This window comes from Mytilus edulis, chromosome 12, assembly GCF_963676685.1.
Source record: "Mytilus edulis chromosome 12, xbMytEdul2.2, whole genome shotgun sequence".
NCBI classification, from domain to species: Eukaryota; Metazoa; Mollusca; class Bivalvia; order Mytilida; family Mytilidae; genus Mytilus; species Mytilus edulis.
The window spans coordinates 33,083,378-33,155,466 of record NC_092355.1 but is presented as its reverse complement, the minus strand read 5'-3'; the positions used below and the strand labels follow the sequence as shown (position 1 = coordinate 33,155,466).

Below are 72,089 nucleotides of genomic sequence, written 5' to 3'. Positions count from 1 at the left end.
TAGGTCTTGTAGAAGAGAAACAGGCGCTTCTTTTGCACTAGGTATCGAAGGGCGCTATGTTCAAAAATCTGAAACTAGAGCTCAAAATTCGAAATAAATGTCCAAAAAATGGAATAGGGTCGGCCTATTCAAGGAGTTCTAGAGAAAAATAATGAGGGGTGTCACGGGGTATGACTATATAGGTCTTGTAGAGGAGAAACAGGCGCTTCTTTTGCGCTAGGTATCGAAGGGCGCTATGTTCAAAAATCTGAAACTAGAGCTCAAAATTTGAAAAAAATGTCAAAAATTAGGGGGGTCGGCCTATTCTAGGACTTCTAGAGAAAAATAATGAGGGGTGTCACGGGGTATGACTATATAGGTCTTGTAGAAGAGAAACAGGCGCTTCTTTTGCGCTAGGTATCGAAGGGCGCTATGTTCAAAATACGGAAACTAGAGCTCAAAATTCGAAAAAAATGTCACAAAATGGGGGTAGGGTCGGCCTATTCCAGGAGTTCTAGGGAAAAATAATGAGGGGTGTCACGGAGAATGACTATATAGGTCTTGTAGAAGAGAAACAGGCGCTTCTTTTGCGCTAGGTATCGAAGGGCGCCATGTTCAAAAATCTGAAACTAGAGCTCAAAATTTGAAAAAAATGTCAAAAAATTAGGGGGGTCGGCCTATTCTAGGACTTCTAGAGAAAAATAATGAGGGGTGTCACGGGGTATGACTATATAGGTCTAGTAGAAGAGAAACAGGCGCTTCTTTTGCACTAGGTATCGAAGGGCGCTATGTTCAAAAATCTGAAACTAGAGCTCAAAATTCGAAATAAATGTCCAAAAAATGGAATAGGGTCGGCCTATTCAAGGAGTTCTAGAGAAAAATAATGAGGGGTGTCACGGGGTATGACTATATAGGTCTTGTAGAGGAGAAACAGGCGCTTCTTTTGCGCTAGGTATCGAAGGGCGCTATGTTCAAAAATCTGAAACTAGAGCTCAAAATTTGAAAAAAATGTCAAAAAATTAGGGGGGTCGGCCTATTCTAGGACTTCTAGAGAAAAATAATGAGGGGTGTCACGGGGAATGACTATATAGGTCTTGTAGAAGAGAAACAGGCGCTTCTTTTGCACTAGGTATCGAAGGGCGCTATGTTCAAAAATCTGAAACTAGAGCTCAAAATTTGAAAAAAATGTCAAAAAAATAGGGGGGTCGGCCTATTCTAGGACTTCTAGAGAAAAATAATGAGGGGTGTCACGGGGAATGACTATATAGGTCTTGTAGAAGAGAAACAGGCGCTTCTTTTGCGCTAGGTATCGAAGGGCGCTATGTTCAAAAATCTAAAACTAGAGCTCAAAATTCGAAAAAAATGTCCAAAAAATGGGGGTAGGGTCGACCGATTCCAGGGCTTCTAGAGAGAAATAATGAGGGATGTCACGGGGTATGACTATATAGGTCTTGTAGAGGAGAAACAGGCGCTACCTTTGCGCTAGGTATCGAAGGGCGCTATGTTCAAAAATCTGAAACTAGAGCTCAAAATTTGAAAAAAATGTCAAAAATTAGGGGGGTCGGCCTATTCTAGGACTTCTAGAGAAAAATAATGAGGGGTGTCACGGGGTATGACTATATAGGTCTTGTAGAAGAGAAACAGGCGCTTCTTTTGCACTAGGTATCGAAGGGCGCTATGTTCAAAAATCTGAAACTAGAGCTCAAAATTCGAAATAAATGTCCAAAAAATGGAATAGGGTCGGCCTATTCAAGGAGTTCTAGAGAAAAATAATGAGGGGTGTCACGGGGTATGACTATATAGGTCTTGTAGAGGAGAAACAGGCGCTTCTTTTGCGCTAGGTATCGAAGGGCGCTATGTTCAAAAATCTGAAACTAGAGCTCAAAATTTGAAAAAAATGTCAAAAAATTAGGGGGGTCGGCCTATTCTAGGACTTCTAGAGAAAAATAATGAGGGGTGTCACGGGGAATGACTATATAGGTCTTGTAGAAGAGAAACAGGCGCTTCTTTTGCACTAGGTATCGAAGGGCGCTATGTTCAAAAATCTGAAACTAGAGCTCAAAATTTGAAAAAAATGTCAAAAAAATAGGGGGGTCGGCCTATTCTAGGACTTCTAGAGAAAAATAATGAGGGGTGTCACGGGGAATGACTATATAGGTCTTGTAGAAGAGAAACAGGCGCTTCTTTTGCGCTAGGTATCGAAGGGCGCTATGTTCAAAAATCTAAAACTAGAGCTCAAAATTCGAAAAAAATGTCCAAAAAATGGGGGTAGGGTCGACCGATTCCAGGGCTTCTAGAGAGAAATAATGAGGGATGTCACGGGGTATGACTATATAGGTCTTGTAGAGGAGAAACAGGCGCTACCTTTGCGCTAGGTATCGAAGGGCGCTATGTTCAAAAATCTGAAACTAGAGCTCAAAATTTGAAAAAAATGTCAAAAATTAGGGGGGTCGGCCTATTCTAGGACTTCTAGAGAAAAATAATGAGGGGTGTCACGGGAAATGACTATATAGGTCTTGTAGAGGAGAAACAGGCGCTTCTTTTGCGCTAGGTATCGAAGGGCGCTATGTTCAAAAATCTGAAACTAGAGCTCAAAATTTGAAAAAAATGTCAAAAAATTAGGGGGGTCGGCCTATTCTAGGACTTCTAGAGAAAAATAATGAGGGGTGTCACGGGGTATGACTATATAGGTCTTGTAGAAGAGAAACAGGCGCTTCTTTTGCACTAGGTATCGAAGGGCGCTATGTTCAAAAATCTGAAACTAGAGCTCAAAATTCGAAATAAATGTCAAAAAATTAGGGGGGTCGGCCTATTCTAGGACTTCTAGAGAAAAATAATGAGGGGTGTCACGGGGTATGACTATATAGGTCTTGTAGAAGAGAAACAGGCGCTTCTTTTGCACTAGGTATCGAAGGGCGCTATGTTCAAAAATCTGAAACTAGAGCTCAAAATTCGAAATAAATGTCCAAAAAATGGAATAGGGTCGGCCTATTCAAGGAGTTCTAGAGAAAAATAATGAGGGGTGTCACGGGGTATGACTATATAGGTCTTGTAGAAGAGAAACAGGCGCTTCTTTTGCGCTAGGTATCGAAGGGTGCTATGTTCAAAAATCTGAAACTAGAGCTTAAAATTTGAAAAAAATGTCAAAAAATTAGGAGGGTCGGCCTATTCCAGAGCTTCTAGAGAAAAAAAATGAGGGGTGTCACGGGGTATGACTATATAGGTCTTGTAGAAGAGAAACAGGCGCTTCTTTTGCACTAGGTATCGAAGGGCGCTATGTTCAAAAATCTGAAACTAGAGCTTAAAATTTGAAAAAAATGTCAAAAAATTAGGAGGGTCGGCCTATTCCAGGGCTTCTAGAGAAAAATAATGAGGAGTGCCACGGGGTATGACTATAAAGGTCTTGTAGAGGAGAAACATGCGCTTCTTTTCCGCTAGGTATCGAAGGGCACTATGTTCATAAATCTGAAACTAGACCTCAAAATTTGAACAAAATGTCAAAAAATTAGGGGTGTCACCCAGCAGCGGCATAACAAAAAAAAACTCATCATCAATACCAGACGCGCGTTTCGTCTACAAAAGACTCATTAGTGACGCTCGAATCAAAATAATGGTTGAAAGGCCAAAATAAAGGACGAAGTTGAAGATCATTGAGAACCAAACATTCCTAGCAGTTTTGCCAAATACAGGTAAGACAGTTTATTCCTGGTGTAGAAAAACCTTAGTTTTTTTCAAAAATTCAAAGCGGTGTTAATTTATAAGATTATATTAATGATAAGCCAAGTCAACACACAAGTGCCAACTACTGGGATGGTGATACCCTCGGGGAAATAAATCTTTACCAGCAGTGGCATCGACTCAGAGGTTGCATTTTAAGTTTTAACTCATCAAAGATACCAGTATTTTAATTTTATATTTACGCCAGACGCGCGTTTCGTCTACAATACATCAATGAATGTCCTGTGAAGGGAAAACAGGCGTATCGTTTGCGTAAGACTTCAAAAGGTGCTATGTTCAATTTTGTCGAAAGGAACTAAAAAAAAATAAAAACTCAACTGTCAGACAAGAACGCGAAAACCAAAAAAAAACAAAAAAAACCAACATATCAGAGTCAGTAAAAACTAATTTTCAAAATCTTGTTATATAAAGTCATAATTTCCCCATCCGAATAACATGATAAAAGAGTTTGTAAAATGTGTTATGTAAATACTGATAAAAAGAATGCTGATTACTGGCTGATTTTCTTTTTCAAGGGTATTTCGAAAAGAAAACGACGAAGATGAAAGAACTTTAGTGCGAATACCAGCTGGTATATAACCTAAAGTTCTATATACACTTTTATACTTAATAGACAGTCTACTTTTTATTCTTTCAAAAGTTTTTTTCATATCGGAGGTTTTGTACCAGATAACCAAAATCAGCAAAGAATACTGCATTGTTAAAAAAGTATGATAGTAAAACTACATACAGACCAGTTAACTTTATCAATGACAATACAAGCGCCACAACCTTAAAGACGGTATAAGTACCCTCGTCCACGTGCGGGTGTTGTCTGATAAAAATAGATGTACATGTATACACATGGAAAAAAGTATTTTGTAAAATGTGTTATGTAAATACTGATAAAAAAATGCTGATTACTGGCTGATTTTCTTTTTCAAGGGTATGTCGAAAAGAAAACGACGAAGATAAAAAAAACTTTAGTGCGATTGCCAACTGGTATATAACCAAATTGGAATTGAAATTAAAAAAACACTCTTTATTTTTTTATGATATAATTTGTTAAAATAGAACTAGTTAAACACTATTTAAATATCACCTGAGTTTGATCAATAATTATCGACTCGATAAGTTCTTATCTGCACATGCAGCTACTGTACCCGTACACAGCAAAACATGTGTTTCATCCTCATTGTTTTCAACACTTTAAATAACCAAGTTTATAAAGTTATGTGATTGACACCTTGAAATAGGTCCTCCACAACTCTTAACCGCAGCAAGATGGTAGATTATCAGCATGAGAGAGGCAGGAATGTCGCTGTGACAACTGTACGTATTGTCGGTCATCACTTTTCCACTATTAGTCGTTTAGAGAATAAAAATCAGGCAATACACGATATAAAAGACTATCCGAGACCAAAAAGACCCACTATGCCACCTGCTAGGGAAAATCAAGCATGATGAAGCTTAGTCAGAAAGAAACCCATTGCATACAATACAATCCTGAAACGAGAGGGGTGGGCATACAGGAGCCTTTTAACAATAATTGTTCGAGATTGAATCATTCCTTCTGGTTATTGTGCGATAAGACCATTTCAGGGACGTTTGCTTACGAACAGACACACAGTTATCCGTATCCAATGTAGTGCAGAGCTCGCCAAAATTGGAAATAAGCATCGTGGAGGAAGATCCATTGTTCAAATGGAATTCTGTTTATTTTCCTTGGTCCAATCATAGCCCGGATTTGAACCATATCAAGGATTATGGGACACTATTGGGCGTAATTTGCACAAAAGGACACCCCAGTCCAAACACGTGATGAAATAAACAATGCCCTTCATCAGAAATGGTTGCTGCTACCTAAGCAACAAATTAGTCGATTTATGGCAGAAATCATAAGACGTTAAGTGGCGGTTGACCGTTTAAATGGAGACTGCGCACAAAGTGCTATTTCTTTGGCGTATAACGATTAACCATGATGTGAACAATCATCTTAAGATTAATTTTGAAATGTCTGACATTGTAAAGTTCGACTACAGTAAAAGTTGTAAAATGCAGTTTTTTGTACAAAAAACACCTCATTTTGTTTTTAGAATTGTGGTTAGATAAATATTTTTTTTTTCAAACATTTTTTGTTCGTTAAAATGCCAATGTTTTCATAAACTATGTTTCAATATTATTTTACAAATATTTTATCATATTCCATCCAAAATAAAGGCTGATTATTCAAGTTTTAAAAAATCAATATTTTGCAATACTTTTTTCCATGTGTATATATAAAAAAAGAAACATTACTTTGCTTTTTAAGTAAAATATATTTAATATATTAGTTTGTAATATTTTCACGATTAAAACTAATGACCTGAATAATCTATTCATGATCATTTAGTATTTTCTTTTAAATTCGAAGATAACTTTACGTAATTTTCCGATTTCAAACAAATACGCATTTTTTCAACCATTTACCTTTATAGAGATGGAACTGAGTTGTCCTTTTGATCATTAAATGTATCGAGCACTATTTAATGTCTCTAGAATGACTTTGAAAGGTGCTAAAGACTCGTCTTAGAGATACTGGTGCAACATTTTAACGTCCCCGAGGTTTCAACTCACATGAAACGAAGTTATGTGAAGATTGGCAAATCCGCATTATTTATCTCCGTAATCGATTTGGAGAAACTCATGGAAGAAACAAAAATAGGCTATATGCGCAAACAGTTTGTAACCGACTTCATCTGGGCAGCCTAAGAGCTCGTCGTTCGTTGAAGTGATCTATCCTTACGCAGAATCGAAGGATGTCGCGAGTTGAATGGAGAGGGTACGGATTCGATGACATAGACTAACATGGAGACTAATCCTTTTTACCGCTGAATCGGAATTCAACTTGACATTTATCGATGGCAGAGACATGGTCTGCCGCCGGTACAAGGCATGCTTTTTGATGCGTGCGTACAGGAAACAAATTGGCTTTAGGGTGGCGAATTAATGGTATGGAATGGATAACCTACCAGGAACGCCCCGATCTGACAATTAGTGAAGGAAACCTAAATGCAAAAGGGTATATGAACGAAATTCTGGCTCCAGTAGTTCTCCCGTTTCTCCGAAGGCATCGTTAAACTACATTTTAAACAGAAAACGCCCGTTGTAAACACATTTTAATGAATTTTGGAGAATAATCGCATTCGAGTGTTGCCGTGGCCAGTATTGTCTTCAGATTATCGCCAATGGGACATCTTTGGGACGAACTTGGACGACTCACCAAAAAGAGCCCAAATCCATCGGAAACGGTCATCCAACTTGAATAATACTTTTCAGGGAAAGTAACAACAGAAAGGGTCATTGATAAAAAGGACGATCAAGAATAGTTTCTTCAGATACTGGAACATGAATTATCACAATATCACCATCCTGAAACCTCTGAGGGCCATTTCGGATTCTGTAATGAAATGTTGGTTCATTCAAAAGCACGTATGAAACGGATATAAAATGGATGCAAACAAAATATGATGCAGCAATAAAAGAACGTGAAAATAAAATAATGAACAAGCTGGACAAGTATGACCACAAATTCAAACATGCAGAACCATTGATTTGTTAACTTCACGAAAATAAAACGGCAGCTGAGATCCAGGTGATGAATGTTTGGTAAGCAAAACAAGAAGAACAAGAAAGAGAAATTGAATAGATTCACGGAGTGAGATGTGTTGAGACAAACTAGAGTAGATATTGAAACCTTAAAAATTGAGGGTAATACGTTGCATCATACTCATACCTCTCGTAAATACCACACACATGGCGTTTACTATGTGCCACACTCAATGTAATGTCACGTCACTTTGACATCTTTCTATGATTAATACATCTCTCACATAGTTAAGAAGTCCTTTATTTCTATTTTAAGAAAGGAAAAGTAATACAAAGCTAAAAGCCATTTGTTCCGGAAATGAACGAGCACTTACAAGACTTTAGAAGAATTTTGGATACATAACTGGATAGTTTCGATATAAAAATTGAGAAATTTTAGATTCATACTCACAAAAAATGACATTTATATAGGTCATCATGATAAAATTGCAGAAGATTCCTCTTATAAAAAGGTGGTGGAAGAGATTTAGCAAACAAATCCGTAAATGTTCGTTAAGATTAAGAAATCCGTCAAATTATATTTTTTTTATTCAATCCTCACAATCATCTAGTTATAACTTACCCGTCAATACTATCGTTTTTTTAAGAATACATATCATAATTTCACCTACAGACAATGTGTACCCGCAAGTCACTCCTCTCAATAGCACCGGCATGCACGCAAATTAAATTGATGCACGTCGACATCTCTTGTTTAATAGAATGCAGCATATATTCATAGTAGTAACTCTGATTTATCAGAGAAAACCGCTGAATCATTGGTTACAAGTAGTAACCTTTACATTCTCATAACCTTTACAGTCTTGGAGAATCATCAAGAATATAGACCTTCTAGAGATGTTAGTTTAATCATAGTTATTTCGGAAACAAGTTATTATGAGTTAAATTACTAGTAATCATACCCCTTTCTACTTTTATTGTGCGAGTGCTGCCTTGTAGCGCCATTAGCCTGCTCTTTTTTTGAAGCTAACAAGTTGTCTTTTACGTGCAAGTGGTATGGCTCTCTTTTAACACGATATCAGTCGCGTATCCTTCCGACAGACTATCGTTGTTCCAGAAGATAATACTCGCAAATGGTGTGAATGAAGAGCCGAAAATTTGGTCCCTGAAATTGTCTCCCAGAAACGGAGATGGAACCACGAACCTTTGTGTTTGAAAATAGAGGTTGTGACTCCATGTCTTATTGTTTGAACCAAGAAATAAATGACTGCGAATACCTTTCCATTCCTCCAAGAGATCATTTACATCACCCCAATTATACGATTATAGATGCGATACGCGGTATTCAGAAGTTCGGGAACCCTGTTTTTCCTCATTGTTAAAATTCTGGAATTGGTAATCACGCGGAACTGACCCTGCTGTATAATTAGTATGTCTGCATACAAGTTACACTTCACCTTATTATCTTTCATATTTCTTATAAGTTGCGGCCACATGTCCTAAGTCGGTCTCTGTTTGGTGGTGTTTTTGTTGGTTAAGAGATCATCTAAAGTACCAATCACGCAAGTGCGAATATATTTGGCTTTAAAGTATTAGTTCATCTTCCCCATCATGGTATGATCTCAGTGATCGAGAAAAACTCGAGTTTCCTCAAATCTTACGGGATCGATACAGTAGACATTAACGCAGTGTATTATACATAGTACTTTGATCTCTTTGTTGTTGAATTCGGTAATCTTTTCCGTTCATAGTTTTATGAAAATGCTTGACTTGAATATGGAATGAAAAACAACCTGGATCATCACAACTTCTTGGTCTTGGGCGGCGCTTAGTCATATTGGCAAGTAAAACATAAATGATGCGAAGAATAAACGTGAATTCTTTATTTTGTTGAAACAGAACTGTAATCCAAGTTTCACTCAAACGAACAACGATCAAGCATCGTTTCTCGAATTTACGTCGAAATATTTTATCCGTTTAACAAACTTTTCTATAGAGACACCTAGACCGATTTGTACTTTTGTGAAGATGAGGTTTGTTAAACGGCTGACTAGATGAAGTCGGTTATATAGTGCATAGTTAACAACCTATGTTCTTTAACTCACATAGTTGCGAGTCGTTGTATTCTTATGTTGAGCATCGACTGCTTATTTGCAATAGGCGAGTTACTTATTTCAAAAAGACGCTTAGTTAACAACCCTAATGGACCCATCTTACGCACGGCTGTATTATATATACACATGGAAAAAAGTATTGCAGCACCTTGATTTTTTAAAACTTGAAAAATCAGCCTCTTTTTTTGGATGAAATAGAATAAAATATGTGTAGGATATTATTGAAACATAGTTTATGATAACATTGGCAACAACAATTTTAATAACAAAATGTAGTGTTTTTTGTACAAAAAATGCATTTTTCAACTTTTACTGTAGTCGAACTTTACAATGTCAGGTATTTCAAAATTAATCTTCAGATGACTGTTCGCATCATGGTTGGTCGTTATACGCCAAAGAATTAGTACTTTGTGCGCAGCCTCCAATCAAACGAATTACCGCATCTCAACGTCTTTTGATTCCTGCCATGAATCGGCTAATAAAGTAATGTAAAGGTAGCAGCAACCATTTCTGATGAAGGGCATTGTTTATTTCATGATGTGTTTGAACTGGTGTGTCCTTTTGTGCACTTTCCGCCCAATAGTGTCCCAAATATGCTCGATATGGTTCAAATCCGGGCTACGATCTGGCCAAGGAAGATGAACCGAATTCCATTTGAACATTGGATCTTCCTCCAAGATGCTAATTTCCAATTTTGGCGAGCTCTGCACTACATTTGATACGGATAACTGTGTGTCTGTTCGTAAGCAAACGTCCCTGAAATGGTCTTATCGCACAATAACCAGTAGAGATGATTCAATCTCGAACAATTATTGTTAAAAGGCTCCTGTATGCCCACCTGTCTCTTTTCAGGATTGTATTGTATGCAATGGGTTTCTTTCTGACTAAGCTTCATCATGCTTGATTTTCCCTAGCAGGTGGCATAGGGGGTCTTTTTGGTCTCGGATAGTCTTTTATATCGTGTATTGCCTAATTTTTATTCTCTAAACGACTTATAGTGGAAAAGTGATGAACGACAATACGTGCAATTGTCACAGCGACATTCCTGCCTCTCTCATGCTGATAATCTGCCATTTTGCTGCTGTTATGAGTTGTGGAGGACCTATTTCAAGGTGTCAATCACATAACTTTATAAACTTGGTTATTTAAAGTGTTGAAAACAATGAGGATGAAACACATGTTTTGCTGTGTACGGGTACAGTAGCTGCATGTGCAGATAAGAACTTATCGAGTCGATAATTATTGATCAAACTCAGGTGATATTTAAATAGTGTTTAACTAGTTCTATTTTAACAAATTATATCATAAAAAAATAAAGAGTGTTTTTTAATTTCAATTCCAATTTGGTTATATACCAGCTGCCATTCGCACTAAAGTTCTTTTTATCTTCGTCGTTTTCTTTTCGACATACCCTTGAAAAAGAAAATCAGCCAGTAATCAGTATTTTTTTATCAGTATTTACATAACACATTTTACAAACTCTTTTATCATGTTATTCGGATGGGGAAATTATGACTTTATATGACAAGAAATTGCAAATTAGTCTTTGCTGACTATGATATGTTTTTTTTTGGTTTTCGCGTTCTTGTCTGACAGTTGAGTTTTTCATTAAAAGTTTTTAGTTCCTTTCGACAAAATTGAACATAGCATTATTCTTACTACATTTGTATAAACTTCAAGATTATAATTATTTTTTTTAAAACCGGTTTTTTTCTAAAGTGAATATTGATCAATATTTTCGAAGGGTTAAATATTTCTCAGTGATGTCCTGCCATGGCTTTGTTTAAATTTGTTTGTTAGCTCTTTGTTCATGAATTTTTGTCTCTAATATTTAATTAACTATGCATTTGTATTCAGATGTTGCAGATCAAATATATTCGTTCATTGTGTAATCATACGTTTTTTGATTGAGTTAAGTCTACCAATTGATATTTTATCGTGTGTTTTTCTATGTTGTGATGTTATGCTATTGTTTCAGAAAAAGGGAGAAGGTTTGGATCCATTAAAACGTTTAATCCCGCTGCAAATGTTTGCACCTGTCCTAAGTCAGGAATCTGATGTACAGTAGTTGTCGTTTGTTTATGTAATATATACGTGTTTCTCGTTTCTCGTTTTGCTTATATAGATTAGACCGTTGGTTTTCCCGTTTAAATGGTTTTACACTAGTAATGTTGGGGCTCTTTGCAGCTTGTTGTTCGGTGTGAGCCAAGGCTCCGTGTTGAAGGCCGTATACTTTAACCTATAATGGTTTACTTTTTAAATTGTTATTTGGATGGAGAGTTGTCTCATTGGCACTCACACCACATCTTCCTTTTTCTATAGCACCTTTTGAAGTCTTACGCAAACGATGCGCCTGTTTTCCCTTCACATGACATTCACTGATATATTGTAGACGAAATGCGCGTCTGGCGTATATATAAAATTTAAATACTGGTATCTATGATGAGTTAAAACTTAAAATGCAACCACTGAGTCGACGCCATTGCTGGTAGAGATTTATTTCCCCGAGGGTATCACCAGCCCAGTAGTCAGCACTTGTGTTGGCTTGGCTTATCATTGATATAATCTTATAAATTAACACCGTTTTGAATTTTTGAAAAAACTAAGGTTTTTCTACACCAGGAATAGACTGCCTTACCTGTATTTTACAAAACTACTAGGAATGTTATGTTCTCAATGTTCTTCAACTTCGTCCTTTATTTTGGCCTTTCAATCATTATTTTGATTCGAGCGTCACTAATGAGTCTTTGTAGATGAAACGCGCGTCTGGTATTTATGATGAGTTTTTTTGTGTTATGCCGCTACTGGATGACCCCCCTAATTGTTTGCCTTTTTTTTTAATTTTGAGCTCTAGTTTCAGATTTTTGAACAAAGTGCCCTTCGATACCTAGCGCAAAAGAAGAGCCTGTTTCTCTTCTACAAGACCTATATAGTCATACCCCGTGACACCCCTCATTATCTTTCTCTAGAACTCCTGGAAAAGGCCGACCTTACCCCCATTTTTTGGACATTTTTTTCGAATTTTGAGCTCTAGTTTCAGATTTTTGAACATAGCGCCCTTCGATACTTAGTGCAAAAGAAGCGCCTGTTTCTCCTCTACAAGACCTATATAGTCATACCCCGTGACACCCCTCATTATTTTACTCTAGAAGTCCTAGAATAGGCCGACCCCCCTATTTTTTTGACATTTTCTTCAAATTTTGAGCTCTAGTTTCAGATTTTTGAACATAGCGCCCTTCGATACCTAGTGCAAAAGAAGCGCCTGTTTCTCCTCTACAAGACCTATATAGTCATACCCCGTGACACCCCTCATTATTTTTCTCTAGAAATCCTGGAATAGGCCGACCCCCCTAATTTTTTGACCTTTTTTTCAAATTTTGAGCTCTAGTTTCAGATTTTTGAACATAGCGCCCTTCGATACCTAGCGCAAAAGAAGCGCCTGTTTCTCCTCTACAAGACCTATATAGTCATACCCCGTGACACTCCTCATTATTTTTCTCTAGAAGTCCTAGAATAGGCCGACCCCCCTAATTTTTTGACATTTTTTTTCAAATTTTGAGCTCTAGTTTCAGATTTTAAACATAGCGCCCTTCGATACTTAGTGCAAAAGAAGCGCCTGTCTTTCCTCTACAAGACCTATATAGTCAAACCCCGTGACACCCCTCATTATTTTTCTCTAGAAGTCCTAGAATAGGCCGACCCCCCTAATTTTTTGACATTTTTTCCAAATTTTGAGCTCTAGTTTCAGATTTTTGAAAATAGCGCCCGTCGATACCTAGCGCAAAAGAAGGGCCTGTTTATCCTCTACAAGACCTATATAGTCGTTCCCCGTGACACCCCTCATTACTTTTCTCTAGAAGTCCTAGAATAGGCCGACCCCCTTAATTTTTTGACATTTTTTTCAAATTTTGAGCTCTAGTTTCAGATTTTTGAACATAGCGCCTTTCGATACCTATCGCAAATGAAGCGCCTGTTTCTCTTCTACAAGACCTATATAGTCATACCCCGTGACACCCCTCATTATTTTTCTCTAGAACTCCTGGAATAGGCCGACCCTACCCCCATTTTTTGGACATTTTTTTCGAATTTTGAGCTCTAGTTTCAGATTTTTGAACATAGCGCCCTTCGATACCTAGTGCAAAAGAAACGCCTGTTTCTCCTCTACAAGACCTATATAGTCATACCCCGTGACACCCCTCATTATTTTTCTCTAGAAGTCCTAGAATAGGCCGACCCCCCTAATTTTTTGACATTTTTTTCAAATTTTGAGCTCTAGTTTCAGATTTTTGAACATAGCGCCCTTCGATACCTAGCGCAAAAGAAGCGCCTGTTTCTCCTCTACAAGACCTATATAGTCATACCCCGTGACACCCCTCATTATTTTTCTCTAGAAGTCCTAGAATAGGCCGACCCCCCTAATTTTTTGACCTTTTTTTTCAAATTTTGAGCTCTAGTTTCAGATTTTTGAACATAGCGCCCTTCGATACCTAGCGCAAAAGAAGCGCCTGTTTCTCCTCTACAAGACCTATATAGTCATTCCCCGTGACACCTCTCATTATTTTTCTCTAGAAGCCCTGGAATAGGCCGACCCCCCTAATTTTTTGACATTTTTTTCGAATTTTGAGCTCTAGTTTCAGATTTTTGAACATAGCGCCCTTCGATACCTAGCGCAAAAGAAGCGCCTGTTTCTCCTCTACAAGACCTATATAGTCATACCCCGTGACACCCCTCATTATTTTTCTCTAGAAGTCTTAGAATAGGCCGACCCCCCAAATATTTTGACATTTTTTTTCAAATTTTGAGCTCTAGTTTCAGATTTTTGAACATAGCGCCCTTCGATACCTAGCGCAAAAGAAGCGCCTGTTTCTCCTCTACAAGACCTATATAGTCATACCCCGTGACACCCCTCATTATTTTTCTCTAGAAGCCCTTGAATAGACCGACCCCCCTAATTTTTTGACATTTTTTTCGAATCTTGAGCTCTAGTTTCAGATTTTTGAACATAGCGCCCTTCGACACCTAGCGCAAAAGAAGCGTCTGTTTCTCTTCTACAAGACCTATATAGTCATACCCCGTGACATCCCTCATTATTTTTCTCTAGAACTCCTGGAATAGGCCAACCCTACCCCCATTTTTTGGATATTTTTTTCGAATTTTGAGCTCTAGTTTCAGATTTTTGAACATAGCGCCCTCCGATACCTAGCGCAAAAGAAGCGCCTGTTTCTCTTCTACAAGACCTATATAGTCATGCCCCGTGACACCCCTCATTATTTTCTCTAGAACTCCTGGAATAGGCCGACCCTACCCCCATTTTTTGGACATTTTTTTCTAATTTTGAGCTTTAGTTTCAGATTTTTGAACATAGCGCCCTTCGATACATAGTACAAAAGAAGCGCCTGTTTCTCTTCTACAAGACCTATATAGTCATTCTCCGTGACACCCCTCATTATTTTTCTCTAGAAGCCCTGGAATAGGCCGACCCCCCTAATTTTTTGACATTTTTTTCAAATTTTGAGCTCTAGTTTCAGATTTTTGAACATAGCGCCCTTCGATACCTAGCGCAAAAGAAACGCCTGGTTCTCTTCTACAAGACCTATATAGTCATACCCCGTGACACCCCTCATTATTTTTCTCTAGAACTCCTGGAATAGGCCGACCCTACCCCCATTTTTTGGACATTTTTTTCGAACTTTGAGCTCTAGTTTCAGATTTTTGAACATAGCGCCCTTCGATACCTAGCGCAAAAGAAGCGCCTGTTTCTCTTCTACAAGACCTATATAGTCATACCCCGTGACACCCCTCATTATTTTTCTCTAGAACTCCTGGAATAGGCCGACCCTACCCCCATTTTTTGACATTTTTTTCAAATTTTGAGCTCTAGTTTCAGATTTTTGAACATAGCGCCCTTCGATACCTAGCGCAAAAGAAACGCCTCTTCTACAAGACCTATATAGTCATACCCCGTGACACCCCTCATTATTTTCTCTAGAACTCCTGGAATAGGCCGACCCTACCCCCATTTCTTGGACATTTTTTTCGAACTTTGAGCTCTAGTTTCAGATTTTTGAACATAGCGCCCTTCCATACTTAGTGCAAAAGAAGCGCCTGTTTCTCCTCTACAAGACCTATATAGTCATACCCCGTGACACCCCTCATTATTTTTCTCTAGAAGTCCTAGAATAGGCCGACCCCCCTAATTTTTTGACATTTTTTCCAAATTTTGAGCTCTAGTTTCAGATTTTTGAAAATAGCGCCCGTCGATTCCTAGCGCAAAAGAAGGGCCTGTTTATCCTCTACAAGACCTATATAGTCATACCCCGTGACACCCCTCATTATTTTTCTCTAGAACTCCTGGAATAGGCCGACCCTACCCCCATTTTTTGGACATTTTTTTCGAATTTTGAGCTCTAGTTTCAGATTTTTGAACATAGCGCCCTTCGATACATAGTGCAAAAGAAGCGCCTGTTTCTCTTCTACAAGACCTATATAGTCATTCTCCGTGACACCCCTCATTATTTTTCTCTAGAAGCCCTGGAATAGGCCGACCCCCCTAATTTTTTGACATTTTTTTCAAATTTTGAGCTCTAGTTTCAGATTTTTGAACATAGCGCCCTTCGATACCTAGCGCAAAAGAAACGCCTCTTCTACAAGACCTATATAGTCATACCCCGTGACACCCCTCATTATTTTCTCTAGAACTCCTGGAATAGGCCGACCCTACCCCCATTTCTTGGACATTTTTTTCGAACTTTGAGCTCTAGTTTCAGATTTTTGAACATAGCGCCCTTCCATACTTAGTGCAAAAGAAGCGCCTGTTTCTCCTCTACAAGACCTATATAGTCATACCCCGTGACACCCCTCATTATTTTTCTCTAGAAGTCCTAGAATAGGCCGACCCCCCTAATTTTTTGACATTTTTTCCAAATTTTGAGCTCTAGTTTCAGATTTTTGAAAATAGCGCCCGTCGATTCCTAGCGCAAAAGAAGGGCCTGTTTATCCTCTACAAGACCTATATAGTCGTTCCCCGTGACACCCCTCATTATTTTTCTCTAGAAGTCCTAGAATAGGCCGACCCCCTTAATTTTTTGACATTTTTTTCAAATTTTGAGCTCTAGTTTCAGATTTTTGAACATACATGTAGCGCCTTTCGATACCTAGCGCAAAAGAAGCGCCTGTTTCTCTTCTACAAGACCTATATAGTCATACCCCGTGACACTCCTCATTATTTTTCTCTAGAACTCCTGGAATAGGCCGACCCTACCCCCATTTTTTGGAAATTTTTTTCAAATTTTGAGCTCTAGTTTCAGATTTTTGAACATAGCGCCCTTCGATACCTAGTGCAAAAGAAGCGCCTGTTTCTCCTCTACAAGACCTATATAGTCATACCCCGTGACACCCCTCATTATTTTTCTCTAGAAATCCTAGAATAGGCCGACTCCCCTAATTTTTTGACATTTTTTTCAAATTTTGAGCTCTAGTTTCAGATTTTTGAACATAGCGCCCTTCGATACCTAGCGCAAAAGAAGCGCCTGTTTCTCCTCTACAAGACCTATATAGTCATACCCCGTGACACCCCTCATTATTTTTCTCTAGAAGTCCTAGAATAGGCCGACCCCCCTAATTTTTTGACATTTTTTTTCAAATTTTGAGCTCTAGTTTCAGATTTTTGAACATAGCGCCCTTCGATACCTAGTGCAAAAGAAGCGCCTGTTTTTCCTCTACAAGACCTATATAGTCACACCCCGTGACACCCCTCATTATTTTTCTCTAGAAGTCCTAGAATAGGCCGACCCCCCTAATTTTTTGACATTTTTTCCAAATTTTGAGCTCTAGTTTCAGATTTTTGAAAATAGCGCCCGTCGATACCTAGCGCAAAAGAAGGGCCTGTTTATCCTCTACAAGACCTATATAGTCGTTCCCCGTGACACCCCTCATTATTTTTCTCTAGAAGTCCTAGAATAGGCCGACCCCCTTAATTTTTTGACATTTTTTTCAAATTTTGAGCTCTAGTTTCAGATTTTTGAACATAGCGCCTTTCGATACCTATCGCAAAAGAAGCGCCTGTTTCTCTTCTACAAGACCTATATAGTCATACCCCGTGACACCCCTCATTATTTTTCTCTAGAACTCCTGGAATAGGCCGACCCTACCCCCATTTTTTGGACATTTTTTTTCGAATTTTGAGCTCTAGTTTCAGATTTTTGAACATAGCGCCCTTCGATACCTAGTGCAAAAGAAGCGCCTGTTTCTCCTCTACAAGACCTATATAGTCATACCCCGTGACACCCCTCATTATTTTTCTCTAGAAGTCCTAGAATAGGCCGACCCCCCTAATTTTTTGACATTTTTTTCAAATTTTGAGCTCTAGTTTCAGATTTTTGAACATAGCGCCCTTCGATACCTAGCGCAAAAGAAGCGCCTGTTTCTCCTCTACAAGACCTATATAGTCATTCCCCGTGACACCCCTCATTATTTTTCTCTAGAAGCCCTGGAATAGGCCGACCCCCCTAATTTTTTGACATTTTTTTCGAATTTTGAGCTCTAGTTTCAGATTTTTGAACATAGCGCCCTTCGATACCTAGTGCAAAAGAAGCGCCTGTTTCTCCTCTACAAGACCTATATAGTCATACCCCGTGACACCCCTCATTATTTTTCTCTAGAAGTCTTAGAATAGGCCGACCCCCCAAATATTTTGACATTTTTTGCAAATTTTGAGCTCTAGTTTCAGATTTTTGAACATAGCGCCCTTCGATACCTAGCGCAAAAGAAGCGCCTGTTTCTCCTCTACAAGACCTATATAGTCATACCCCGTGACACCCCTCATTATTTTTCTCTAGAAGCCCTTGAATAGGCCGACCCCCCTAATTTTTTGACATTTTTTTCGAATCTTGAGCTCTAGTTTCAGATTTTTGAACATAGCGCCCTTCGATACCTAGCGCAAAAGAAGCGCCTGTTTCTATTCTACAAGACCTATATAGTCATACCCCGTGACACCCCTCATTATTTTTCTCTAGAACTCCTGGAATAGGCCGACCCTACCCCCATTTTTTGGACATTTTTTTCGAATTTTGAGCTCTAGTTTCAGATTTTTGAACATAGCGCCCTTCGATACCTAGCGCAAAAGAAGCGCCTGTTTCTCTTCTACAAGACCTATATAGTCATACCCCGTGACACCCCTCATTATTTTTCTCTAGAACTCCTGGAATAGGCCGACCCTACCCCCATTTCTTGGACATTTTTTTCGAACTTTGAGCTCTAGTTTCAGATTTTTGAACAAAGCGCCCTTCGATACTTAGTGCAAAAGAAGCGCCTGTTTCTCCTCTACAAGACATATATAGTCATACCCCGTGACACCCCTCATTATTTTTCTCTAAAAGTCCTAGAATAGGCCGACCCCCCTAATTTTTTGACATTTTTTTCAAATTTTGAGCTCTAGTTTCAGATTTTTGAACATAGCGCCCTTCGATACCTAGCGCAAAAGAAGCGCCTGTTTCTCCTCTACAAGACCTATATAGTCATTCCCCGTGACACCCCTCATTATTTTTCTCTAGAAGCCCTGGAATAGTCCGACCCTCCTAATATTTTGACATTTTTTTCAAATTTTGAGCTCTAGATTAAACAATGACATAAAAGGTGCTATATTTTACAGGGTAGGACTACTTTTACATACGTTTTAAATTGAACAGGGTGCATAGGTGGCCCTACACCTACAAATAATCCGTTGATAGATGCATAGTTATTGTGGTACTGAATATTAGCCTAAAAAGTTATGCGACTTGTTAAATCAATAGATTGGATAAAAACCATTTCAAAATTGAGTTTAAATTGCTATATTTTAACTGATTTTCTGCCTTTTTAAATATTTTTTTATTTAACGGCCGTTGTTGTCTTATTCTGTTTTTTGGTTTCTCGATATATCGCCTTATTGTTCGCTGGCTTATTGTTCGCTAGCTATTGTTCGCTAGCTTCTGCCTGGTCCTATAAAGTTACAAAAAGAAGCATTCAATACTTATAATTACATTTTTTAGCTATGATCATGAAAACACGAATTTTATATATTTTATTATTTAATTCACCTGTGCATTTTATTGTTGGAGCACGTGTTGTCATGAGTGAAAAGTTGTATTGAGCAATGCAACTGCTTACGGAATAACACGTGATGTGCAGTTAGCCAATCAGAATAAAATATTATAATGAAACATACATCTAATGTAATTATAACTAAATGGTTAGCTGTAATATTATAAAACATATATTCATTGCCGATATGTTTTCTGTATGCGTGACATTTCTTGTAAAATCCAGTGATCGCAATACGCATTCATCCGTCATTGAAAAAAACTATTATATTTTTGCTCAAAATCCATGCTTCTTTGTTGATTGTTTACTAAGATCACCGTAAAAATCTGAAAACTTCGGCTTTAAATCGCGACAATTAGTTGCCATATTTTCCCATCATAACAGATCTAGTAAAATATTTTTTTGGACGATTACACGATATGGATGCGTAAAAAATGATAAAATCGTGCACAAAAGACTAAGTTTATGATATATACATACATTGGTTCAAGAATTGAATGAATATTATTTTTCACCAGTCATTCGTTTAATATGACTTTAATGTTGGGAATATCATATTATGTTTTTTTAACACTGTTCCATTTAGCTAATGTTGCTTTCCATTTCAGATCGTAGAAGATCTATTTCTAATTTCAAAGATTATCACCAAGCAGAGCGAAGATAACAAAAAACGAAGACATGTTTTATTACACTACTTGAATTTACGCATTGTTTCTCTTTTATTTCAATTGCTCATGACGTACTATAGATGCAATATCAATTAATAAAATAGTTACACATACAATAACATATAGTTTTGTATTGGAATAGAATATTTTGTGTGATTTTTACATTTCATTGACACTTCAGAACAACGTTTTAAAATGCATGTACGACTGGTTCCCATTTCTAGTCATTGAATATGTCGCCTATATATCTATGTTACAATAACAATTCCGTTGTCGTTTGTTGGTAACGTCGATAAACAACATCAGCTGATCGTATCATGGCTCGCATATGGAACAGAGGATGGTTTATCAAAAAGGATAATTGTATGCGTTCTTTAAAAACAAAGAATATAAATAGCTTCAGCCTGGAAGTTCATGCTTATAACGTAGTCTCAAATGATTCTCAAAATATAAGTTTTTATGAGTTGGACGTTTGAGAATCGGTGTCCGTTCACAGTAACCTTTCTTTAGACGAAACCTATATATAAGAGTAAGAATAAGAAAAAATTTAAAGTTTGAGTTATATCCCTTCTTACGTGGCTTTTTTAAATTTGCATTTTTATTTATTTTATACAATATTTTATTTTTCAAAGTGCATATAATACAATTATACAATAGAAATACAGTGATTCTGACACAAGAAGAAATTATATAAATCTGTCTCCCTTGTACCTTAACAAGATAACAGTATTGGGAATGTAGTGTAAAGCAACATTTACAATTTAATCACTAGTAGCAATTTACATTACATATAAAGAAAGAGAGAGAGAGATGGTATGAATACCAATGAGACAACTACCTACCAAAGCTCAATTGAAGTGGATGTAAAAAAAAATTAAAGACAACCGTACGGTTTTTAACAATGACAAAAACCCATACCGTGTAGTCGGCTATAAAGGGCCCGACATGTAAAATATGAAAAAAAAATCAACAGAGATTTTTACACACAAAGAAGATAATTCAGATCTAAAACAGCAAACAAGCTTAACCACGACTTCAGGTGCCGTCACAAATAATTTTGGAGCATATCAATAATTGCATTATGCAATACATATTTGGGAAATTTGCTGTAAGTGGCTGATAATCAACGAATTAGGATAGCGGTTTCTGTTGCATTGTGTCACAATTTTGATAGGCTAAGATTGACGATTTAGAAGTTGACATTATTTTTTATAGACATTAGTCAGACTTGTACTGAAACCGGTGATTTACTAAATTCAGGGGTGTAGCTGCCGTTCGGCACTTTAGGAACGTGCCTACACGTAATATTTTTCACAATTTCTTTTTGTTAAAAAAAATTAATAAACATGTTATCTGTAGAAGAAAGCCGGTGAATTTGTCAAAACTCTTTAATTATTGAATGTCATGTGTACACTAGTCTGTCGTCCTCAGTAAATGGAATGTTGGATAGAATTGAATGTTTTTACGAGTTTACCTTATATAGAAAATATAAACTAACTTTGGTTCAGATCTTTTCACTTCTATCAACAAAAACTTGAATGAACCTCAACTTAGACACATGAGTTTTTTAATTAGTTGTTGTTAGTTTTCAACTAGCTTTCCACTTTGTCTTCACCCGATTTGCCAATGTTGGTCGTCCATTTGGCTGTACAGGATGTATAAATACGCAGTCACGTCTGGTCAGAAAGGGGATATTAAATCCGATTTTAGAGAGTTTGTAGTTGGTCCACTGAAAGGCAAAATTTCTGTTCCTATCTAATGCATGGCATTTTTTAAATTTCCAGACCTTCGTCCTGGACGACACCTATAACAGGACCTAGCTGCAAGTTGTATTTATTGTAAAAAGAAAAATATTTCAACGGTCCTGAAGTTGCATTAATATTTGCAATCTGATGTAGGATAACGTAGTCAGAGATCAATACATGTATTTTAATTAGATTGAAATATTTGACACTGGATGTAAAAAAATCAATCAATCGACTGGCTTCCTCTCAAATCTGCGTGTAATGTTTCAAAATTCCTGAGCAGGTGGGGATTTTACGGTAGAGGAAATAAAGAAAAACGAATTTCTTGAAATTTGTTAGGCATCGACTATGTCTGTATCAACCTTCACCCAAGCCATACAAACACATAGTATGTGTCTGTGTTGTTAGGGTGAAAGTTTAAAATTCAAACGATTGGTGGTTGATGTCTTGCCAAAAGGATAGTTCTATTATATAGTAGTATCAGTGTTTACGAGCCTATTTTTTTAATGAAGGATCGTCAATATGTACTATTAATTAAGTTAAACGTATGTATCAATCAGAACGGAATAGATATGATAAATATATTGATTTAAGTTATGTACACCGGTATGTAAACATTACCACGTGTATTTGTTTATTAATATACACGTGTTTGCAAGTATATGATAGGTTAAATGTTTTTCATTGGTCGAGTTAGAACTGACCATAATATTTGAATAAGGTCATTTGAAATATTCCGTGCTATACTTTTGGCGGTTTTGTAAATTAAAAATATTGTCATTCGAGGTTCGCTTTTGGTGCAGTAAAGTTGTAAGCTTGTGCTTAACCTGAGTATGTATGAGAATAGAGAAGGAAGTCCAATGTCCGAAGGTGAGACTGAGCATTCACACATTTCAAACGGTAAATCACAAAGTAGCAACCACATAGTAGAAGAGCGCCGTGATTTAGCTGATACTTTTGAACTTTTTAAAGTGTATTTTGACAATAAGCTAGTAGATCTTAAATCAGATTTGGTCCGTGAACAGGACGTAATTTTAAAAAGTTAAAAGAAAAGGTTTCCCTTAAATTCAAGCACGAGGGCAACAAAATACAATACAAATTTAACGAGGAAACTATTACCGAGTTAAACAAGGTTTATAGCTTTGTTCCCCGTTCCGAAACCAAGGTTTCACGTATCATCATAGACCTCATAGATAAGGTTAAGGGCAGAAACAAACTGATACGTATAGCATATACTTCAGCCGGTGGTTGGGCTACTGTCATGGAGTATGAAGCAAATGTTATCGCTTCAGACTCTGAAGATGAAAAGAAAATCCGCCAGGCGGAATCCATAGCAATGCGTTCGACTAAAGACAAATCCCGTCGCCAAAATCCCTACAAGACAACTTCTAGACCGGCTCCCGTTGAAACTGCTCCTAATCCTTATTATTCCAATCAGTATCAGCGTCAAAAACCGCCGCTCTTTCGAGCTGGCAGTGGGCGGCGTGAGCCGTCCCAGCACGATATGTGCCATGCCTGTAAGCAATTTGGCTCTGGAGGAAGAACTGTCCACTTGTCAAACGCAACCAGTTCAACTTCAACAATACTCAACAAAACAATTAACAATGAACAGTTAGTTAATGATAAGTTTTTATATTTATTTTTAGAATTTGATAGTAATTATTGTTTAAATCATGATATTGAGATTTTGCTTAGACAAGTATTTTTTTTGAAAATTTCAAATCTAACACGGGTATTTTCTCTGGTGTAAAGGGAAGGTTAGCTAAAAGTATTCAGTACTGGGAGCATATTGGTGCTAATTCTTTTATTTTAGACACACTGAAAAATTGTTATATTATTCCATTTATTGATACTCCTTCGAGCATGTACATGAAAAATAACAAATCTGCTCTTAAGAATGATGAATTTGTTAGCAAATCTGTAAATGAACTTGTTCTTTCAGGTTGCGTCATTGAGGTCCCATTTCAACCTTACATTGTCAATCCGCTCAGTGTAGTTACTCAAAAGTATGGGAAAAGGCGTCTAATTTTAGATTTGAGCACTTTGAATTTATCGGTGAAAAAGGAAAAGATTAAATTTGAAGATTGGAAAATAGCTGTGCAAAACTTTCAGAAAAAGGATTATCTGTATAAATTTTATTTGAAATCTGGTTATTTTCATTTGGATATATGTCCACAGCAGCACACGTATCTAGGTTTTTCGTGGGAAGGTAAATTTTATTGCTTCACTGTTTTAGAATTTGGTCTTTCAACGGGTCCTTACATATTTACAAAGTGTCTCAGACCATTGGTCAAGTATTGGAGAAAAAATGGTATAAAAATAGTTTTATATCTTGATGATGGATTTGGTATGAATAACGAAAATAATGAATGTATCAAAGATGCTGAATTCGTGAAACAATCACTTTTGAGTGCGGATTTTCTTCTGAACGAAGAAAAAACAGTTTTTACTCCTGTACAGATTGAAGTTGGAGTGGTTGGGAATCATTTAATTTCACTTGATGCATTCCTCAAAGGAGAATTGACGAATTATTACAATCTATTCATAATGTTTTCAGAGAAATTCCATATATTTCTGCCAGAAGTTTAGCCCAGGTAACGGGTAGAATTATAAGTATGTCTCCTGTGATCGGAAATATTACTAAAATAATGACTAGATATTGCTATATGTCTATTGAAAGTAGAATGTCATGGGATAGTTTTTTAGTTTTAGATCGTAAAAGTTTTGTGATATCAGAATTAAAGTTCTGGCTTCATAACATTGCGAATGTAAATTTTAAAACATTAAATCAATATAGTCAGTCGCATGTTATGGTATATTCTGCTGCTAGCAGCATAGCTGCCGGAGCATGTACAGTAGAGTTGGAAAGTAAAAATTTTCACACTATGTGGAAATCCACTGAAATGTTAGAGAGTTCCACGTGGAGGGAATTAAAGGTCATATAATTGGCGTTGATGTCTTATCAACATGCATTTGCTGGAAAATCCTTAAAATGGCTAACTGATAATCAAAATTGTGTCAAAATTGTTCAAGCAGGAAGCATGAAAGAAAAACTGCAAGATATAGCAATTTCCATTTTTTCTATTTGTTTACAAAAGGGAATCTCCATTAACATGCAATGGATTCCGAGAGGCGAAAATTCGAAAGCTGATTATATCAGTAAAATCATTGATTATGAAGACTGGGGTGTTTCAAACGTTTTCTATACTTGTATTAACGACCTTTATGTTCCTTATACAGTCGATCGTTTTGCTAGTTCTCGTAACACAAAATTAGAAAGATTTAACTCTTTATTCTGGAATGTTAATACAGAAGCTGTAGACTGTTTTACTCAGAATTGGTCTGGTGAAAACAATTGGATCGTACCACCTATTTACTTAGTGTTGAGAGCTATAAAACATGTTATTGCTTGTAAAGCTAGAGGTACTTTAATTGTACCAAAATGGATATCTGCGACCTATTGGCCTTTCATTTTTTGATAAAAATATGAATTACAGAGATTATATATGAATTTAAAAATACAAGTGGTATTTTTGTCAGTGGTTATAATAGAAATTCCATTTTTGGCACTGAACCTTTTATTGCTCCAGTATTGGCAGTAAAATTAGATGCGACAAGGATAACAAGGCCCTAGTGCATTAATATGTATTGTAGCTGGTGAGGTTAAAGAGGCGAGGCCCTAGTACAGGAATGTGTATTGTAGCTGGCGAGGTTAAAGTGACGAGGCCCTAGTACACGAATGTGTATTGTAGCTGGCGAGGTTAAAGTAACGAGGCCCTAGTACGCGAATGTGTATGGTAGCAGGCACGGTAGTTGTTGATAATGCCCTAGTGTGTATATACATTGTAGAAAGCATGGTTGTATTCAACACGGCACTAATGTATAAAGCATTGTAGCTGGCATGGTCAAATAAATATTGGACAAGGTCCTGTTATTTTTACAGTGGCATGGTTCACTTGTATATAAATTTTAATACTTTGACATTTTATAATGTTTGTTTCACGATTGCACATTTTTCAGATATTTTTTCGAGTTGGTAGATGGAAACAGAATTCAGATATTTCGGATGAACTTTCTACATTGAAAGCTAGATTACCAGAGTACTGCTTGAGCTCACGTTCTCTGAACACTCGTAACAAGTACCAGTATGCTTTTAATGCTTTCTGTAAGTGGACTCAAATACATAATATTACTCCATTACCTTCATCTGATCATACAGTTTCTCTATATTTGATTCACATTTCACAGAATGCAAAATCGGCTAGCAAGATAAATGAAGTAATATACGCCATTAGCTGGGCACATAAACTGGCTGGATTTAATAATCCTTGTACCTCTGAATTAGTAACCTTTGTTAACGAAGGAGCACAGAGAAAATTGGGACATTTTATCACTAAAAAAGATCCTATTACACCAGACATTTTGCGAAAGATTGTTCCTACTTATGGTCATCTTAATAGTAATCTGAAAGACTTAAGAACTGTTTGTATCTGTTTATTAGGCTATGCAGGTCTTTTAAGGTTTTCAGAACTAGCTAATTTGAGAGGTATCGATATAACGATTTATTCTACACATGCAAATTTATATTTGGCGAAGAGTAAAACTGACATTTACAGAGAAGAGAGGGATTTGGTTATTTCTAAAACTAATCTTGTAACTTGTCCTGTCTCTATGCTAGAACGATATCTCAAATTAGCTAGTATTACATCAAATTCTGGTGAATTTATTTTTAGATCTGTTAATTTTTGTAAGTCTGATAATTCTTATAAACTTAGAAGTAGAGGTCCGTTGTCGTACACGAGAGCTCGGGAAATACTACTTTCAAGTTTACAGAGTATAGGCTTAGATAGTAAAACATTTGGATTGCATAGTCTCCGTTCAGGAGGGGCATAGGCTGCTGCAGCGGCTGGTGTAGAGGACAGATTGTTCAAAAAGCATGGTCGGTGGAAAAGTGACACAGCCAAAGACGGATATGTTAAAGAGTCTTTGAAGGTTAGACTTTCTGTAACAAATCATATTAAAATTTAATTATGTATTTTTTCTTTTATATTTTCTTTACCCTTTCTTTATTTTTCGAAGCTTTGCTGCACACTGTCAGGCGAGCTGATCCCATACTAAGGTATTGGGTTTATTTTGTAAACAATTTTATATGTTCGCTTGAAGTTATGAATTAGATCATAAATATATTTATTAAAGTTATGTACACCGGTATGTAAACATTACCACGTGTATTTGTTTATAAATTTACACGTGTTTGAAAGTATATAATAGGTTAAATGTTTTTCATTTTTCGAGTTATAACTGACCATAATATTTGAATAAGGTCATTTCAAATATTCCGTGCTATACTTTTGGCGGTTTTGTAAATTAAAGATATTGTCACTCGAGGTTCGCTTTTAGTGCAGTAAAGTTTCCCACCCTCCCTCCGGACTTAATGTATTTTATTTGTGTTATTTTTTATTAATGTGAATGATAATGTGTGTAAGAATAGAATCTTTATTTGATTCATAACATGTATTTGCGTACATAATGAAAATTGTTTTTATTTTTGTAGATTGGTTTTTGTGTTTGTTACCTCCAGCGGCCTATGCAGACAGTAATTAACACTGATGAACATTATTACATTGCATTTGTCTTTAATAAAATTAAAGCTTTGCTGCACACTGTCAGGCGAGCTGATCCCATACTAAGGTGTTGAGTTTATTTGTAAATAATTGATGTTCGCTTGAAGTTATGAATTAGAACATAATACCAAACAGGGTGTACGTCTTAATTAAAGGGATACGATGATCTACGCTGGGCAATGCATATAGTAATTATTTTTTATATAACGGATTGTACTACGTTATTTAATTCACCAATCAGATGTTATGGTACATTATTCATAATTCTTCGAACTTTTCATCATGTTTACTATAATTATCATGATTAAATAACCAATCATTTTAATATTTTTGTACATAAAATTTTGCAGCTAAGACGCATAAGCGGATCCCAGACCCCCTGCCTATAGTTTACTGAATACCTAGCTACGCCCCTGTTTAACTCTGTAAAAATACAAATACAAATAATTTTATTAACTAATCGCAGTGCCCATACTAGAGCAGAATAATTACAAATTAATACATGTCTTCTGATTATTTATGTTGTTGATCTGCTGTCTCATTACTAGATTACCTCCACCTTTCCACGGTTGTCTCGTAATGTTTTTGGCTCGATTGTTGATAAAAGAGACTTGAACATTTTATACAGATTGTTGCTTATCCGCCATACACGCGACATTTAGGAGTTGAAGCAAACACCAGTATACATTAGAATTAAATTGTCTTGGCAGGGTGACATTTCTTCCTTGTTGACTGTTACCTTATGAGATAGCATCTCAATAATTCTGCTATACGCGTTTCGGTCTAGAAAAAGCAGGGTATATTCATATCACATCAACATGTTCTCGTCCTGAATAGGCATTTAATTTGCCGCTGGACGTTAAACGTCCATTAACCAACATCTTCTATTCATGCTGACAACAAGGACCTGTGTTGTCCTCCTTCGAACAGATAATATACCGCAACACGTTAGTGTACTTTTGTGTTTTTGTGTGTGGGGAATGTATATTAGTACCCGTCCGGATGCAACCTTTGTATTCGTTAGAAGAATTTACATTTGTATCCATCTGTTGATTTGAGCTTTTAAAGTGGATTTTTATAGTTTGTTCATGTGTTGTCCTGATACACCACTGTCCCAGGTTGGGGAGGGTTGGCGCCTTCAAACGAGTTTAACCCCCTCCACATTCTGTATTTGCCTGTCCCAGTTGTTGTCGTTAGTTGCTGTGTTACATTTTTGTCTTTTGTTCATTATTTTGAACATAAATTAGGCTGTAAGTTTTCTCGTTTGAAATGTTTTGAATTTGTATTTTTTGGCCCTTCAAAGCTGACTACTGTATCGGGTTTGCTCATTATTAAACGCCGTACGGTGGCCTATGGTTGGTCATTGTAGTCTCTTGTGGAGAGTTCTCACTGGCAATCATACCACATCTTCTTTCCTTTCATTGCGAAGGTGTGATGAATGGAACATCATAAATACAAAATAAATGCATCTGTTTATTAAGGATTTTCAGACCATCTCAAAATGCAACATGAACATTTAATACAGATCTATTTCGAATTTTTGAGCGATTTTATGGACTTATGACAAGTAGTCGGGAAATGCTTATAAGTTCTATATTTCTTTCAGTTCGTTTTGTTTCTAGTCAAACTTTACCTCACATGACCTGAAAGATTATTTGAGCTTTAGCCATCATTTGGCGTCCGTCATCAGTCCGTCCGACCTTCTGTCAACAGAAGGATCTTTAAAAAAAAACAGAACTAATTAAAACCAAACATGGCCGCATCAATGGTGCTAAGGCGTTCATATAAGTCTTCTTGTTTGGTATAATATGGTTGATTCCATTTCTTGTCTGAGCTGTTTGAATTCAAACTATGTTCAGTTTCATAAAAACCTTGATTGAGCACGATTTCCGGAAGTCAGAAGCCTGTTATTCAGTGGTTGTCGTTTGTTCGAAGAAACGCGCATCTGGCGTAAATATAAAATTTTAGTCCTTGCATCTATGATGAGTTTATTTGCAACCACCGGGTCGATGCCAGTGCTGGTGAAGATTTATTTCCTCGAGGGTATCACCAGCCCAGTAGTAAGCACTTCTGTGTTGACTTGAGTTATTCATATGTTCATAATTATAAATTAACTTTAAAGATTAAGTCATCATCGTTCAACTCAAACATACCAGCCAATTATTACTACTTACATGTAAGAAAATAAATACTTTACATTTTACATTCATCAGGAATGATTCAACCCAAAACAGTTGAAAACCTAGTATGCACAACCTGTGTAAAGCCCAATTGTGACGTTTTTGTGTGGTTGCATCGTCTAAAGTCCAAACAAAATATATAGATAAGTTATAAAAAGAATATGTTTAACAACTTTTCGTCACGACTGTATGCCTTACAACAAAATGAAAATTCGCAATCGATTCATCACATGTTCCTTAATGTTATGTATAAAGCGGATCGAAAAAAACAAAGAGATGGTGTTCAAAGGAGAAGCTTGTTATCTTAAATCAACCTTCTCGTCATAAATTTGAAGCCTAATAGTTTGTTTACTTTTGTTTGGATATTTTGATATCAAGACTATAACATACGTACAAATCTAAAACCCATCGTTTTTTTTTTCTTCATACTAGTATATATGTTGCATCGCAAAGAGTGAGCACTGAATTGCCAGCCCTGCAAATTAGTCAGAAATGTTTTTCTAGTTGCACTGTGAAAACGGTTAAGTTTTATTGAATTTTGTGGCAATAGACCTTTCGTAGTATCTGAGTGTTTTTTTCAATGAGCATATAGGTTGACGAAAGAACCAATAAGATTTAAACATAATGTGTTGAGATTTTACAACGTGGTTTGATGGCAGCAAAGTAACAAGTTTTGTATTTTAGCCGTGTTTTTCTTTCTTTAAGTTTTTCAATCATCTCTTAAGGGTCACACTTATATCGGTTTCGATGAAAAAAAAGCAACAGCAGATCTTTACCTTAAATTAAATGGCATCAACAGATTCGGAAGTAAGCAACAATAAAAACCCTCAGGAAATCGTATAACTCCAGATAGAACAAGGCATGGTGCGTTGATAGGAAGTATGTCTCCGATACTGCAAATATCAGTGTCGTTTAAATCGACACTCAATTGGGCATAGAACACTATTCAGTTAGTATTTGTTGAATTGATTTAGTATTTAAAGATATTAGACCCTAATATATATTGATGGTCAGTAGACAAACAAATATACAACATTAACTTTGCTAATTATTTTATTGAATCTTATCAGAATGTCACATTACACTGCCTTGCTCTGAAATGGATGATTGCTACTGTTATCTACAAAAGATTAAACATAAGCTTATACTAGATCACACCCGTGATATCGCGGTCTGTGACTGAGTTAAAGTATATAACTGTGCGTAAGCCTTATTTTAGTACTGGTATTGTCATCTGATAAAGTCATGCCGATTATAAAATACACAGTTTTCTCTGCTTTCAAAACTTTTCTGTTTGAACCCGTTGACCTGGAACTTATTATTTATTGGTAATATCAATTATTCGGAAAACAAAAGGTCCTGGAATGGAACAACATTGTCATATATTAGTTATAGATAAAGTTGAATTCTTTGATTCGCTGTTCATGTTCGCTAACAAACTGAAACTGTACCTATACACCCTATTTTAAGCCCAGATTTTCAGTATTCGTATTGTCATCTTAGAAAGTCTTACTAATTAAATTACTACAATAGGGAACAATTTGACAATGATTGAATTTAGAAGTGTCCATCCTGTGATTATGACACGTGTATATAGCAAACTATCCTAAATACACCGTTTAGTGGTGCGCCTGTCAGATGCGGAACAGATAAAGTAATAGGTAACAGGTGAAAATATCATTGGTATCGGTATCGGATTCGACCCGGATCTTGTTAATTATTGCCTATATTAATTATGTGGAAAACAAAAGGGTCTAGAGTGTTATAATTTTTAATCTACACCATTGTCCTGTATTAGCTATGTATAAAGTTGAATTCTTTGATTTGTCGTTTTTACCCAATGACGGCTGACAAATTTGACCTCGTTTTTCTAGTATTATAGATGTAAAAACTTATATCTAATAATATATCTTTACGTAATGAGTGAATACGTAAATATCAAATCAATATAATATTGATTGACATGCAATTATGTTTTCACTTATTTATGTAATAGTAAAAGAGAAAGCCCAAACAGATACTGGCCATTTTGAGCATTGAGATAAAAATAAGAACGGGATACAATATTTCAAAAAAAAAATTCATCATCATGCTACCAATTTGTTGTCTGAAAAATTTAAGTTCAATATTTGTTCTTATTCTAAGGTGTTGACAATCCAACATATGTAGACCTTCTATCACACATGTGTTTGCTTTATCATGATCTTTATCAACTATTTCTTTGAATTTACGTTCGTTGTTTGTTGTTTCCTATATAAGATTTCGCAGCAACGTTTATTAAGGTATCCTGATTTCAGAGAGGCAGTGAAGTCAAAATTTTTGTTAAAAGTCTATTCCTTTCCACAAACGTTTCAATGTAAATAGTTTGTATTAATTATTTGCTCACTAATCAACGGAAAATAAGTAGTGTTTAAAATGAAATATTAATATTATGTTTAGGAATATGTGTTAGTATTTAAACATTTAGTATGTGCTTTAATACAAATGACAGAACACTTTTGATAATTTTGATTAAATGGATGTAAGAAATGTCATATTTTGTATAGGATTATGTATAAAAACTGACCAAATTTCACAAACTGCTTGGCAGTCAGGAAACGTGCATGTCTCATCAAACCATTGGAATGATGCAGACGGATATAATGAAGCACAGTCCACATCAAATGTATCTCCTTGAATGTTAACATTATCTGGTTGCCTGGGCGTTCCTTGAAACCAATCAGTGTATGTTACTGGCTGTCCCGAAATCCACTCAAATGTGTCTTCAGTCTTTATGTCTGTTAGACCTAGCCACCAATGATCTAAACATATGATAACCATTAGTCGACATTGATTCACTGCCTTAGTGATAATACAAATCGCAAGAACATCAATATCACACAAAACATACTTTATGTAAATGGACAGGATAATTCTTATGAAAAAAGATGATGTATAAATTATGACAGTCACTCGTAAATTAGTTCAAAGCATTGAGTCACGTTTTTGACTCGACAACCTCAAATTGTTCATCAGTCTCCATGTCAGCTAAACATTCGTTATAGGTTAGAACTTTAACATCTCACACTAACATGCTACATTATTAGTAATAATATCGGTGTATCACAATCTACAAATTGATACGATTCTGACAGCAACATTGCAATGGACACACTTTGTATACATAGAAATCGACTTATCCATTCATCATATGGTGGTGATGGTAGTGCATCACAGGGTAATGTTATGCGTCTAGTGAATGGGACTGTCCTATGGATGGCTTATGCCGCTGGCTAGCAAAAGCTTTTTGCGAAAAGAAAGCCGAGTGAGTAAGTCTTTCCTGTCAGTGCATAGCCTCTGCATTATCAAGACTTCAGCAGTAGCCTCCCCACGGTAGCTGATTGCATAAATTATACGAACCTGTTGGGGATCTCGGAGCAGCAGCAAGGGCCCCAGAAATGCAATGTGCAGGATCAATTGTATGTGGACTTGCCCTATCACTCATTAACCTTGCCCCAACTATGGGTGAAATTATCGGCCAGGAGAGGGTCTAAGCCATGTTACATCAATTTCTCTAAGAGAAATCAACGGACAGATCAGACTCGTAAGCCAAGGAGGGCAATTATCTACTTGAAGAAAAACCATTAACAAATAACCCTGGTCCATCAGGTTGGAGGTTGAGCTAGGGAGTATTCTCCCGTACTCATAAAACAACAACTGCTTACGGAAACATGGATTACAAAAAAATACCTCGTCTCCTAACATCAGAATACCAGCAAAATTCTGCGCATATGAATGGGACCAGTGTAAGCCAACAGAACGCTATTCATATGCAAAGTATCCTGAATGCGAGAACCAAACTTAAATTGGGCCGTTCGATTGTCCGTACGATGTATGAGACGGTAAAAAAAGCCCAAGTGTTAAGAGAAATGGAGGAAAACAATCTACAAATTCTAAGTATAAGTAAATGTAGTTGGACGGGGTTAGGAAACAACTTGACAAATACAGGTGATACAATCATAAACTCTGGTAGAAAGACGACAAACACCAGGCAGGAGTTAAATAAAGGCAACAGTAGTATACCGCTGTTCAAAACTCATAAATCCATGGACAAAAAACTAAATCGGGGAGTTAAAATGATCCTCAACAAATCAGCTTCTTAATCACTCGTTGCGTATAAAAGGTTATCAAAGGTACCAGGATTATAATTTAATACGCCAGACGCGCGTTTCGTCTACCTCATAAAGACTCATCAGTGACGCTCAGATCAAAATAGTTATAAAAGCCAAACAAGTACAGAGTTGAGGAGCATTAAGAACCAAAAATCCCAAAAAGTTGTGGCACCTGTCGTGTTGCTTAGGTGATAACAAAAACGGTAAATAGTCAAATTTGGTACGTCACCTTCATGAAAGGGAAGTTGATTGTAGTTACGACGTAAGGAAAATATCCGATATCATTTGTGAAACGGTTATTCCTATCATAAGCTATCAGCAGAACTATTTAAATCAGATCCAGCCTTTACAGAAAACATTCTTCGCACACCATTCAAAAAGATTTGGTAAAGTATCAACATACCTAAAAACTGGTAAGAAGGTAACATCATTAGCCTGGTTAAAAAAAGCAATCTCACAAACTGCAATAACTGGAGAGAAATCACCTTACTACCAATCCAAAGTAAAATGTTCACCAACATACTAATAGACAGAATCAAAAAAAATATTGACAACAAACTCAGAAAAGAACAGGCAGGCTTTAGAAAAGAAAACAGTTGTTGCCACCACATATTTGAGTTACGAAACATCATCGAACTGAGCTCAGAAAGTCAGATACAACTGATAATTAACTTTATAGACTTTAACATCATTCACAAAGAAAGCTAAAGATGCTATGGATTATCAGCAAGATAGTACAACTTATCAAAATGTTCTATACAGAATTCAGATGTACTGTGGGAACCTCATCAGACATTGGTTTTCTAGTAAAATCCGAAGTTAGACAAGGCTGTGTTATGTCTTCCCTTCTATTGATAACAGTTGTCGATTGGGTAATGAATTCTACCCTTAGCAGTAACAACACCGGTGGACTCTTTTTAACTACCTAGCATATCTGGACTATAGAGATGAGCTAGCCTTATTGTAACATCTAGACACACACATATAAGACAAAACCACTAAGTTACAAAAGAATGCAAGTATGATTGGATTGAATATCAACATCAAGAAATAATAAGTCATGCATCGTAACACCTCGGAACCTCCTGTAATAGATTTAAGTGGGACACTCTTAGATTGCACTTCATCATTCACCTAATTCGGAAGCATAGTAACATCTGAAGGAGGGGCAGACAAAGAAATCACAGCCAGAATAGAAAAAGCAAAAACAGCACTTTTAAAACTAAGACACATCTTGAAGTCCAGCAAAATCAGTAAGAACACCAAACATAAACTATATAACAGTTGTGTACTAGCAGTGCTACTATATATAGGGCAAAATGCTGGAGAATGACAGTAACAGACACCAATAAGCTCTCCCGTTTTCACAACGGTTGACTTAGAAAGATATCAAGGACATTAAGGCAGCGTAAGATCACCAACAAAGATTTCCATGAAACAGCAGGATCCAACAAGACTGAGACTGTATGGAGATGGCTTGGCCATGTTCTTAGAACACCAGTGACCAGAGGCGCCCTGTGATGGACACCTGGGGAAAAAAGAAAGAAAGGACGCCCTTAAAAACTTGGAGATGAACGGTTGAAGCTGAAATTAAAGAAGAATATGGAATCAGCTGGGGTGAAATAGAAAAAAGTAAGCACAGTTCAGAGATGCGTGGAAAGATCTTATCCTTGATCTATGTGCCTCCAGGTATTATAAGGACTAGGTAGGTAACTTAATAAATACTTCTGATATGACAAGAGAAATAATGCATATTATAGAATTTGTAAGGCATATAATTCACGACACGCACTGTTAGATAAAAAGACAAAATGACACATAAATAAACAATTATAGGTTACCGTACGGCATTCAACAATAAGCCAATACCGCATAGTCAGAAATTTCAATATTAACTAATTGAATCCAGAGAACTAGCGGCCATATTTATGTACCACATATTAACGAATATGTTGCAATAATACGACATTCACTGAAAATTATTCTTAGCGCTGTAAGCAAGCTAAATCCAGACCAAACTCCAGCTGCTGCATTTGACCAACCCCTTTTCAAAGTAGCCACACTAATGTAATATAACTGGCCTCATATGTATAGTAAGGAAAACATAATGTGCGGTGGCCTACACACAATAATGGCTGCTTTCGACGCTCTCGATAGATAGTTAGCTTGAAGATAGTGAATTAACTACTGATTTATTAAATGCATAGATTACATCACCAGACACAGCTGTAATTTTTATAATATAATATATTATATTAAAGCTCTGTCAAAGATAATCCCTTGGCGCTTTTCTTTAAAACACACTATAACTGTTCACGATTGCTGCAAATTCATTTGCGTGATATGCTTCATTTAACCAAAAACGAATGCAGAAACCTACAGTGAATTCCTTGGCGGCAACTGTGTTGTAAACAGGAAAATTGTTTACTTTTTCTAAGGTCATTTCCTGTAACTGTCAAAAATAAGAACTGACCAAAGACGCCGTTTTGAGTTAAATCGGCCATTTTAATTTCATAGTTAATGTCACATGTTAAATTAAATAATGATATGTTTTTTATTACGTGATTGTATTGAAATAAATGATTCATTACTTTTTAGATAATTCCATACTATACTTTAACAAACATCAAATGTTGATGTGTTAAACGGCATCATTTTGAATATAGCCGCCATTTTGAAAATATAATCTATGTACCAAGGTAATAATAATACATTGTAGGACTTTGTCGATATCAAATGATCAGTTTTACAGATTTGATCAATTTGTATTACACAATGATGGTGTATATATACTAATATTGCCAAATTCAGACATTTTGACGCACCATTTTGAATTTTGACGCCATTTTAATGATTTCTGTATGATAAAGTTTAAAAAAATAATAATTGACATATCTTAATTGTATTTCCTTAAGTTTGTGACATCTTTTGGACTCATTAAATATGGAAGACTTCCGTCAAGTGAATATTGTTATACTTTTGTCGGTCATTTTTTAAATTGGCAGCCATATTTGATTTTTTTTCGTGGCTCCGTATCTGAATTTTGTCTGTATCCCTTTAACTTTATCTATGCCAAGTTTCCTGTTTTTACCATAAAGTGATCAATTACTCTGATATCCGCTGGACTAGAAACAGCAAATATTATACATGTTATTGATATTCATGTGAATCTTATGTAACATTTAAACACGAATAATAGGAATTTTTCAGGTCTTTTATTGATTTAAAACTCTTGATGCTGTGTCAATAGCTTTATCAAACGTTTGACATGAGTTTTAAACCAAAATGATTCATGTAATTTTCACGTGAGATTTTCATAATTTAACATTAGATTAACATCATGATACTAGCATGAACTGATTTCACGTGAGTTTCATGTATTAGTTCGTTTAGGTTGTGTGTTTTCGAATGAATTGTGCATACTGGTATCATCGATCTTTCTCAGTGAATACAAATATTTTACCTTTAGTTATAGTTTAGTAACACTGAAGTTCAACAAAATAATCAAAATATCAATGCAACACACACAGACACGAATTCTTAGATTATAACTGCCATTAAATGCTGGGTTGAACCTGCTTTTGCGGGTAAACCCGTTATAAAGCGCATGTAACATTATTTATGCTTAATGCAATAACACACCAATATATAATTAACACTTGTGTTCTTAACCTTAAAAATATTTTAAATTCTGAAAAAAAGCAACCAATGAAAAGTGATTATATAAAACGGAACTTTTGATCTCGTACCGCTCTAAAATACTTACCAGGAGCAGCTTGTCCTGTCGTTTGTATCAATGTAGCTACATATTTTAAAAAATCATTTTCCTCCTTAGTTTCAATTGTTGTCAGACTTCCGTTTTGACTTTCACAATAAGCCTACAATAGACAATTTTCAGCTCAGCACACAGTTCTTTACAGTTGTTTACATATATTTATGTAGTTCTTCTTCAATTTATCCCTTTCTAAACCCAATGTATAAACAAATAACCAATATGTGGTTCGTTTGATCTCAGTTTTCATTGTTAAAATCCAAAAACAATGTCGAATTTTCCTTTTTCCTATGAATTATTTTTATTGCGACGGCATACAAAAAGGCGACCATGCCTGATGACGTCACATAGAAAGAACACATTTTTTTTTGCAGATCATTTCGGAAAAGGAATACGTTTGCTTGCCTATAGTTGGAAAATCATCAAAGAAACAGATTACACCATTAAATAAAGTGTGATACGATATTTATCTTCTTTTGATGATTAAATCTTAAATATTTAAAACTGGAGGCTCGCCGAGAAACATTTAAGTTCAACATATAAAAAACGACAGTACAACACACAGAGAAACGAAAATATGAAAACAGTTTCCATTTTCCTGACTTAGTAAGGGTCATTTTAAGGAAAACGTGATGGGTTGAACATATCAATCAAATGGAGAACAACTGTCAAATTTCTGACTTGGTACTTGCATTTTCTTATTTAGAAAATGGCGGATTTGACCTAGTATTATAGCTAGCCAAATATAACACTTGTATGACAGTTGCATCTAATTCCATTACATTGTCAAAATTTCAAAATTAGGGGCAGAGCAGTTACCATTGTATTAACACCTTAGTCACTATAAAACCTATAAAATCACACATTACAAAGAAGCACAAACAGATATAGGAAGATGTGATATGAGTGCCAATAAGACATCTCTCCATCAAAGTAACAATTCATAAAAGTAAACCATTATAGTTCAAGGTATGCCCTTCATAACCGTGCCTTTAATCACATATAACAGCAATCTATAAAGAGCCACAAAATATACTAGTTTAAAACGGCTAAAATAACGCTCTAATCTATATAAAAAAGAGAAATCAGAAACACGTATGAACTATATGAATAGACAACAACTGAACATCAGATTTCTGACTTAGTTCACAAGAAAAAAATTACGAGGAAAAGGTATAAACCCTACCTGGAAATTTAGTCTGACTGTTATTAAAAGGACACACAATCTCTAACAATATATTAGTATAATGCCCAATAACAACCATTGCAGTTATGTAGCATAAAAACAAATAATACCTTTGCTCTTTCCCAGGTAAATTTTCCACAGTTGAATTTGTATGTTGATCCACCAAAGTTAACGACAGTCTCTGGACATGCTAAAAAATCAAAATGGCAAAGATCATTAATCTTATTTTGGCTTGAGCATATTGAATTCGGTCTAATTTACTAGTTTTAACAAAATATGAGCAATGAAAACCATTATTTGGCAACATGTTTTTGTATATGACGCCATGAAATGTAAAAAGATATAAAAACCTCAAATATTTAAGCAGTGTCAAATATTTTACAGACTCGCATGCTGATGATGATTTGTTCAATGAAGATATCATTATAGTTTAGAACATGTTTGACATGCCAATAACTAATAAATTTAATACAACAGCTTTTGTTTGCGTTAGTGAACTAGGTACTTTCAAAGATAGTTAGGTGATAGCACAATATAGTTTAATATGTGAAGGTTCATAGCTTCACAATACATTTGATATAATGCCGTCGCGTACGGTGTTGTCGATATGTTTGGTAACGGTAATTTTTCGTCTTTTTTACGCATTATATTATTACGTCTTACTTTCTTCCCATTTAGTGCAGCTGCATTATACAGCATGGTTTATATGTGCGGTTTGCTACGTATAGAACCGAAATGCAGAGGCAGCGCGTTTGTCTTAAAAGAGGGACGAAATATGCGAGAGGGACAGTCAGACAAATGGATCAAAAATAAACTGACAACACCTGGCTAAAAAAAAAGACAAACAGACAAACAAATTGAATAATACAAATGACACAAAATAGAAAACTAAATAAAAAGCAACGAGTGTTGTCTTTACGTGCAGTTAAATAAAAACAGAAAAATAGCCTTCATTTTAATGTAGTATTTAAATAAAGCAAATAGATTTTTTTTCTTTTGTTTGTAACAGGACGTTTCGTCCTCGAAGGTACAACCAGCCCAGTAGTTAGCACTTCGGTGTTGAAATGCATATCAATGTGATGGTCATTTTGATAAATTTCCTGTTAAACAAAACTTTGAATTTTTCGAAAAACTAAGGATTTTTAATTACTTTCTTGTCGACAAAACATTATCTTTTTTGAAAAACTAAGGATTTTCTGATCTCAGTAATAAATTCCCAAAGCCGTGTTTGGCAAAACTGTTTGGAATTATGGTTCTTCAATTTTTCTCAACTTCGTACTTGTTTGACTTCATAAATATTTAGATCTGAGAGTCACTGATGAGTCTTGTGTAGACAAAACGCGCATCTGGCGTTTTAAATTATTTAAGGTGTTTCTTGTCCACACACGTTAAATCAGTTGTATAATGGATCATTCTAGTAACCAAATTAAAAAAATATATTCTAATGCATATTATATTTCTACGTTTGTACGTGTGGGGTTCATGTTGTTTATTCTTAAGTTTTCTATGTTGTGTCATGTGTACTAATGCTTGTCTGTTTGTCTTTCTCATTTTAGCCATGGCGTTGTCAGTTTATTTTCGATTGATGAGTTTGACTGTCCCTTTGGTATTTTTCGTCCCTCTTTGATTATGCATACTTTGAGATATGCATTTATATAGTTATCAGTTTTGAAACATCTAACACATGCGATAAAGGCGATCTGGACAGCAACACACGTAGTAATACAAAACCGTGGGCGATGTCAATATGTTAATAAAAGTCCGTACCAAAGCATATTGGAATGTATCCACTCAATCCATTATGTTCGCAAGCAAGTGATTTGCTTCCTAGGAGCTTATACCCATTATCGCAAGAAAAAGTTACACTAGAACCAGCTCCTTTTCCCTGTATCACAGCTTTCCCGTTCTTAATCTGTATATCCTCACATACTGCAATATATATCTTATAGTCAAATTATATATTTATTATGAAAAAGAAAGAAAACGTTCATGCCGTCTTCTCTGTTATTGTTAAACGTATAAAGGGATACATTCTCCATGTGAAAAAAAGCTAGTATTCATGTATGCAGTAATTCTCTTCCAAGTGCAAGACGATACGTACTCCATGTAAAGGCGTTACAGTAATGTTGCTACATAGATATAAAAATAAAATATTGGGATGCAGATATTTTGTCTGTTGTCGTAAAGTTGGTTGTTTTAAGTGAAACAAAATTGATGAATTTTGTATAAAAAAAGGGCGACTGCGAAATAATAAGTAAAAGCTTTGTGTCTCATACGTTTTTCGTCAACTCATGTTTCTTTGGTTAAATGTCTTATATTCCTGACATTCCTTTAAGTTATTAGTTGCCATGCATAAACACATAGTCGAAGATGAACAGTAACGAAACAGGTACTTCAGAAGTTGAAGTTGAGCAGCAAAGTCAAAAAAAAATCCAGATACTTAAAAAGTTGCAGATGAACAGTGAAAGAACGATACAGGTGCTAATACTTAAGAAGTTGGAGATAAACAGTAAATTTACGAATCAGGTTTGAGATGACTAGTTAGTTATAAAAATGTAATAGGAACTTAAGATTTTTTTTTCTTGGATTTTCGATGTTTCAACGCCACCTCTTAGAACCGCTTTAAGGTCTTTTGTTCGTTGCAGATAGTTTGTTTTGGCAGATGAAGCCAGATTGCCCTGAGACAACCACCGACCTTTGATAAGAAAACTAACTATCCTAGTCAATTAAGATGTACGTCGAGTGTACCCGGACGAACGGGGTCAGAACTCACAACCTACATTTCGTACCAACGGTTACTGCAACGGTTGCTTGAAAGCATAATCGAGTGCACACAATATTGTTTATTATGAATACAAGAAGTAACCACAAGAAATTAGTACCAAATTACAGTCAAAAATTCTCAAAATAGTTCTGTATATGATTCATAAAACATACGTTGATATTAAGTCTATACATCAATTATTCCAAAAGGTTAAATGACGGATCCCAGTTCGTACTACGGTTTGTACGGTAGCAAATTGTGATACCTCTAATAGGGAAGAGATCATGGAAATAATGTTTGTCTATTTATTTGTTTTAATAATAATTAAGATATGACTTTCAGATATATATTGCAGTTCAATGTGAGGATTTACAGATTGATAACGGGAAAGTCATTCTAAATGGTATATGAGTTGGTTCTACTGCAACTTTTTCCTGCGAACTAAAAATGGGTATCGTCTTCTAGGAAAAACAGTACTTACTTGCTCACAAAACGGATGGAGTGAATAAGTTATCAAAATACACGTCACAAACGTTGATGCATTAGAATTAACTATCCATCACCAACCTCGAATGTACATGTATTACTTAACTGTTCACCTCTAACTCCTTTAGTACATAGGGGTCTTAGTGGTTTAGTGATCAAAGTAGTAACTACTATAAAAATTCATAGACAAAAATAAGCTACAACATGTTAACTACAAAACAAAATTAAACCTATATAAATTGTGTTCGTAATAACTTTATATCAATATAAAATGATTTAGTTTTGTATTGAATGGTAGGTTTTTAGAAAACATGAACAAATTAAATTTATTTTGCAAAATGAATTGACCTCAATAAAAAAAAAACATAATGATAAAATAAATGTAAAGCCAATTATATGTGAAGTTTGCCCGTCCGTACAAGGGCTGCTTAGCCAGTCAAGGATGTTTAAATCTTCCATTTGTTGTGAAGTTTGCTTATCTTACAATTTTTATCTTTTATGAAAGTAATGGTTATAACCCTTAAGTTATTGCCATTTAATTACAGTGTTTATACTTTCGTGGTGTGCGGCAAAAAAATGCAAGAGAAAAAGAAAAAATATTGACAAAAATTTTAGTCATGAAAGATATTGTGGAATTTAGAGCCTATAGGTACTTTCAACTTCTATAACCTGATAGCAAAGATATAATTTGTCTTTAAGCAAGTATGCATATAACCCCCGAGCTATAACTGATATCGTAGTAACTTGACATCCTTCCTTTTTTGGAAAATTTACCTGTATCCTCGGACAAGAAGTTTAAAAACAAACTTCTTAAATGACTTTGCTATATAAATTTTAGAAACAGTTCATATATCTTTTTCGGAGTAAGCCGTGAAAAAGAAGAAAGCCTATAGTTGAAGTATGTTTCGTAAGATCGTATTCATGAAACAAATAAACCTGAACAAATTACCTAGAAACATTTACCAACCGATGAAAATGATCCATAATTTTGTGTACAGAAATCAGTTGTAACAGGTGCAAAAGACGCAACATAGTATTTCCCGTAGAACAATGCAAAGAGTTAAAAGAGGCATATAGCATTAGTGCAAAAATAGCGTCAAATTATTGTCGTAATCAGTGAAAAAATATGCTGGGATGAAAGAAGTCTGTCTAGCATTGCTGTACGATCAAATGATTTATGGATGGATATTGGTTAACATTATCCCTCGCAGATTATAACTACTGTATAAACTACTTGCAAGCTCTTGATGTACACACATTTACCAATATTGATGTAAAAACAATATATAGCGATATAATGATAAACGAAAAGGATGAAATCGATCATATTGTAATGATAGATATTTCGACTCAAGAAATGGTTTTCGTTAGTGTCATAAAATTCATATTCATTCTTAAAGTAATATAATCAACAACTTTTTTTTCTAATGATTACATCCGCCCCGAAAAGGTCAGAGACAAAATATGAAGAAAAAGATAGATTGGTATTTTTACCACGTGTGTTGCGTTAAAGGAAAAATGTCTATGTAACTTTCAACACAATTTTGCCATTTTAACGCATACAATTTATAACGACACCAGTTTAAATTATTAATAAATAATTTCTAAATATTCCAAATTCTATTTAAGTATTAGAAAACATTCTCTATTCTAAGTTTTGTTTCTAGATATACACAAAACAAAGTAAAAGCCAAACAAACAGAAACGCAAATCTATATTTAGAATCTAAAGGTGGAGGCAACTCAGTTCAAGTAAGGACTGTTTGATTCATTCTTTTGTGCTCATAATAAATATTCTCGTTTAAAATCACGAATAAATTGTTCTAGAAGCATTGAAATCGTAATTATATATATAAAAAAAGCTTTTTATCGCTGAAATGCAATTCGATTTCTTTCTTTAATTTTACCATGATGAAAACAATAATCTCATGCATTAAATAATATATCCAAAACAGCACAAACGGTTGTGTTACGTACCAACCGTACCTGATACGTAGCAAATTGGGAAACCTCTATCGAACTTACGAAGGTATAATTTTAATTTCACAACTTGGATAAATGCAAAATAAATTTGATGAAAACCAAAAAAAAAAAAAAAAAAAAGACAGAAAATCAATGAATTACAGGCTCCGAACTTGGGACAGGCACATTCTAGATAGTATGTTAAGTAGATATTTTCCAATCAAACCATTTCAACTGGAAGATAGTAATTATAATGCATACTTACAAACACAACACGATCTTTTACCACAGCATTTGCCTTTCTCTGTCCATCCTGGGCCAAACATGTTAGAACAACTTAAATGTGTGTTCTTTCCGCATCTTCCATTTGACGCCTCACATCGACGAGTGAGTCCTTAATAAAAGAACAATATTAAACATGTTTCTCGAAAAACTTTTTTAAATTTTTTTCTAAGCAAATACAATGTAATTTATATACAAATATTTTGATAACTATTCTAATCCGTATGACTTTTTTCTTTCGAATTTAAATGTATGCAACACGAAATGACACGGTGTGACATAAAATAATCGGTAAGAGGCAAATTCTATGACCTCATAAAAGTAAAATGACAAAGAAACGAACTTCAAAGATAATTTTAAACAGAAATTCCCTTAGCAAGCTGCAAATTCAAAAGCTCAAACACATCAAACGAATGGATAACAACTGTCATATTCACGACTTGGTACAGGCATTTTATAATGTTTAAAATGATGGATCAAACTTGGTTTCAAATCTAGCATAACTTCTCATTGTATGATAGTCGTATACATTTCCATTATTATAAGATCTTTGTCTATAAATTACTTTGTATTTGCTTTGACAAAAGATTATATGCATGTATTCATTGATTGAAAATTACACCAACTTAGTTTACATTGACCCGAACTTCATGATTATGTTTTATATGATTTATGTCGTATAACAATAGACTTACAATAATATAGTGGTTATTGTGATGTATTGTGACCCTAATTTACAATTAAGTCAGTTGTATATGTAAGCCTCAAATCTATGTCCGGCCTCAAATGTATGTTCTTTCCCAAATCTATGTCCTTTATTTGCTCAAATCTATGTCCTGTATTGTCTCACATATATACTCTTCGTTTACTTAAATCTACGACTAAATTTGTCTCAAATCTATGTCCTTTCATCGACGTGAAACATAACAAAACGTTATTAAATATATGACGTCACTACATAAAAGGAATGATGGCGGAGTAGGACACTATTCCAAATGAAGGATACATTATATCTAATAAGCGCAAAAAAATGTATTTGAAAGGATCCAATTCCATAGGCGTTTTTGACGGATATGACTTACATTGTACTGATTGGGAAGGCCACAAAAGAACTTCAAAATTTGGGAGTAAACAAAATTTGTTGAGGAATGGAAAGTGCCGTTTTCTGACAGAATGGTAAAAAGTTTTTGTCGCTTTACTCTTATGATCAATGATCTAAATGTATATAAAGGAAATCTCAAGACTTAAATAACAATCATAGGAAATGTTTGGACAACGAACAATTATTCCGAACTTATTAGACGGGCATAAATTTGCGCATTGCGAAACAAACTTGAAAAAAAGATTTCAAACATAATAAAATGCAGATTTAAGACTTTATCTTTTTAATGGACACATATTTGCGAATGGCGTCACGATTGAAAATCGGATACAGATTTGAGACCGAATCATTTTAATGGATATAGATAATCGATTGACGTCACGATGAGGCATATATTTGAGAAACGGACACAGATTTGAGGCCTTACGCAGATCTGAGGTTTACATATATAAAATGATACTTACTACTTCCTGCGTTCGATACATGGTATACGGAGAGGGCAAACATAATCATGTACCAACAATTCGACATGGTTTGATGCTGAAACATTTACATTGGTCTTATTACATAAGTTACAAATTTTAAAATGAACGTATACTATAAAGAAAATAGGAAGATATACTATAAAGTCAATAAGACAACTCTCCACAAGAAACCAAATAGAGACACATAAATTAGCACGGATTCAACAACGAGTAAAACCCATATTGTAATCATACCGTCATTGATACAAGACCTCAAAATTACATATTTTATACAAATATGATATATAGCAACAAACGACAACCACTGAATTCCAGGCTTCTCACTTCGGACAGGCACATACATAATAGGGCGGGGTTAAACATTATAACGAGCGCCAACCCTCTCACTACCCTGGGATAGTGGTGTGACAGTACAACCTATGAACAAACTATATTAATCAGTTGAAATGGGCAGAACGCAAGTCAAGCAAGTAACAAAACACAGACTGGACGTGGTATGGTACTTATACATCACCACATGAAACAAAAAATGCATTACGTACATACTAGTATCTGAACGTACTCACAGTCTCTGACAGCTAGTCCTATGTAATCGTTATTGCAATAAAATTATACTTTCTTTTTTTTAATTTAACTCAAAAAAGGTATAGGTAGATGTTGTACGTTAGTCACGCATTACATCATTGTTAAACATGTGTTGCATATCATACAACGTTCAATTAATTATGCAGAATCAATAATGACTATTCTAGACAAGGTGGTTTTGCTAGTAATTTACATTGTAGCCAATTATAAATTCATAAATAAATAACGATGTCTAGAATGTGCAATGTGTTGTAAGCTTGATTTCACAAAGGAAGGGCTTCCAAAATATTTTTCAGCAAGCTGGACATCACGATTTCAATCCTTCAAGACTAAGTGGTAAAGGCAATTGTTGTTATCAGTTGACCATCATATAACTAATGATTGTTATTAAGAAACGATATTAAACTTTAATTTAATATACATTTGGTGTTCTAACGTAAAATGTTAAATTAACAGTGCATCATTCAAGCCTTAGATTCTATATTTATGCAAAATGATATTGTGGAAAATATTTTCAAAAGCGCATTTTTCTAATACTGGATGTTCAATTGACAATGGTAAAAACAGGACCAGAAATAATACGTGAAATCTGTGTACGTTTACAAAGCACGATTGAGTGTAAATAGCTCAATCCAAGTCATTTTTTTAAAGGAAAATACTTGCAATGAACGTTAAATAAACGTAGCAATGATAATCATGATTATTCAATTATTGTTGAAGAAATTAGGCTGGTTAAGTAAATTTCATATTGCGCACATGCAATCTTTTGACTTGAAATTAATTGGATGCAAACCGCTGAAAAGATTACTTTGAATAGATCTAGTCAACATGTTACCTTAACAGGTACATTTCAGCTGTCCGAACATAGAAAATACTTTTAAAAATCATTATTCTGTAAAAGACCATAATAATAGGATATTCACTATAATAAATTAAATAAATACACTATACTACTCAAATGAATCTGTTTGGCGATTCATCTTGACATCACACGAGGTACACTATACTACTCAAATGAATTTGTTTGGTGATTCATCTTGACATCACATGAGGTACACTATACTACTCAAATTATTCTGTTTGGCGATTCATCTTGACATCACATGAGGTACACTATACTACTCAAATGAATCTGTTTGGGAAATACTATACAATTAAGCATCGAACATCAGAAACAATACTTTAACCTTTCAAAAAAGTTATACGAGCAAATACTCCATTTAAAAGGGCATCATTCCCTTGCACAGACACAACAATAATAATTGACGTGTTCAAAGGATATGTCTACATTACTTTGTATTATTGATGAAAACAACAATGTTAAAACAAATATGTAATTACATTACCTATTATCTGATACAATTCAAATGGTAAAGCGATGAAACAAAGACGTGTATAAACCTTTATGGTGATTAAGCAACGTAAGTAATGAAAACAGCTGTTTACAAAAATCGAACATTGAAAATATTTACATACCCGTATAAAAATTAATGTTGATTAACCAACGTGAGTAATGAAGACAGCTGTTTACAAAAATCGAACATTGAAAATATTTACATAATTTGTTACAAGATTCAAAACTGCATGTTTTTGTCACTGTAATGTTAAACAAAAAGTACATGTACATGTTTATTAGGTCAGTTTTCACGGACTTTGTTTTAAAATTTTAATTTTGTTTTAATTCAAGGAATTTTCCTGTTAAATGATGTAGGGTCAAAAGAGGATATATTTCTACAATTCACATCGGTCAGTGTTATTGATGAGAACAATCGCATGTAACGCTTTGTATAATCAGTATGAATAAAATGAGAGTTTGAAGTACAGTGGAGATCACTTCTAACCGCTCATTAGAACTGTCAGAATATTCTGTCATAGAACTGTTCTAACCTGTCCTAGAACAGTTCTAGCTAGAACAGATCTACCCTAGAACTGTTCTAGGTAGAACTGTCAGGATCAGTTCTAGGTAGAACTGACTAAATCAGTTCTAGGTAGAACTGTCAGGATCAGTTCTAGGGTAGAACTGTCTAAAACTGTTCAAGGTAGAACTGACCAAATCAGTTCTAACCGTAGAACTGTCAGCAGAACTGACTAAATCAGTAAGGACTGTAGAACAGTTCTAAATGACGTCACTGCAGAAAGGGCAATTTAGAATTTAGAAGAAAAAATCAGTTCCAATTACTTTACTATATATAATAGCAGATGTTTCTATATTTTTTACTGATCAAAAGTTACATGTACAAATATCGAAGTGGATAGGAGGTTATCCAACTCATCGGAGAAATATTTTTATGAGATTGCAAATGAAACATCATTGTTTACGTTTCTTCGTTCCCCGTTTTTAACAGTCAGTCTCCTCGTAAATATAACTCTGCATTTAATTCAAGTAAATTTAATCTTAATTTACCTTGTTTGCCTTGGATTTATATTCATGATTTAAGATTCTGTTTTGACAAATGTTCAAACGAAAATTGTACAGTGGATGTCGGAATTATGGGATATCATGAACACAGTGTTGTTAAAAAAAAAACGTTAAACGCAAGAAAACTATGTACATTTGCACTGAGGTCTCAGATTTGCATTATCTCGTTGCCAAACTTATCCATAACGATAATGAATAATATCTGGGAGTCCGGAACGTTAGTAAAATATACTCGATCTGAACATGAATGAAATATTTGCCACTGGACGTAAGGCTACAAACAAAACCAATCATTTTCCTTCTTCAAATTATATTAACCATGTTAACAGTATAGTCAGTATACCTTTCCAAGAAGAGAACTTCTCATACATGTACTTTTCATTTTAAAATAAAGTATATGAATCAGTGATATGAGTTGGATGATGCCGTTAAACAGTTTCGTTAAAAAAAAACCATCATGAACTACTGACTTAAAAAGTCACTTTTTGTGACGGTTCATTATTTAATAATTTATGTTTGGATGTAACGGGTCTTCTGTCACTATTGTGTTAGGCAGCAACCATTTGATTTTCGGGAGGGGGGGGGGGGGGCGGGGGCTATGGTTTTTTTTTCTAGACAAATTTTTTCGCTACAAGTCGAAAACAATTTTTTTCTTTCAATTTTAGCATTACATATAGTGGCAGCTGAGGGTGAAACAACCAATTTTTTTTTCTCAGAATCAAAAACAAATTATTTTTTTCTCCAAAAACTGGTAACAAACTTAGCCCAGAGAACCCCCCCCCCTACCAGAAAATCAAATGGTTGCTGCCTTATCAGCGCCCATAGACATAAATTAGTCATGTGACCGTAATGTCATCAACGTTTTTTCATGGTTTGGCAAGGTTTAAAATGGAATTTAGAATTAAATTATAAGAAATGACTTATCATTTTTTTCTGTCTAATCGAAATAACATAAAAAATGTGGTGCACACTATTAGAAAACCTGCTTCGCACATTTTTACATTAAAAAAAGCAAAATGATCGGTTTTGGCTGATGCAGTCATGTATGGTCAGATTTGGTTGATGCTGTCAAATATGGTCAGTTTTGTTTGATGCAGACACATGTTTTTGTTACATCAGTCAGTCTGAGGTATGAAAACTACTGATGTTTGTTCAATTTCCAATATTGCAGTTATTTATATATACTACAGTAAAAAAAATATAACTGAAGTACTGTGCAACTATATAGACTCACATAAAAAAAGCATATATGGTCAGTTTTGGTTGATGCGGTCAAAAGATTTTATTATACCACTCAGTCTGAAGTATGAAAACTACTGATATTTGTTTACGATTCAATACTTTGAATAAAAAGAGGATATACTGGCACTATAAATTCATGCGAACAAAATTTTGAGGTCATTGTTTTCCAATATTGCTGTAACTTGTATATATTACAGTCCCTCTTGACCTAAAATTATAACTGAATTACTGTAAAATTGAGAATGGAAATGGGGAATGTGTCAAAGAGACAACAACCCGCCCAGCTTTATAGATTTGCAGAAAGAAAGAGCAAATAAGGTCAGTTTAGATAGATGCTGTCAAAAGATTTTATTACACGACTCAGTCTGAAGTATGCAAACTACTGATATATTTGTTTACGATTCAATACTTTGAATAAAAAGAGGACATGTTGGCACTATCAATTCATGCAAACAAAAATTTTAGGTCATTGTTTTCCAATGTTGCTGTAACTTGTATATTACAGTCCCTCATGACCTAAAATTATAACTGAATTACTGTACAGCTATATAGATTTGCAGAAAGAAAGAGCAAATAAGGTCAGTTTAGATTGATGCGGTCAAAAGATTTTATTACACGACTCAGTCCAAAGTATGAAAACTACTGATATTTGTTTACGATTCATTACTTTGAATAAAAAGAGGACACGCTGGCACTATAAATTCATGCGAACAAAATTTTGAGGTCATTGTTATCCAATATTGCTATAACTTGTATATATTACAGTCCCCCTTGACCTAAAATTATAACTGAATTACTGTACAGCTATATAAATTTGCAGAAAGAAAGAGCAAATAAGGTCAGTCTAGATTGATGCGGTCAAATTACACGACTCAGTCTGAAGTATGAAAACTACTGATATTTGTTTACGATTCAATACTTTGAATAAAAAGAGGACATGCTGGCACTATAAATTCAGGCGAACAAAATTTTGAGGTCATTGTTATCCAATATTGCTATAACTTGTATATATTACAGTCCCCCTTGACCTAAAATTATAACTGAATTACTGTACAGCTATATAGATTTGCAGAAAGAAAGAGCAAATAAGGTCAGTCTAGATTGATGCGGTCAAAAGATTTTATTACACGACTCAGTCTGAAGTATGAAAACTACTGATATTTGTTTACGATTCATTACTTTGAATAAAAAGAGGACATGCTGGCACTATAAATTCATGCGAACAAAATTTTGAGGTCATTGTTTTCCAATGTTGCTGTAACTTGTATATTACAGTCCCTCATGACCTAAAATTATATTAACTGAATTACTGTACAGCTATATAGATTTGCAGAAAGAAAGAGCAAATAAGGTCAGTTTAGATTGATGCAGTCAAAAGATTTTATTACACGACTTAGTCTGAAGTATGAAAACTACTGATATTTGTTTACGATTCAATACTTTGAATAAAAAGAGGACATGCTGGCACTATAAATGCATGCGAACAAAATTTTGAGGTCATTGTTATCCAATATTGCTATAACTTGTATATATTACAGTCCCCCTTGACCCAAAATTATAACTGAATTACTGTACAGCTATATAAATTTGCAGAAAGAAAGAGCAAATAAGGTCAGTCTAGATTGATGCGGTCAAAAGATTTTATTACACGACTCAGTCTGAAGTATGAAAACTGCTGATATTTGTTTACGATTCATTACTTTGAATAAAAAGAGGACATGCTGGCACTATAAATTCATGCGAACAAAATTTTTAGGTCATTGTTTTCCAATGTTGCTGTAACTTGTATATTACAGTCCCTCTTGACCTAAAATTATAACTGAATTGCTGTACAGCTATATAGATATGCAGAAAGAAAGATCAAATACAGTCAGTTAAGGTTGATGCGGTCAAGAGATTTTATTACACGACTCAGTCTGAAGTATGAAAACTACTGATATTTGTTTACGATTCAATACTTTGAATAAAAAGAGGACATGCTGGCACTATAAATTCATGCGAACAAAATTTTTAGGTCATTGTTTTCCAATATTGCTGTAACTTGTATATATTACAGTCCTTCTTGACCTAAAATTATAACTGAATTACTGTAAAATTGAGAATGGAAATGGGGAATGTGTCAAAGAGACAACAACCCGCCCAGCTTTATAGATTTGCAGAAAGAAAGAGCAAATATGGTCAGTTTAGATAGATGCTGTCAAAAGATTTTATTACACGACTCAGTCTGAAGTATGCAAACTACTGATATATTTGTTTACGATTCAATACTTTGAATAAAAAGAGGACATGTTGGCACTATCAATTCATGCAAACAAAAATTTTAGGTCATTGTTTTCCAATGTTGCTGTAACTTGTATATTACAGTCCCTCATGACCTAAAATTATAACTGAATTACTGTACAGCTATATAGATTTGCAGAAAGAAAGAGCAAATAAGGTCAGTTTAGATTGATGCGGTCAAAAGATTTTATTACACGACTCAGTCCAAAGTATGAAAACTACTGATATTTGTTTACGATTCATTACTTTGAATACAAAGAGGACATGCTGGCACTATAAATTCATGCGAACAAAATTTTGAGGTCATTGTTATCCAATATTGCTATAACTTGTATATATTACAGTCCCCCTTGATCTAAAATTATAACTGAATTACTGTACAGCTATATAGATTTGCAGAAAGAAAGAGCAAATAAGGTCAGTCTAGATTGATGCGGTCAAATTACACGACTCAGTCTGAAGTATGAAAACTACTGATATTTGTTTACGATTCAATACTTTGAATAAAAAGAGGACATGCTGGCACTATAAATGCATGCGAACAAAATTTTGAGGTCATTGTTATCCAATATTGCTATAACTTGTATATATTACAGTCCCCCTTGACCTAAAATTATAACTGAATTACTGTACAGCTATATAGATTTGCAGAAAGAAAGAGCAAATAAGGTCAGTCTAGATTGATGCGGTCAAAAGATTTTATTACACGACTCAGTCTGAAGTATGAAAACTACTGATATTTGTTTACAATTCATTACTTTGAATAAAAAGAGGACATGCTGGCACTATAAATTCAGGCGAACAAAATTTTGAGGTCATTGTTTTCCAATGTTGCTGTCACTTGTATATTACAGTCTCTCATGACCTAAAATTATATTAACTGAATTACTGTACAGCTATATAGATTTGCAGAAAGAAAGAGCAAATAAGGTCAGTTTAGATTGATGCAGTCAAAAGATTTTATTACACGACTCAGTCTGAAGTATGAAAACTACTGATATTTGTTTACGATTCAATACTTTGAATAAAAAGAGGACATGCTGGCACTATAAATGCATGCGAACAAAATTTTGAGGTCATTGTTATCCAATATTGCTATAACTTGTATATATTACAGTCCCCCTTGACCTAAAATTATAACTGAATTACTGTACAGCTATATAGATTTGCAGAAAGAAAGAGCAAATAAGGTCAGTCTAGATTGATGCGGTCAAAAGATTTTATTACACGACTCAGTCTGAAGTATGAAAACTACTGATATTTGTTTACGATTCATTACTTTGAATAAAAAGAGGACATGCTGGCACTATAAATTCATGCGAACAAAATTTTTAGGTCATTGTTTTCCAATGTTGCTGTAACTTGTATATTACAGTCCCTCTTGACCTAAAATTATAACTGAATTGCTGTACAGCTATATAGATATGCAGAAAGAAAGATCAAATACAGTCAGTTAAGGTTGATGCGGTCAAAAGATTTTATTACACGACTCAGTCTGAAGTATGAAAACTACTGATATTTGTTTACGATTCAATACTTTGAATAAAAAGAGGACATGCTGGCACTATAAATTCATGCGAACAAAATTTTGAGGTCATTGTTTTCCAATATTGCTGTAACTTGTATATATTACAGTCCCTCTTGACCTAAAATTATAACTGAATTACTGTAAAATTGAGAATGGAAATGGGGAATGTGTCAAAGAGACAACAACCCGCCCAGCATATAGATTTGCAGAAAGAAAGAGCAAATAAGGTCAGTTTAGATAGATGCTGTCAAAAGATTTTATTACACGACTCAGTCTGAAGTATGCAAACTACTGATATATTTGTTTACGATTCAATACTTTGAATAAAAAGAGGACATGTTGGCACTATCAATTCATGCAAACAAAAATTTTAGGTCATTGTTTTCCAATGTTGCTGTAACTTGTATATTACAGTCCCTCATGACCTAAAATTATAACTGAATTACTGTACAGCTATATAGATTTGCAGAAAGAAAGAGCAAATAAGGTCAGTTTAGATTGATGCGGTCAAAAGATTTTATTACACGACTCAGTCCAAAGTATGAAAACTACTGATATTTGTTTACGATTCATTACTTTGAATAAAAAGAGGACATGCTGGCACTATAAATTCATGCGAACAAAATTTTGAGGTCATTGTTATCCAATATTGCTATAACTTGTATATATTACAGTCCCCCTTGACCTAAAATTATAACTAAATTACTGTACAGCTATATAGATTTGCAGAAAGAAAGAGCAAATAAGGTCAGTCTAGATTGATGCGGTCAAATTACACGACTCAGTCTGAAGTATGAAAACTACTGATATTTGTTTACGATTCAATACTTTGAATAAAAAGAGGACATGCTGGCACTATAAATGCATGCGAACAAAATTTTGAGGTCATTGTTATCCAATATTGCTATAACTTGTATATATTACAGTCCCCCATGACCTAATATTATAACTGAATTACTGTACAGCTATATAGATTTGCAGAAAGAAAGAGCAAATAAGGTCAGTCTAGATTGATGCGGTCAAAAGATTTTATTACACGACTCAGTCTGAAGTATGAAAACTACTGATATTTGTTTACGATTCATTACTTTGAATAAAAAGAGGACATGCTGGCACTATAAATTCATGCGAACAAAATTTTTAGGTCATTGTTTTCCAATGTTGCTGTAACTTGTAAATTACAGTCCCTCTTGACCTAAAATTATAACTGAATTGCTGTACAGCTATATAGATATGCAGAGAGAAAGATCAAATACAGTCAGTTAAGGTTGATGCGGTCAAAAGATTTTATTACACGACTCAGTCTGAAGTATGAAAACTACTGATATTTGTTTACGATTCAATACTTTGAATAAAAAGAGGACATGCTGGCACTATAAATTCATGCGAACAAAATGTTGAGGTCATTGTTTTCCAATATTGCTGTAACTTGTATATATTACAGTCCCTCTTGACCTAAAATTATAACTGAATTGCTGTACAGCTATATAGATATGCAGAAAGAAAGATCAAATACAGTCAGTTAAGGTTGATGCGGTCAAAAGATTTTATTACACGACTCAGTCTGAAGTATGAAAACTACTGATATTTGTTTACGAGACAATACTTTGAATAAAAAGAGGACATGCTGGCACTATAAATTCATGCGAACAAAATTTTGAGGTCATTGTTTTCCAATATTGCTGTAACTTGTATATATTACAGTCCCTCTTGACCTAAAATTATAACTGAATTACTGTAAAATTGAGAATGGAAATGGGGAATGTGTCAATGAGACAACAACCCGCCCAGCTTTATAGATTTGCAGAAAGAAAGAGCAAATAAGGTCAGTTTAGATAGATGCTGTCAAAAGATTTTATTACACGACTCAGTCTGAAGTATGCAAACTACTGATATATTTGTTTACGATTCAATACTTTGAATAAAAAGAGGACATGTTGGCACTATCAATTCATGCAAACAAAAATTTTAGGTCATTGTTTTCCAATGTTGCTGTAACTTGTATATTACAGTCCCTCATGACCTAAAATTATAACTGAATTACTGTACAGCTATATAGATTTGCAGAAAGAAAGAGCAAATAAGGTCAGTTTAGATTGATGCGGTCAAAAGATTTTATTACACGACTCAGTCCAAAGTATGAAAACTACTGATATTTGTTTACGATTCATTACTTTGAATAAAAAGAGGACATGCTGGCACTATAAATTCATGCGAACAAAATTTTGAGGTCATTGTTATCCAATATTGCTATAACTTGTATATATTACAGTCACCCTTGACCTAAAATTATAACTGAATTACTGTACAGCTATATAGATTTGCAGAAAGAAAGAGCAAATAAGGTCAGTCTAGATTGATGCGGTCAAATTACACGACTCAGTCTGAAGTATGAAAACTACTGATATTTGTTTACGATTCAATACTTTGAATAAAAAGAGGACATGCTGGCACTATAAATGCATGCGAACAAAATTTTGAGGTCATTGTTATCCAATATTGCTATAACTTGTATATATTACAGTCCCCCTTGACCTAAAATTATAACTGAATTACTGTACAGCTATATAGATTTGCAGAAAGAAAGAGCAAATAAGGTCAGTTTAGATTGATGCGGTCAAAAGATTTTATTACACGACTCAGTCTGAAGTATGAAAACTACTGATATTTGTTTACGATTCATTACTTTGAATAAAAAGAGGACATGCTGGCACTATAAATTCATGCGAACAAAATTTTTAGGTCATTGTTTTCCAATGTTGCTGTAACTTGTAAATTACAGTCCCTCTTGACCTAAAATTATAACTGAATTGCTGTACAGCTATATAGATATGCAGAAAGAAAGATCAAATACAGTCAGTTAAGGTTGATGCGGTCAAAAGATGTTATTACACGACTCAGTCTGAAGTATGAAAACTACTGATATTTGTTTACGATTCAATACTTTGAATAAAAAGAGGACATGCTGGCACTATAAATTCATGCGAACAAAATTTTGAGGTCATTGTTTTCCAATATTGCTGTAACTTGTATATATTACAGTCCCTCTTGACCTAAAATTATAACTGAATTACTGTACAGCTATATAGATTTGCAGAAAGAAAGAGCAAATAAGGTCAGTCTAGATTGATGCGGTCAAAAGATTTTATTACACGACTCAGTCTGAAGTATGAAAACTACTGATATTTGTTTACGATTCATTACTTTGAATAAAAAGAGGACATGCTGGCACTATAAATTCATGCGAACAAAATTTTTAGGTCATTGTTTTCCAATGTTGCTGTAACTTGTATATTACAGTCCCTCTTGACCTAAAATTATAACTGAATTGCTGTACAGCTATATAGATATGCAGAAAGAAAGATCAAATACAGTCAGTTGAGATTGATGCGGTCAAAAGATTTTATTACACGACTCAGTCTGAAGTATGAAAACTACTGATATTTGTTTACGATTCAATACATTGAATAAAAAGAGGACATGCTGGCACTATAAATTCATGCGAACAAAATTTTGAGGTATTTGTTTTCCAATATTGCTTTAACTTGTATATATTACAGTCCCTCCTGACCTAAAATTATAACTGAATTACAGCACACTTTTTATGGACGATCAATGCATTTGAATGAGGACAATAAATTTTAGTTGGACCCCCCCCCCCCCCTTTTTTTTAAACTGCTGGAACCGTCCCTGGTGGTTTGGGCCGGAATAACGTATTTCATTAAGGTCAGATAATTTTGTTATGTAAAACGAGTCATCCGTGACTCCCCGAATGACAAATGTAAAATAAATGAAATAATAATGCCCCCCCCCCCCCCCCCCAATATTAACGGCTTAATTAATCAAGGCCGTAGCTACCCTTGAGGCAAGTGAGGCAATTGTCTCACTAAAATTTCGACACTGATTATTTTTTTTTTATACATATATATAAATATAATAGTCATTTGTTGTTCTGTCTCAATCTTGATTTCTATAACTTGTCATCATTCCTTTTAAACTATTCTTCCTGGATATAACTCAGCATCTCAACAGGTGATGTTTCTCAATTACATTAACCTAGTAACGATAATCATCATGGATCTCTAGTTAAAAACAGGCTCTTGCAGAAAAAGGAAAAGCGACACTGACAGTGGCGTAGCTGGGTCATTTTTACGTTTACGCCCGAACCTTGGGGAGGGATATGATGGGGTGCCAACCGCTCAATGTTAAAGCACCTGCTGGTAGTGGATTCGAAAGAAACGAAGCCCCCGAAAGCTATCGAGAATGAGATACCGTAATGATTCCTGTCAGTAAAAAATCATTGAAAGCAACATACTTTTGAATCTAAATGGTTTGTTTGTTTTGGTTAAATTTTGTAATATGTTAACTTATTCATCGTGTTAAACTGGAAGCTAGCCTAATGGTCATTGGTTTTAGAGAAAACGTCCGAACCAATATTACTTTTAAATAAGTTTAAAGGGTGCCATGAGTGAGCATACAATCGACAAAATCACCTTTTATGAACACGAAAAAAATATATTTCTGAGAGGTGCAATAAAAAAAAATTCTGGAAGATTTCTTCCCACAAAAAGTGAATCAAATTATCATTCCTTTAAAGGGATTTAAAAAAATCTAAAATTTTCTTTTGATATTTTTTTCTTGATCTGGAATATTTCACGACAATCTATGAAGGTTTATAAATTGAGCATGTAAAACAATTAATTGCGTAAAGAAGAGTCCGGCTATCTGTCTATCAGAAAAGAACAGAAAAATGAACGAAAACAAATGCTTTCAAAATTTTAGCTTTAGACATTAGTCATAGAAAAAGCTTCTTCGGCATTTTCAGAAAATTCGATGAAGGTTCGACAAGTAATGAATGTAATTGAGAAATAACAAAATGTAAGCCCAAATTGCGACCACTTATTAATTGCAGAAAGAAATACATTTTGTCCTTAAAATGCGGGAAAATTAAACTAAAGATATAATTACATTATTATATTGCTCTTATTACTCTTTTGATCATAAACAGTTTCTGTCCAACTTTCGTAAAATTTCACGGAGAGTCATTCAAAAGACTTTATCCACATTCGGAACCTAAATATTGACGCCGCTTTGTCTCGCTTTTGCGACATAAATCACAGGCTCGACAAAAATACAAACAGCACATAGAATCTGAGCAGATAGTGAATTGCTTTAAATATAAGAAAAGTACGTAGAATTCATAGTAGTTTCAGACTTTTACAAAAGATTCGAACAAATATATTAAATGATCTATTTGAGTAAATTTAGTCCCTTTTTATTCAAAATTACAATTCATTGAAAAAAGAAGCACAATGATGATGTGCTTTTTGACCAGTTTTTCTTATTCTATGTCGATTATTTGTTTTATTTTCTAAATTCAAGTGTACGCCCGGGCGTTTTCACGTAAATGTAGCTACGCGCATGACTGAAGGTAAAGAAGGAATAATTCTAGTAAACTATTTTTGTGAACAGAGTCTGAGTATTGCATATAACTTCATTAGTACAATCCAAAAACGATAAGTAGACTGACAAATCAAGTATACTGGTCTTCGGAAGGGGGCGGTCCTGTCTGCGTATTCATTTCTCCGTTTCAACAGCTTTTGACAAATCAAGTACTGGACATCGCAAGAGGACAGCCCTGTCTGCGTATTCATTTCACGAACTTTAATCTTTCTCTTTACAGATAAATAAAATAATATAAAACATGCATGGATTAGTTTTTATCCATGTTTCTTTAACCTTAAAAATTGAAAGAATATCCCATATTCCAATTTGATATTATTGAGGAATGGTAGAACCTTTAACACAGGATTTCGTCTTTACTTATTCGGGACTACGGAATTTCGTTTCTTTATATTTGGGGTTTCGGAATCGGACACCCCCAACCCCTAAATTTATAGATTCTGGAACTAAAAAATACCACCAACTATTTCCAGAAATAATTGGAAATTTCGGACCTACATGTAAACGTCAAAAACTCCATTCCAATTTCCCCTGTACCCATATCAGATATACTTACTCTATAGATAGAATCATATACCTGTATCTTATCTCATTCTATCCCTAGTTTGTCTACTCTTTGTCAGCATAAAAGCGAGTTTAATATTTTGTAACTGCGACTGTATGATGGTGCTTACAAGAAAGCTTAATTCTTTTTTGCAAACAAAACTGTTACTACCGATGCTGCTAACGAATTACTGATGGAGAAGGAATTGGAAGAAGACATTGATCGTTGTGTTGATGATAATGTGCTACCTTTAGAAACACAGACTGCCCTAAAACGACCGAAAACTTGGAAAAGAGCATGCATGAGTGGCGAGAGATTGTGTGGTCATGCCATGCTCCATGTTCATCGCGATAAGGATATCAGCAGACCAAATTATGATTCTGAAACGATTTGACTGAACCGGCAATAGAAAAATTTGGCAAACTCTACTGAATCGATGTTTGTTCTATGTTCTGGCAGCAGACTCAAATCAGTGATATTTGGATGATTATCTAACATATGAGTTTAAATAAAATTGTTAAAAATTTGGTGTTAGTAAAAGTCTTAAAATATGAAAAAATTATATAAAAAGTGTCCAAATTCAAAACATTATCAAACTCTCTAAAAATGCCTAGAATGCAGGATTTTGCACCATTCATTTCATACCCTCCAAAAAAAATTTTCGCCTCGCTTCGCTCGGCTCAATTATTTAGCCTCACTAAATTAAGATGCCTAGTTACGGCCTTCAATTTATGTTCAAAAAATAAAAGAAAAACAAATAATTTATGTAACACATCAACAAAAGAAAATAACTGAATAACAGGCTCCTGACGTGGAACAGTCACATACATGCATAATATGGCGGGGTTAAAACCGCCAAAATAGCAAAACTCTTTATAATATTAATCGCTATTTTGCCGAAGCCTTTATATTTAGACAAAGAGTTCTTAAATTTAAACCAAATCAATTCTAGCCGTAGAATTTATAAATCAATTTTAGCTGTAGGATTTATAAATCAATTCTAGCCGTAGAATTTATAAATCAATTCTAGTCGTAGAATTTATAAATCAATTCTGGCCGTAGAATTTGTAATCAATTCTGGCCGTAGAATTTATAAATCAATTCTAGCCGTAGAATTTGAAATCAATTCTAACCGTAGAACTGTTCTAGAAGTAGAACTGACCAAAGATTTGGTCAGTTCTAGCTAGAACTGTCTAAAACTGTTCTAGGGTAGAACTGTCAGGATCAGTTCTAGCTAGAACTGTCCAAATCAGTTCTAGGTAGAACTGACCAAATCAGTTCTAGCTAGAACAGTTCTAACCTAGAACTGACTAAAAGGTGTCAGGCTGACAGTTCTACATACTGTTCTAGAACAGTTCTCCTGACAGATTCTGACAGAATTTATGAGAGGTTAGAACTGATCTCCACTGTAGGCCAATAAGACAGCTACATACAGTAATTGTTTTTGCAATAAAACTATATTTTTTTTTATTTAACTTCAAAAACTTTATTTCACAAACAAATTGTGAACACAGCCCCTTATAATACTATACTGACAACATATATTTTTGTAGAGATGACACATATATTCAACTTTTAAAAAAAAATACCCAACCAAGGTAAAATGATGGGCAATACAAACAAATTAAAGAAAATCTAAACAGGTATTAGAAATGAGATTTTTTATCTTTTTTTTTAAATAGTGGTAAAGATTTAATGACTGTTTGAAAACAAACGCTAGTATATCAAAAACATTCTGGAGTTACATTGTAACCTTACTTTTTTTCTTATAGCTAATTCAATAATATCTGGATAACTTATGAAATATTGGTAAATACAAATGTTTAAACATAATCAAAGGAATTGTTCATGTGCATGCATTGTCCTACATGTATCTTAATGAGATCTGTATATATAAGTAAGTAACCAGCGTCTGATACTTATATTTGGGGATGACAAAATTAACCACATGCATGTCGTCGCTGCAAGTCAATATAGTGTTAAAGTATTCAAACTACTTTTCATACGAAACATATACTACACGGGTAACATTTTAACAACATTAGAAATGTACCGGGTAATGTCATGCCTTTGATATACCAATGTGAACGTCATAGATCGCAACTACTAACGCCGTGCTTTGAATATACCACTGTGAACGGTATAGAGCACATCTACTTAAGCCGTGCTTTTGATATACCACTGTGAACGATATAGATCACAACATCTAACGGCGTGCCTTTGATATAACACTGTTAAAACATCAAAGAGCACAACACCTAATGGCGTGTATTTGATATACCACTGTGAACTACAGGATACTTAGTGGGTCATATTCTTAGTACTTTATGAATGTACCGCAATAATTAGTATATGTTAAGATAAAAAGAAATGATTTCGGTAAGTGTTCATAATAAATAATAACCTTATAACACCTAGTTTTATAGCGGATATTTGAAATTCATTTTTTATGCCCCACCTACGATAGTAGAGGGGCATTATGTTTTGTGGTCTGTGCGTCCGTTCGTCCGTCCGTGCGTCCTTCCGTGCGTCCGTCCGTTCGTCCGTTCGTTCGTCCGTCTGTCCCGCTTCAGGTTAAAGTTTTTGGTCGAGGTAGTTTTTGATGAAGTTGAAGTCCAATCGACTTCAAACTTGGTACACATGTTCCCTATGATATGATCTTTCTAATTTTAATGCCAAATTAGAGATTTTACCCCAATTTCACGGTCCACTGAACATAGAAAATGATAGTGCGAGTGGGGCATTCGTGTACTGAGGACACATTCTTGTTTTTCAAATAATCACACGATGTCCTTGACCTTTCATGCATGGAGTTATGTAACGTAAATCCTCATATTACGTTTTAACTTGATAAGGGAGACACAGATGCACGTTTTTTAAAAAGATATTGTCCTGAGAGGGGAGTTACTAAATTTTGAAACTTGCATGATACCTCGAACCTGGATTATCATTTAAAATATTCAAGAGAGGTTTTCTGAATTTTATTGATTAACCGTGTGGATGGCTAATCTCAGCAACTATTTAGTAATCCTCACATGTATAATACATATGTTTTACAATATTTTCTTCACTGTTTTAGTGAAATATCAATTGCAGTTCATCCATGTGTTTTTTCAAAGGTTGTTTATCATCGATTGCGATTATCATCATTGATTTTCAAAACTTATTATTTTTTTACAACAAACTAAATGAACCGTTTAAATCTTACCATTTAATTTTGATCATACAAATTTTAATGAAAATGCTATTATTCAGTTTGTCTATAAACGAAATGTAACATTAAATTATTTTCACTTGTAAATGCATATTTCACTTAAAATGAAAAAAAAAGGTGTAGGTAGATGTTGTACTTTAGTCACGCATTACATCATTGTTAAACATGTGTTGTTTATCATACAACGTTCGATTAATTATGCAGAATCAATGATGTCTATTCTAGACCAGGAAGTTTTGCTAGTAATTTACATTGTAGACAATTATAAATTCATAAACAAATAACGATGTCTAGAATGTGCAATGTATTGTAAGCTTGATTTCACAAAGGAAGGGCTTCCAAAAAATATTTCAGCAAGCTGGACATCACGATTTCAATCCTTCAAGACTAAGTGTCAAAGGCAATTATTGTTATCAGTTGGCTATCATATAACTAATGATTGCTATTAAGAAACGATATTAAACTTTAATTTGATAAAACATTTGATGTTCTAACGTAAAATGTTAAATTAACAGTGCATCATTCAAAGAGTGTAACATCACTGTACAGATATCTGCCTTAAATTCTATATTTACTAGAACACACCCGCGAAATCGCAGGGCATATACAGCTTGTGGACTGTTGTAGGATGATTTTTTGTAAAAGATATTATGTATGGAGAATTTCATAAAAGATATCAAAAGCCCTCTCCCTTTTTCCAGAGTCCGATATTTGTTTCCTTTCCGTTAAATTCAATTATTTCTCTTGTGACTGGCCTAAGACCATAATTATTCTTCTCCTTTGTTACAATGCTTCTTTTGGTAAAAGTTAAATCAAATTAACAATTTGCACCGTTTCAAACCACAGGGACTCGGTTAGCAGATTAAAATTTTGTTAATCAAATGTTTTTGATATTTTTTTTTTAGTATTTCAGTATACGGATATGGATAGTAAAGTGCACATTGCTAGAAAACACAGAAATATCGATTGCATCGTCAATAAAGTAATACAAATAGACAGGAAATACTAAAAAAAAGTATAAAAAAAACATTGATTAACAAAATGTTAATCTGCTAACCGAGTCCCTGTGTTTCAAACATGAAGTAAATGTAACTGCTTTTATATAGACCATTATTAGTCTATAAAATATGCATCTAGGACAATCCATCAGTTTTTTCTTTTCTTTTGAGAGCCTTATTAACATGCCAATGGTTGGATATGAGTCATGTATTTATAAATGACAAAGGCTAATTTGAGGGGTGGTCGGAGGGGTCATGATCCCGAAATCCCGGGCTTAAAACCATAAAATCGCGAGAAACAGAATTTAAAGAAATGCATATCCCGAAATCCCGAAAAATATATTCCCGGATCCCGTAAGGATCAATCCCCAAATCCCGAGCTTAAAACAACCGATCCCGACGCCCCGAAAAAGGTCCTTCCTACTTCTAATCTCTACCTTTCTTTCATTTTTGCCAAATCACTATTTTCCCTTTCAACAATAAATTTGTATGCCCCATTTATGGCCATTTTGTTTTCTAGTCTGTACGTCCGTTCGTTTGTTCTTCATTCCGTCCGTGTCTGTCCCGCTTTAGGTTAAAGTTTTTGGTCGAGGTATAGCTGAAATTGAGCATGTTTTTCTTATTTTAATATATATGCAAGTGGTATGACCCCTTAATTAGTAAACATTTCAAAGAAAACAGTAGACAGAATCAGGGCCGACTTTCTATACTAATATACTAACATAGAAATTCTCTGACAGAATACAGAGAGTATCTATATATTAAAGTAGTATAATCGTAGTTTACATGTAGATAAACGCGAAAAATAATTGTCTTCTCTAAGGATGTATAATAGTTGTGGTTCTTGCGATCTAAACACCATGATATGAGACGCGAAAAATAATTGTCCTCTCTAAGGAGGTATAAAAGTTGTGATTCTCGCGATCTAAACACTATGATATGGAAAACGCTCTGAAAAGGCTTATTTGTTTTCATTTTTTGTTATCCATCATACGATTGGTTGTACTTGTGTCAACTGTTTTACTTATTTTAATATATATACAACTGGTATATGACCCCTTAAATAGTAAACATTTCAAAGAAAACAGTAGACAGAATACAGAGAATCTCTATATATTAAAGTAGTATAATTTAGTTTACATGTAAATAAACGCGAAACATAAATGTCCTCTATAAGCAGCCATACTTTTCTGTCTGTGTGTGACAAGAAAACTTTCTGTAGACTGATAACATTAGGATGCTTTAACTCATAAGGAGGTATAATAGTTGTGGTTCTTGCGATCTAAACACCATAATATGGAGATCGCTCTGATTGGCTTATTTATTTTTCATTTTTGTTGTCTATCATACGATTGGATGTGTTTGTGCATCTTTCAAACCGGAAGTCTTATCTATGACTTAAAGTGTGTCCAATGACGGAATCATATCCGGACTTCTTTTTTGTTGTTTTTCTCCCAAAATAACTCAATCTGAATAACCATAAGAATGGATGACAAATGCAACTATGCATTTTACCTATAGGACACAGAGGCATGATGATTGATTTATCGTGGAAGGAAGAGAAGCGACACACAAAATGAGGTCTTCTCGTTTAATAATATAGATCCAAAATGATATTGTCGAAAAAGCGCATTTTTTTAATACTGGATGTTCACTTGACAATAGTGAAAACAGGACCAGAAATTAATTCGTGAAATCTGTGTACGTTTACAAAGCACGATTGAGTATAAATAGTTCAATCCAAGTGATTTTTTTAAAAGAAAATACTTGAAATGAACGTTAAATAAACGTAGCAATGATAATCAGGTACATTTCAGCTGTCCGACATAGAAAATACTTTTAAAAATCATTATTCTGTATAAGACCATAATAATAGATTATTCAATATAATAAATTAAATAACACATAGCTGAGAGGGGCTTAGAGCATATTGTACCTATCGAAAAAGCATTGTGGCTTCGCCGCGGTTGACAATGTTTTCTCGGGGTATCAATCTGCTCTATCACCCTCTCAGCTATGTGTTATTTATATAATGTGGGATAGTTGAATTTAATTTTAGTAAAAAAGGTGAAGACTTGGAATGTGTCAAACGTCTGATGGGATCACTAAACTTTTTAAGTTTTTACAAAATTGATTTTATGATATTTTACCTTCTTTTATGATTGAAAAGTAAATTAAATCAAGGAAAAGAATGTATTGATTTGTTTGTTATAAAAAAAATGCATCGTATACTCATAAATCAGGATATTTATAGCCGATTATACGGCTATATTATCAGAGCTACATGTAGTTTTAATTTAAAAAAAAACAAAAACAGAATAACAGATAACTGTTAGAAAGCGGAAAGACATTCTTCAAACTAAATATCAGACTTGGACCTAAAATATAAAATCTGAATTAAAGTATCGGGAGTTTTTTGTTCGTTGGAAACATTTCTAGCCTTCAATAGAGATGTATCATTCGTAGAAATTCTATCAATTTTAAGGCGAATAACGAGATTGTGAGGTACACTATGATACTCAAATTAATCTGTTTGGCGATTCATCTTGACATCACATGAGGTACACTATATTACTCAAATGAATATGTTTGGCGATTCATCTTGACATCACATGAGGTACACTATAATACTAAAATGAATCTGTTTGGCGATTCATCTTGACATCACATGAGGTACACTATAATACGCAAATGAATCTGTTTGGCGATTCATCCTGACATCACATGGGTATACTATAATATTCAAATGAATCTGTTTGGCGATTTATCTTGACATCACATGAGGTACACTATACTACTCAGATGAATCTGTTTGGCGATTCATCTTGACATCACATGAGGTACACTATAATACTCAAATGAATCTATTTGGCGATTCATCTTGAAATCACACGAGGTACACTATACTACTAAAATGAATCTGTTTGGCGATTCATCTTGACATCACATGAGGTACACTATAATACTCAAAGAATCTATTTGGCGATTCATCTTGAAATCACACGAGGTACACTATACTACTAAAATGAATCTGTTTGGCGATTCATCTTTACATCACATGAGGTACACTATACTACTCAAATGAATCTGTTTGGCAATTCATCTTGACATCACATGGGTATACTGTACAATTAAGCATCGAACATCAGAAACAATACTTTAACCTTTCCAAAAAGTTGTACAAGCAAATACTTCATTTAAAAGGGCATCATACGTTTGCACAGACACAACAAGAATGATTGATGTGTTCAAAGGATATGTCTACATTACATTGTATTATTGATAAAAACAACAATGTTGAAAAAAAATATATGTAATTACATTACCTATTCTCTGGTACAATTCAAATGGTAAAGCGATGAAATACAATAGTGTAATGAAGACGTGTATAAAAATTTATGTTGATTAACCAACGTAAGTAATGAAGACAGCTGTTTACAAAAATCGAACATTGAATATATTTACATAATTTGTTACAAGATTCAAAAGTGCATGCTTTTTGTCACTGTAATGTTAAACTAAAAGTACATGTACATGTTTACAAGGTCCGTATTCACGGAAGTTGTTTTAAAATTTGAATTTTGTTTTAATTCAAGGAATGTTCCACCTGCTAAATAATGCAGGGTCAAAACAGGATGTATTCCTACGATTCACATCGGTCAGTTTTATTGATGAGGACAATCGCATGTGACGCTTTTTATAATCAGTATGAATAAAATGAGAGTTGGAAGCAGGCCAATAAGACAGCTACCCACAGTAATCGTTATTGCAATAAAACTATACTTTGCTTTTTTTTTTATTTAACTTCAAATACTTTATTTCACTAAAAGTTGTTAACACAGCCCCTTACAATAGTGTACTGACAACAGATATTTTTGTAGAAGTGACACCTATATTCAACTTTAAAAAAAGAATACCCAAACCAAGGTGAAATGATGGGCAATACAAACAAATTAAAGTTGAAGTTTCAAACAAAATCTAAACATGTATTAGAAATTAGATTTTTATCATTTTTTTAAATAGTGGTAAAGATTTAATGACTGTTTGAAAAAAGAGCTAGTATATCAAAAACATTCTGGAGTTACATTTTAACTTTACTTTTTTTTTATATCTCATTCAATAATATCTGGATAACTTATGAAATATTGGTAAATACAAATGTTTAAACATAATCAAAGGAATTGTTCATGCGCATGAATTGTCCTATGTGCATGTCGTCGCTGCAAGTCAATATAGTGTTAAAGTATTCAAATTTTAGGTTCACATTGCATTTCAAGCTGATGTTCAATACTTGCACAGTTGCACACCTAGAAAAAAAATCTGCAAAATTAAGATAAAACAGTCTTGTGCAACTGTCACACTAATTTAGATCATACAGTCGTGTGAGTTTCTAACAGAAAATTTACATCACATCAATAAGAAATTGAACCAGGTGCTCTGCAGGGCGCAGCTTTATACGACCGCAGAGGTCGAACCCTGAACTTTTGGGCAAGTATGGACAAAACATTCAAGCGTGATACAGCTCTGAATTTGGATTGTGATCAAATTTTTGACATTACATGTACATGTTTTTTTTTTACACAAAACAAATGTCAAGATTTTACAAATCAATTAAAGATTTCTTCTTCAAACTTTTTAAATCTAAAATTAAATAGTTGACACAGCATAGGTTTCTGACACAGAATGAATGTGGTCTAATGAACTTAAAAGTTTTTTTTTGCCTTTGAGCAATTCACTATGCTGTTGAATATTAATCCTCTCAAAAAAATGTTTCAAGAAATTTTCTTTTTATTTATGAAATCTGAAATGAGAAAAATTTAACCCCCCCCTTTTTTTTTCACATCCCCGTTTCCCTTTTTCCAAAACTGATATCGATTCAAATTTCTAATGGAGTTTGCAACAATAACTACTCTTTTAAATACATCATAAAATATTAAAATGTAAAATAAAGTGCTTGTTATCACTGAATGGTAAAGATTGGTTGGTAGTAAAAGTGAATATACATTGTTTATTGTATAAAACAATAAAAAAAACTTCATCAGCAACATTTTATATTGGCAAATTTCCAATGAAGTTATTTACATAAAGTTATTGGCAAATAAAAATAGAAATGACATCATAGTCATGTCTGGCAAATGTCCAACATACATTATCTAAAAACCTTTTTAGATAAGATAAGGAAAAAAAGCTTCATCAGCAACATTTTATATTGGCAAATTTCCAATGAAGTTATTTACATAAAGTTATTGGCAACTACTATTCTATACAAAGAAAGATAACTCCAATTGAAAATTAATTGCTATTGCACAATATTGTGCAATTAGATATTTCTTGCTATTGTGCAATACTGTGCAATTGAAAATTTCTTGCTATTGCACAATACTTGATATGGAATCCTGATTTGGACCAACTTGAAAACTGGGCCCATAATCAAAAATCAAAGTACATATTTAGATAAAGCATATCAAATAAGCCCAAGAATTTAATTTTTGTTAAAATCAAACTTAGTTTAATTTTGGACCCTTTGGACCTTAATGTAGACCAATTTGAAAACTGGACCAAAAATTAAGAATCTACATACACAATTAGATTTGGCATATCAAAGAACCCATTTATTCAATTTTTGATGAAATCAAACAAAGTTTAATTTTGGACCCCCATTTGGACCAACTTGAAAACTAGGCCAATAATTAAAAATCTAAGTACATTTTTAAATTCAGCATATCAAAGAACCCCAAGGATTCAATTTTTGTTAAAATCAAACTAAGTTTAATTTTGGACCCTTATTTGGACCAACTTGAAAACTGGGCCAATAATCAAAAATCTAAGTTCATTTTTAGATTCGGCATATCAAAGAACCCAAAGGATTTATTTTTTGTCAAAATCAAACTAAGTTTAATTTTGGACCCTTTGGACCTTAATGTAGACCAATTTGAAAACTGGACCAAAAATTAAGAATCTACATACACAATTAGATTTGGCATATCAAAGAACCCATTTATTCAATTTTTGATGAAATCAAACAAAGTTTAATTTTGGACCCCCATTTGGACCAACTTGAAAACTAGGCCAATAATTAAAAATCTAAGTACATTTTTAAATTCAGCATATCAAAGAACCCCAAGGATTAAATCTGTTAAAATCAAACTAAGTTTAATTTTGGACCCTTTGGACCTTATTGTAGACCAATTTGAAAACGGGACCAAAAATTAAGAATCTACATACATAGTTAGATTCGGCATATCAAAGAATCCCAATTATTCAATTTTTGATGAAATCACACAAAGTTCAATTTTTGGGCCCCTAATTCCTAAACTCTTAGGACCAAAACTCCCAAAATCAAACCCAACCTTCCTTTTATGGCGATAAACCTTGTGTTTAAATTTCATAGATTTCTATTTACTTATACTAAAGTTATGGTGCAAAAACAAAAAATAATGCTTATTTGGGCCCCTTTTTGGCCCCTAATTCATAAACTGTTGTGACCTCAACTCCAAAAATCAATCCCAACCTTCCTTTTGTGGTCATAAACCTTGTGTTAAAATTTCATTGATTTCTATTTACTTATACTAAAGTTATTGTGTGAAAACCAAGAATAATGCTTATTTGGGTCCTTTTTTGGCCCTTAATTCCTAAACTGTTAGAACCAAAACTCCCAAAATCAATCCCAACCTTCCTTTTGTGGTCATAAACCTTGTGTCAAAATTTCATTGATTTCTATTCACTTAAACTAAAGTTATAGTGCGAAAACCAAGAAAATGCTTATTTGGGCCCTTTTTGGCCCCTAATACCTAAAATGTTGGGACCAAAACTCCCAAAATCAATCCCAACCTTCCTTTTGTGGTCATAAACCTTGTGTTAAAATTTCATTGATTTCTATTCCCTTTTACTAAAGTTAGAGTGCGAAAACTAAAAGTATTCGGACGACGACGACGACGACGACGATGCAGGACGACGACGACGACGACGATGCAGGACGACGACGCCAACGTGATAGCAATATACGACCAAAAAATTAAAATTTTTGCGGTCGTATAAAAAAATAAATAAAATTATACATTTGTTGCACATAATCATTCTTGAGGTTACACGAGTGATTTATCTGCCTTACTTTTACATGTTCACAAATCAGTATCCAGGAGAACTGTAAATATAGAGGCTTTGTACCCTCCCACTGAAATTTTGTGCTCTTAAGAAAACCAGGTGCTTTTTCTAAGTAAGGAAAGAGTTTATAAACTAGCTACCCATCATGTTCTCACATCTAATTTATAAAAGATGATTTTATTGATCATTGAAATGTGTATCAGAGCGAAAACTTTTCAATGTTAATTTTTTGGGGGAATATTATATTACCCTAATTTAATATTTTTATTGTCTTTAATTAAGTAACCGAGACAGTACTGAAAATAAAATTTTCATATCTCTTCATTTATCCTGGGGGATTAAAACCCATGAAATTGAAATTTTTCACACATAATTGACTAATAGTACTTAGTAATTGGGGATGTAAACATGTAATAATGTTTTTCCAGTAGGCAGTTTAACCAAACTTAAGATAGACAAGACATAATAAATCTATTATACTATATACACAGCATGCACAGGACATGTGCTCCTATCATAATGATGAACTAAGTCCATACTGTCACTGAGTGTTCCTTTAACAAATAATGCAAAGTTAAAAAAATTTATTCAGATTCTGTGATTTTTTAAAATTTTAAACATTCTTATAGTTTGCTTGAAATATATAATTATTTTATACTTAATCATCTTTCAATTTCGATACAGTTATTGAGACATTTACATGTTTTATCTGAAAGAAACCTAATACAGGGCAAAAATAATAGTCACCAATCATAAACCTACTGGTGATTACTCATTCCTTGAAACATTTTGGGTAATAAACAAGTATAAAAATAATGTTTTTGTGTA

At 34.3% G+C, this 72,089-nt stretch overlaps 2 protein-coding genes across 7 annotated transcripts; one reads left to right on the top strand and one right to left on the bottom strand.

Annotated features, from left to right (window-relative positions):
• Window positions 1-22,669: 22,669 nt before the first annotated feature.
• On the top strand, window positions 22,670-27,563 carry LOC139498297 (integrase/recombinase xerD homolog). Its single transcript, XM_071286664.1, has one exon. The coding sequence runs from the start codon at window positions 25,882-25,884 to the stop codon at window positions 26,782-26,784; it is 903 nt and encodes a 300-aa protein (XP_071142765.1). The 5' UTR covers window positions 22,670-25,881; the 3' UTR covers window positions 26,785-27,563.
• Window positions 27,564-30,730: 3,167 nt separating this feature from the next.
• Window positions 30,731-67,563, bottom strand: LOC139498296 (echinoidin-like). Of its 6 annotated transcripts, none has more exons than XM_071286658.1 (8): window positions 67,484-67,563; window positions 45,864-45,939; window positions 44,281-44,409; window positions 40,572-40,733; window positions 38,915-38,994; window positions 37,613-37,724; window positions 32,262-32,496; window positions 30,731-30,815 (listed from the first exon to the last, which is right to left on the bottom strand). In XM_071286658.1, coding segments are annotated over exons 2-8 (786 nt in total). In that variant the 5' UTR covers window positions 45,931-45,939; window positions 67,484-67,563; the 3' UTR covers window positions 30,731-30,814. The 6 variants fall into 6 exon arrangements, with proteins under 6 accessions (XP_071142759.1, XP_071142758.1, XP_071142761.1 ...); XM_071286657.1 differs by lacking the exon at window positions 67,484-67,563 and adding an exon at window positions 67,322-67,382; XM_071286660.1 differs by lacking the exon at window positions 67,484-67,563 and adding an exon at window positions 47,816-47,880.
• Between the last annotated feature and the right edge of the window lie 4,526 nt (window positions 67,564-72,089).

Coding starts and splice junctions, on each gene's coding strand:
- LOC139498297 (XM_071286664.1), top strand. CDS start 25,882: ATGTTTGTTTCACGATTGCACATTTTTCAGATATTTTTTCGAGTTGGT.
- LOC139498296 (XM_071286657.1), bottom strand. CDS start 67,354: ATGAAGTATTTGCTTGTACAACTTTTTGGAAAG. Junction 44,410..45,863: donor TGTATCGAACGCAGGAAGTA/GTAAGTATCATT, acceptor TCTTTTATTAAG/GACTCACTCGTCGATGTGAG. Junction 37,725..38,914: donor TTACCTGGGAAAGAGCAAAG/GTATTATTTGTT, acceptor TGTCTATTGTAG/GCTTATTGTGAAAGTCAAAA.